The 72089-nt window shown below is 35.8% G+C and overlaps 1 protein-coding gene across 1 annotated transcript; it reads right to left on the bottom strand.

Annotated features, from left to right (window-relative positions):
- Positions 1-22396: 22396 nt before the first annotated feature.
- On the bottom strand, positions 22397-26688 carry LOC135605154 (uncharacterized). Its single transcript, XM_065094911.1, has 2 exons — positions 25838-26688; positions 22397-23595 (listed from the first exon to the last, which is right to left on the bottom strand). The coding sequence occupies exons 1-2, from the start codon at positions 26286-26288 to the stop codon at positions 23546-23548; spliced, it is 501 nt and encodes a 166-aa protein (XP_064950983.1). The 5' UTR covers positions 26289-26688; the 3' UTR covers positions 22397-23545.
- Positions 26689-72089: the final 45401 nt, after the last annotated feature.

Consider the following 72089-nt stretch of genomic DNA (forward strand, 5'->3'; position numbering starts at 1 on the left):
ATCATGCTAGTAATTTTAAAATTTATAATTATATGTTTTATGAAAATATAACAAAATATTAATCTCATGCTTGCAGACCAAGTAAGATTAATCTTATGTATGTGTTTAAGAAGCAATAATCATGTATCATGTTGATTTCTATATTGCTTGTCGATTTTGATTAAAGATGCCTTATGTTCAATGAAACCATGCTTGATGTTTTAATGAAAATTAAAAGTTTTGGTATTGATGATTTTATTCTATGCATGAGATTTTGAAGTTATACATGATGATGTATGGCTTTTGTCTGGAAAGCTTGATGATTTTTGTTTTTGGTTTTCGGTTTTAATGAATGATACATGGATTTGGTATAAAATTTAGGCATGCTTCTAAGAAATCAATCATATAAATCGAAACACTAAAAAGAGGAAAGCTTTCTCCTTGAAAATTTTTTTTTCTCTACTTTATCGATTTTTTAAAAAGAGATTAATGAATCTATTTATATTACTTTTAATGAATCTCTTGAATAGTGATTTTGATGATTTGACGATTTGAAATTGAATAAGAAACAGTTTGATTTAATTAAACGAGAACTAGGAATGCTAAATCTTCCAAATGCATGAATTTCTTTTTCAGATTTCTCGATTCTTCATAATTTGGATTTTCTTTTTAAATCGAGATCATCTTTCTATTTGCAAGAGAAGAGCCTTGATTCATAGATTTTTGGATTAATGACTTAATTATCCTTCTTCCTTCTATTTACAAGGGATTTGACTTTGTATGGATATTTTGATTTTTCTCTTTGTTCAAATAAAAGCTTGATTCAATGAAACTCTTTTATTATAGATTTGACTTGGTTTAAATCTTTTCATAAATTTGGTTCTTGATTTTCTTTTAGGGAATAAATTTCTTCCTTACTCTTCTTCCTCTTTTTTTTATCTTTTTATGACAAAGGAAGAAAGAAACTTGCTAAGACTAACCAAAAATCTCTTAAGCAAAAATGCTAGCTTCTCATTTTTTATGCAAAGTTTTTGTTTAACTTCTCATTTTTGCTAGCTTGGATAAATTGGTGTAAAACTTACTTGACATGCTTTCAAACACTTGCATTGTTGAATGATTCTCTTTTTTTAGATGACAAAGAGAGAGAAAATAAATGATGAATATTTGGTATCATGATCAAATTGTTGATTTAATGCATAAAGTGATAAATGCTTAAAAATATTGATTTAATATTTAATATCATGAATGCTTTAGTATCATATATGATATGCCCATAGTAATGATTTATTTTTGGTATCATGCATGAAGTAAGGATAAAATGTAAGGTTTAGAAATTGTGCATGTTTTAATTTGAAACTATATTGATGTACAAACATATTTAATTAAGAATGATAATTTATTTTTGTCATGATATGAAAATTGATGTAAAAGGAAAAGAATTATAAAATTATATTCTTCCCTTCTTTTTGACAATAACAAAAGGGGAGATAAATTTGTTGGCTTGCACATTTCAAAGATAGAAATACTTGCTTGCTTGCACATCTAAAAAGAAGCAAAAATTACAAATGTACACATCGCAAAGAGAGGCAAAACTTATAAGTTTGCTCATCTCAAAAGATGCAAAATTTTACCAATCTTTATATATAAAAAACTTGCTAGCTTGCATATTCTAAACTTATTATTTACTATCTTGCATTCTTTTTCAAAAACTTGCTTGTTTGAACATCGTAAAGAAAAGCAAATATACTAACTTGCACATCTAGCAAAATTTACAAACTTGCAAAACTCAAAATCATTGCTAGCTTACATGTTGTAAAATGATGTAAAAAATTTTCTAGGTTGCGCTTTGCTAAGAAAGCAAAAAATTATACTTCTCAAAAGAAAAGTAAGAAATACTAGCTTACAATCTCAAGAGAAGCAAAAGTGCTATCTTGCCTATCTCAAGAAGCAAAATTTACAAACTTGCACAACTCAAAATTATTATTAGCTTGTATGTTGTAAAACTTGCATATCTCAAATACTTGAAAGTTGCACTTCTCATTTTTATTGATGACAAATGGGGAGAAGATATGATGATATGATAATCATGCATGGGATGATATACTTGGATATTTTGATTATGCAAGATTTTATGATGACATGTTGCTTGGATTTTTAAATTCAAGAGTTCTATGAATACGACATATTGATTGGAGGAGTGAAGGCTAACTCTGTCATCAATTGGTTGTCATCATAAAAAATGAGGAGATTGTTGAATCTCAAATTTTGATGATGAAACAAATTGATAGTGTTTATGATTTGATCTACGTTTTGAGTGACGCAGGAAGCTTCGATCAGGAAGAGACAATTAAAGCAGGAAGAATAATGTTGGGCCAAAGAGAAACATATCAGAAGATTGGATGTCGAGCCGAAGGATCAGTCGACGTATCGGTAGAAGACTTCGGGCCATGAGTTCGGAGATCGAGTCAAGAAGAATGAAAATTACGCCAAGGAAATCAGAGTTGCGGAGGTCAATTGGCTGATTAGGCAATAGGCCGCAAGAGAGGAAGATGCGCTAAAGAATCGAACGAAGCGTCGATGAACCAATGATATGCCAGACAATATTTGATTAGCTTAGTAATAATTGTCTAGATGGAAGTAGGTTTTAAGTGTGCAGGATTAACTACGATAGCGATCAAAGCATAAAGCAAAATGAAGTCTTGGAGTCAAGAATGAGATTTCGTTGGGAGTTTAAGAGTTCATCGGAGTTCTGTCGGAATTGACCGAGAAGTCCAGGAGCTTGCTAGAGAAGCTCATCGGAACTCACCAAGAAGATTGTCGTGAAATCCAGGAGCTTACTAAGAGTCCACTGGAACATTATCGAGAGATCGTCAGAAGTTCGCCGAAAGATCACTGAAAGCTCACCGGAAGAAAATTGGACTTATTTAGCTTAGTGTATGCCTTAAATTTCATGGTTAGCACATAATTAGGTTAGAATTATGCCAACTCAATTATGGGGCAATTGAGCCTAAGTTTAGGCTGTGTTAAGCCAAGTAAAAGACCCAAACAATGACCCAATAGGTGGAACCATCATGGCACAGTCTCTAAGACTATGTCAGGCAATGGTACCACCCAGACTCAGTCTCTGAGACTGTCATGTAGTGGTACCACTAGTTTGGGCAGTGGTACCACCTGTGTCCACCGCCCAAACACAGTCTCCCAAGCGGTGGTACCATTAGACTAGGCGATGGTACCACCCAGTGTCAGTGCTATAGGTGGTAGTACTGTTAGGACCCGGGAAACCCAGGATGAGATTTTTTTAGACTCCAAGTTTAAATATACTTGAGGCCTATAAATACCCCTTTGGTTAACACATACAAGAATTGAGAGTGAAAAAGAAAGAAAATACTATTGTAATCTTATGTGAACTTCTCTCAAACTCTAAGTGTTAGAGAAGCTTAAGAGAGGAGGTTGTGGGGGTTGTAATGGTTCTCTCGTGAACCTGTCAAAAGGAGAATCAAGTTGTAAGGGTAGTTGATCTTTGCCCATTAAAAGAAGATCGTTAGTGGATGCTGGCAGCCTTGACGAAAGAGGAATCGACGGAGTGGATGTAGGTCACGATGACCGAACCACTATAAAACTCTGTTTGTATTTCGTTTTGAGCAATATACCTTTATTACAAACTGCTTTATCTTCTAATTGCTTTCACTACACTCTCGTACTCTTTGAAGTTAATATCTTTATGAAATAGTTTTCATCGAAATTGAATTTTTTATCGTACGAAGATTTTTTCAGAATAATTTTTTCGTTGCACTAATTCACCCCTGGACTATAGGTGTAGGCTATCGAAGCAAGCGGTTGCAAGAAAGCTGCCAGCTTAGGTAGGAGAAGAGAAGATGCCAAAAAGTGACGTCAAAAAGTGAGAAAGAGTTTCTTACGAATTGACTGCGTGCTCTGCAAGTTTGGGTTCTGTTTCTTCCATGCAAGCTTCCAACAATTCTTGGGCTACATCACAATGGATGAGCAGAAGCATAGGACTCTTTTCTACCACTTTGCCAAAGCAAAGATGGATCCATCCTCAAAGCCTCTGGTTCTCTGGTTGAATGGAGTTGCAGTGAATCACGGTAGAGAAAGAGAAAGAGAGAGGGTGCTATAGTAATAGCGATGGCCGTAAGATTAGAGTTGTTGTCACTGAGAAAATCTTGCTAAGACAAGTATAACTCTAATATCATATTAGAAATGAAACGAAGAATATGTTATTTATATTTAATATAATATTCCATATACGTTAGAAGGTAAGATTTTTCTTAGTAGAACTATGATATTTTCTCATGTAATTAAAAAAATCTTAACTGTTATCCAGAAAAATCTTAACAGCTATCAAAATCCACCTCATTAACGATGATCTCCCCACAACAAGTTGGTGGTCATTGATTAGCATAAAGCAAGGCATTATATAGACAACAAACATCCACCATCCACCATGTTGGGGCAGCAAACTCGGTAATGAAACGTAACCTTCTCGAGCAGCTCATGCATCACCGTGCATGCAGTACCTACTTTGGATCTTCTTTTACAAGGCAATCACGAAAGAAAGACAACTGAGGCGAAATAATTGTAAGATTAAATCCCAAATGTCTGCAGTACAAGATTCCATTTGATGTTGGGAAAACTCGCCCCGTTCGTGGAGCTTCAATATTCGTGCAGTGGAAATCTCGAGCACCATCAACGATGGCGACACGTCAGTGGTCGCGCAAGCGTTGCGTGTTTAGAGAGAGAGAGAGAGGGAGACGACGTGACGTCAGTCTCTAATCTCTCGCTGTGGGGAATGGTAACATCTCACACGCTGTTCTGCGCGTGCAAGCGCTATCACACACGCGCGCCTGCATGAGGAATGGGCCCCGCTCCAGCAAGACGACAAAAATCCCCCCGTGCTCTAGACTTCGCTTATCTCCCTCCCTCCGCGTGCCCGCACATGGCGTCCTTGTGCTCCTCTCTCTCTCTCTCTCTCTCTCTCTATAAACTCCTCTCCTCTCCGTCGTTAAGCCATACCTCTCTTCTCTTCTCCTCGACCACATCGCTCTCCAATAATGCTCCCCCTAATGGACAGGCCACGGCTACCGGTGGCGCGACGTCAGCGCGAAGCCTCCGCCGGTCGTAATGGAGCGTTGCGCAACGCAGGACGTCGCGTGATCCGTGGAGGGAGGGAGAGGCATGCCGTTGGCGTGTCGGTGAGGAGGAAGGTGAGAGAGTTGCAGAGGCTGGTGCCGGGCGGGAGACAGTTGCCAGCGGCGCAGCTTTTCCTGCACACCGCCGACTATATCTTCCACTTGAGCTTGAAAGTGCAAGTCCTGAGGGCTCTTTCCAAATTCTACATGCCGTGATATGATATGATATATATATATATATATATATATATATATACACACGCATCTAGCCATTACATGTATGCCTTTATTTCAAGTATATGTACTTCTCTTTGTGATTGGTAACTCTGTTCTTGAATAAATTTAATATGATATTAATATTTTATTGATGTTAATTTCTGAAAGTTCTTACATGTGTAGAATATGAGGCTTAATTTGTTGATATGTTATAACTCTACTCTCTTGAGGTTGTCAAGGACTGATCTGGTCTATTTTTTCGTTCTAATTCATGCATTAAATCCTAAGTTTCTGAGATGATGCGAGTGATATATGTAGGTAATCTCTTGTAGAGATGTTGCTTTTGGATCCATGTAGATATAGAATTTGGAGGATTAATGTGATATTTTATTGTTGTTTAGTTTATGCATCAGAATCCAAAGCCTGTTGTTTTAATGTCACTTAAGAGTGGATATCTTAGTGAATATTTATTTGTGTACAAATAAATCTTGAGATGTCAAGAAAGAGTACTATTCCTTCAAGTTTTCTTTTTTTTTTTCTTCTTAAAATTCTGCCATAAGCCACTATTTCTTTTTCAATTTTATTGATTCCTTCTTTCAAAAATTTTGAATTTTGGGAAGAGAGTCTGAAAATCCAACTGGCATTTCTTTTTTTGAACAACAATAATTACCTTTTATAATTTTTTTTTCTTCTTATTGGTCATTTTGAATCAGGAAAAGTGAGTCAAGATCAATAAATTCATCAATATATGTACTGCAATATCTTCTAATATATTCACTATTCTTTTAGCTTTTGCTATAGTTTTCAATTCGCATATAAATGTTCAGCAATAAAACACTTTGTATTTAGAGGCATAGTCCTTTTTATTTTCTTTTATTTTATTTTTAATTTAACCATTTGTAAGACTTCAAATTGAAAACTATAAGCTGTTACAAGGATGACCAAAGAATATACAAAATCCATATTTTTATCTTCCATGTTCTTACTAGTTAATTGGTGGTTGTAAATAGAATTTAGGCCTTGACATGATGGAATGACATTAATTATATCTTGATGAGTATATTAATAAATTCATGTTATTTAAAATTTGCATGATCTTTGTTTTCTGGTAAATATATACAAAAGAAAAAACAAAGACATGTCCTATTAGATGCTTTTAGTAGAATAGTTCATTTAACATAATAGTTATGATCACTTGTTTTAAAAGATTTGAAGAAACTAGGAATAAATGCAGGAATTTGTATAGGTAATCTTATCATCAGCCTACTTTGATTAAAAGAATTAATCAAAGTTAATGAGAATGGTTCTCCAAGGTTATGTACCTAATATTAAGAATTAAGAAAGGACATATAATTAATTAATAGTAGAAAAGGAAGATAATGGAGAAAGCTTATAAGACAAGCTACAAATGCAACAAGATGGAACTAAGTTATATATAAATGTAATAAAAAGTTTTTGCTAGAATAATATAAAAAATTACAAAATATGTTTCACAAAACTTTATTTGTCAGCAAATTGAAATGAGCATAAGAAGTCACCTAGAAAATTAGAGTTGTTGCCTATACTTAACACAAATAGAATAATATATCTATGAATTTTATGATAAGATTACCAAAGACTATTAGCCAAAATGATATTGTTTTGTGTGATTATGGATGATCTAACAACTAAGGCAACACATTTTCTCACTATTTAGGTTAATAGCCTTTTAAAAAATAGACAAAATTATATGTTGATTATATTTTTATATCATGAGAATCTTAGCTACCTTAGTTGGTATAAAACTATTGATAGTAGTTCTTTAGATCAAATCTCGTCTTAATCACTTGGTTTTTTTATTTAAAAAAAAAGGTTGTTAGATTTTGCGGTATTATGTCACATAGAGATTCGGATTTGTTCAAATCTTATTTTATTGATTTTAAAGGTTTTTGGGTAGAAATTTTATTCTCAGTGGTATTTACTTATACTAATAACTATAATAATATCTATGAAGCAAGTATTAAAAACATGACCTCATTTGTAGCTTAACATAAGAGGAAATGTTGACCGCTAATATGTTGGAACGATATTAGTGAAAGAAAATATTTAAAATTTGATATAATTATAAAATTATTGAAAGATCAAGTTGATTAAAGAACAGTTTTTTGTAAGACAATACAAATAATAGACTTATGTTGGTATAGTAAACATGATTTCAAATTTGATGTTGGAGAATATGTTTTCTTAAGTTATTCCAAACCAAGGTGTCATGAAATTACATATATTAGATGATTTGAGATTTTGGAATTGATTAAAAATATATTTTAATGTAGTTGTTTTACCATTTTCTTTGACTAGAGTTCATAATATTTAATTTTTTATTTAAATAAATTTTAATTAGGATTTTAATCGTGTAATCCAACGAACACTACTACCATTAGAGAAGGATTTGTCAAGTGAGGAATTACATTTATTTTGTCGATAGAACATCATATTCAACCAATATGTAAATCAATCCTCCAACACATCAATCAATCGTATAGCACATTGATCAATCTTCCGGTATGTCAATTAATCTTTCACCTCAATGTCTTTACTCTTGATCAACATAGGGCTTTTAAACATGATGTTTGATCCTTCGATTTGACATTTCATTCTTTACCTTGACAATTGATCATTTCACCTATACTTGAAGAATCTTTGATATCACTTGTCTAAGAAACAAAACTAACATAAGGTTAGTTTATCAAATTCATCAATTAATTTTACCAATAAGATTGACTTAAAATGATATAACATATTTTTAATAATGCAACATCTTAAATTAAATCGAAAAAGTAACTTAAAAATGTACGTGGATAGATAATTAGTACAAGTAATTATGTTAAGGACATAATTATTGTAGTGAGAAATTATATAAATAAAATTTGAATCCTTTGCGTTTTTACCTAGTATTATCATAAAGAACTGATTGAATATCTCCTCCATGTTGGTAGTAATAGCTTCTCACGTTTTGTCGAAACAAAATGGCTAATTTTAATAAACTAAGTACAAAAAAAAAAAAAGTCAATTTGGACCATGGAAGAAAGCAATCTTGAATTGATGTGTTTATGATCTGATATGTGTTTTGAGTGACACATGAAGCTTCGATCAGGGAGAGATAATTAAAGCAGGAAGAATCATGTTGGGCTAGAATGGAACATGTCAGAAGATTGCACGTCGAGCCGGAGGATCGGTCGACCTATCAGCAGAAGGCTTCGGGCCATAAGTTCGGGAATCGAGCCAAGAAGAACAGAAATTGCATCAAGGAAATCAAAGTTACGGAGGTCAACTAGTCGATTGGGCAATAGGTCGCAAGAGAGGACGATGCGTCGATAAACCAATGACATGCCGGACAATATTTGATTCAAGCTTTGTAATAATTATCTAGATTTAAGTAAGTTTTAGGCATAATTGGATTAGAATTGGGCCAACTCAATTAGTGACCAATTAGGCCCAAGTTTAGGCTATGTTGGGCCAAGTGAATGGCCCAAACAATGACCAAACAGATGGAACCGTCGGTGGCACAGTCTCCGAGACTATGTCAGGCGGTGGTACTGCTAGTCTAGGTAGTGATACCGCCAAACTCTATCTCCGAGACTATCAAGCGAAGGTACCGCTAGTTTGAGCGATGATACCACCAATTTGTGTTAGGAACGGGGTCGGCACTAAAGGGGGGGTGAATTAGTGTAGTGGTAAAATCACGTCTTAAAAAACGTTTCGTTTCGATAAAACTCGTTTCATAAAGATGTTAACTTGAAATTGTACAGAAACGTAGTAAAGGAGAAATTCAGTTTGCAATAAGGTAAATAGCAAGAAGTAAATGCAAACCAGATTTTAAAGTGGTTCGATCGTCATGACCTATATCCGCTTCGCCGATTCATCTTCCGTTGAGGCTACCGGCATCCACTATCGATCTTCCTTTATAGGCGAAGATCAACCTCCTTCTTACACCCCTCTTCTCCTTTTACCGAGTTTAGAAGACAACCCTTACAAGCACTCACTCACTCCTCTCTAAACAAAATTCTAAACTTAGAATTTAGAGGAGAGGATTTCTCTTATGATTGCAATAGCGTTTTCTCACTTTTAATATCTCTGTGCTTATGTATGTTAACCAGGGATGAGAGGGGTATTTATAGGCTTCAAGTTTATTCAAACTTGGAGCTTAAAAATATCTTATCCCGGGTTTCCTAGGTCTGGACGGTACCACCACTTGTGCAGATCGGTACCACCGCTAGTGTCAATCTAACACTAACACTGCATTGGGCAGTACCACCGCCCAATCTGGCGGCACCACCGCTTGAAACTAGGTGGTACCACTGCCCAAACTGGCGGTACCATCGCCTGCAGCCTCTCGGAGGTTGTGTCTGGGCGGTACCACCACCCAGACCGACGGTACCACTGCTTGACATAGTCTCGGAGATTGTGCCACGATGTTGTCACATCTTGGGGCACTGTTTGGGCCTCTCATTGGGCCCAACACAGTCCTTACATGGGCCCAACTAGCCCCTAATTGGGTTGGCCCAAATCCAAATCCAATTACTTGCTAACTACGATTCCTAAGACATATTCTAAGCTAAACAAGTATGTAAGTCTAGTTTCTTCCGGCGAGCTTCCGTCGATCTTCCGACGAACTTCCGACGATCTCTCGGCAATGTTCCAGCAGACTCCCGGCAAGCTCCTGGACTTCACGACGATCTTCTTGGCGAGTTCCGACGAGCTTATTCCGACAAGCTCTTGGACTTCTCTACTAGTTCTTGTAGAATTTTCGACGAACATCTAGACTTCCGACGAACTCTCGAACTCCTAATGAAATTGCGTCTTTGACTCTGGAACTTCATTTTGCTTCATGCCTTACTATCGTAGTTAATCCTGCACATGTAAAACACACTTCGATCTAGACAATTAATACTAAGTATTAATCATGTTGTTTGCCATGTCATTGGTCCCTCGACGCTTCGTCTGATTCTTCGGCGTATCATCCTCTCTTGCGGCCTATTGCCCAATCGGCTAGTTGACTCCGCAACTCCAATATCCTTAGCGCAATATCCACTCTTCTTAGCCCGATGCCCGAATCCATGGCCCGAAGCCTTCTGTCGATACGTCGACCAATCCTATGGCCCGACGTCTAATCTTCTGACATGTTTTCCTTCGGCCCAACATGATTCTTCCTACTTTAATTGTCTCATCCGGATCAAAGCTGATAATAGAGAGATTTTGCTTTATCCTACTTGAAGTGTGCCTTTTTTGCTTTATCCTTATAATTTCATTCTTCATTCTCTCATTTTATCAAAAGCATCCCGCGTCACTCAAAACATAGATCAAATCATAAAAACTTATCAATTGGTTTCATCATCAAAATCCGAGATTCAACAATCTCCCCCTTTTTGATGATGACAATCAATTGATGACGGAGTTAACCTTAACTCCCCCTATCAATATGCCATATTGATAGAACCTGGAATTCAAGTTGAATTCAAGTTATTTCAAATTTCATCATGCATAACATGATCATACGCAACACGTCATCATGCATAACATGATCATACTTCTCCTCCTTTGTCATCAATAAAAAGGAGAAGTTCCAACTATCAAGTGTTTGTGATATAAGTTCAAATCATTGCATGAAAAACATAATATCAAGTTTTATCATCATTCAATTTATAAGCTAGAAAATTTAGCAAGTGTTACATCATACAAGCTATCAAGTTTTAGATATGCAAGGTAATAAGATAGCAAGTTTACAACATACAAGCTAACAAAAATTTCGAAAGCCAATGCAAGATAGCGATGTTCAAGATAGCAAGCTCTTTCTTCTCTTTTGAGAAGTGCCATTTTTGCTTCCTTTGCAAAGTGCAAGCTAGCAAAATTTTACAACATTTTAAAACATGCAAGCTAGCAATTTTGAGATGTTCAAGAAAGCAACTCTTGCTTCTTGAAATATAAGTTTTGCTAGATATGCAAGTTAATATTTTTTGCTTCTTGAGATAGGCAAGATAGCACTTCTTGGTGATGTTCAAGATAGCAAGTTTTACATGAAGTACGTTTGCATCTTCTCTTTAGATTTGCAAGCATGCAAGCAAGTTTTTGCATCTTCTTGACTTATGCAAGTTAGCTAGCAAGCTAGCTATCTCCCCCTTTGTCATTCTCAAAAAGAAGGAAATAATATAATTTTGTATCTCTTTTTTCCTTTACAATAATTTTCAAAGCATGACAAAGGTAAAGTATCAACCTTATTTCAATATGTTTGTGCGTCATGGTTTCAACTTGAAATATATACAATTTTAAAATCTTACATTTCATTTTTCATGCATGATACCAAAAATAAATCAATCATCACTATAACTCATCATGTACATTATTAAAATATAAAATCAACAAACATGATACAAATATTTATTTTCAAATATTCATCATTATTTTGAGCATATCATACATGATACTAAGACATTCATAATACATAATTGTAGCAACAAATCATAGTATTTCAAATCATGATGATATCTAAATGTCATTAGATCCTATCATGCATGATCATAACTTCTCATTTATATAATATCATGAGTATTGCATGATTTTATATCATCACATGAAAATTAACAATAAAAATTGGTGATGAGATATACAAATCATGAAGACAAATTGTGAATAACAAGAGACATATTATGATTCTTTTTAGATAACTTAAATAGCGAAAATAACGAATCATAGTAAACAATCTTGATTTATAAAAAGAATTCTCAAGTTATAATTCCAAGAAATCAAGAGAAACCATGATTCATTTTAACAAATCTCCTCTTAAATAAAATAACAAAAATAATTCTTAGGAGATCATGAAAAATATTGATTCATAAAAGATTTTTAAGTTATAATCAATTCATGAATACCAAAGGAACGATTCATTTAGATAATTTTCCTCTTTAGTAAATGACAAAAAGAAGCATAGGAGATCAAAAACCAAGATCTTGATTTATGCATAAGAAATCTTAAGTTATAAATCTCAAAAAATCAAGATAAAGCTCATTCAAATTCAAATCGTTAACTCAAAATCATTTTCAAGAGATTCAAAAATAACAAACATACATTCATTGATATCCCTTTTTTTTTTAAAGATCAATAAAGTCGAGATTGAGAAATTCTTTAAGAAAAATATTTTCCTTCCCCCTTTTTTATTTGGTTTATTTCACACAAGCATGCCCAAGTTTTTATACTAAGTTAAAGCATGCATCAACGTTTAGGATCGAAAAATAAATTTCGTCATAAAAACCATCAATCTTGCTTATAACCGAAAAAGTCACTTTTATTACCGTGAAAATCGATAATCCATAAATCTCAAGAATCATTATGCATAATTTTGAAATGGAAACTCATTAAGCATGATCATTATGCATTAAATTATCGAGTATGATTTCATTAATAATGAAGCATTTAGAATCATAAGGAATACAAAAATCATCAAGATACACATTATTACTTCTTAAACACATATAGCATAGTTTTCTAAGGTATTTTTAATCAAAATCATTTTATTTGTTTATCACAAAACATCCAATTTTCATGATCACTAGAAAGGTAAGCATGATCCCGTTTTTTGCATTTTCATTAAACATGTAATTTAAAAAAATCCAAAACTAAATTAAAAATAACTTAAGAAAGCATTATGTAATTTCAAAATAAACTAAAGGCATTTTGATTACCTCGTCGTCGAAAACCGTTAAGGCGTAGTTTGTCACCTCGTCTTTGTTAATTTTCTTCTCGTCTTCGGATTAGCTTGATTCGTCCAAGATTACTTCCTTCTTCTTGCATTCATAACAAGTAGTTGCGTACTTTTTGTTCTTTAATTTTTATTTCATTTACTTTTTAAATTTTATGAGTAGTTCAAGTTCACCATCACTTGAACTTATGCTCGAGTGGTCTTCAATTGTTCTTAGTCCGAAATCCTTCCTGTTCTTTGAAAGGTGGTTCTCAAGTTCTTTACGTGCATTGCACGTCATTTCATAGGTTATTAGAAACCCGATAAGTTCTTAGATCAAAAAGGTATTCAAATTTTTTTATTCTTGTATAGCCATTATTTTCGAATCTCAATTCTTAGAAAGTGATCGTAAAATCTTGTTAACGAGTTCAAAATTCGAAAAGATTTTACCAAGAGCTTTTAAACTATTGACGACATCCATAAAACGGGTGTACATGTCTCCAATAGTCTCGCTTGGTTTCATTTGAAATAGTTCAAAATCATGCATCAAAAAGTTGATTTTCGAATCTTTAACTTTGCTAGTGCCTTCATGTATGATTTCGAGAGTATGCCAAATTTTGAAACCCATTTCGTACATAGAAATTCGATTAAACTCGTTTTTGTCTAAGGCATAAAATAAGGCATTCATAGCCTTTGCATTTAAAGAAAATGTCTTCTTCTCCAAATCATTCCAATGGTTCATTGGAAGAGAAGACCTTGAAAGCCAAATTCGACTATGTGCCAAATCGAGATTTAATGAAAACAAGAAAACTCTCATTCGAGTTTTTCAATAAGTGTAGTCTGTCCCATTGAAAAAGAGAGAATGAATGAGAGAATGACCCTCTTGAAATCTGAAAAGATTCATTTTTCTTTGGGTGTTAAACCAAATGAGAATTGGTATTGGGTCGGCACTAAGAGTGGGGGGGGGGGGGGGGGGAGGGGTGAATTAGTGTAGCAGTAAAATCACATATTCAAAAACATTTTGTTTCGATAAAATCGGTTTCGTAAAGATGTTAACTTGAAATTGTACGGAAATGTAGTGAAGGAGGAATTCAGTTTGCAATAAGGTAAATAGCAAGAAGTAAATGCAAACTAGATTTTAGAGTGGTTCGATCGTTGTGACCTACATCCACTTCGCCAATTCAACTTCCGTTGAGGCCATCGGCATCCACTATCGATCTTCCTTTATAGGCGAAGATCAACCTCCTTCTTACACCCCTCTTCTCCTTTTACCGGGTTTAGGAGATAATCCTTACAAGCACTCACTCCTCTCAAAATAGAATTCTAAACTTAGAATTTAGAGGAGAGGATTTCTCTTATGATTGCAACATCATTTTCTAATTTTTACTCTCTCTGTGCTTGTGTGTGTTAACCAGGGATAAGAGGGGTATTTATAGACTTCAAGTTGATTCAAACTTGGAGCCTAAAAATATCTCATCTCGGGTTTCCTTGGTCCGGGCGGTACCATCGCCTATGTTGGACAGTACCACTGCTAATGTCAGTCTGACACTGACACTACACTGGGCGGTACCATCGCCTGCAGCCTCTCGGAGGCTGTGTTTGGGCGGAACCACCACCCAGACCGATGGTACCATCGCCTGACATAGTCTCGGAGATTGTGCCACGATGGTGTCACCACTTGGGGCACTATTTGGGCCTCATTGGGTCCAACACAGTTCTTACATGGGCCCAACTGGCTCCTAATTGGATTGGCTCAAATCCAAACCTAATTACGTGCTAACTATGATTCCTAAGACATATTCGAAGCTAAACAAGTCTGTAAGTCTAGTTTCTTCCGGTGATCTTCCGGCGAACTTCCGACGATCTCTCGGCAATATTCCAGTGGACTCCCGACAAGCTCCTGGACTTCATGACGATCTTCTTGGCAAGTTCCAATGAGCTTCTTTTGACAAGCTCATGGACTTCTCAGCTGATTCCTGCAGAACTTTTGACGAACGTCTAGACTTCGGACGAACTCTCGAACTCCCAACAAAATCGTGTCCTTGACTCCGGGACTTCATTTTGCTTCTTGCCTTGCTATCATAGTTAATCCTGCATATGTAAAATACATTTCAATCTAGACAATTAATACTAAACAGTAATAATGTTGTCCGGTATGTCATTGGTCCCTCGATGCTTCGTCTGATTCTTCGGCACATCGTCCTCTCTTGCGGCCTATTGCCCAATCGGCTAGTTGACTCTGCAACTCCAATATCCTTGGCGTAATATCTGCTCTTCTTGGCCTGATGCCCGAATCCATGGCCCGAAGCCTTCTATCGATATGTCGACCGATCCTACGGCCCAACGTCCAATCTTCTAACATGTTTTCCTCCGGCCCAACATGATTCTTCCCATTTTAATTGTCTCATCCTAATCGAAGCATCCTATGTCACTCAAAATGTAGATTAAATCATAAACACTTATCAATTGGTTTCATCATCAAAACCTTCTATTGATAAGTCGACCGATCCTACGGCCCGACGTCCAATCTTCTGATATGTTTTCCTCCGGCCCAACATGATTCTTCCTGCTTTAATTATCTCATCCTGATTGAAGCATCCTACGTCACTCAAAAGACAGATCAAATCATAAACACTTATCAATTGGTTTCATCATCAAAATCTAATATTCAACAGTTTAGGCGGTGGTACCACCTAGCACAAGCGGTTGTCACGGACTTAGCTGGTTTTGCCTAAGTAGTGCGGCACCCTTGCATGTCCGTCCGCAAAGGTCAGCCTCCCCGAAGCCTCCTATGTCCCTTAGGACCCATAACAAAGAGAACGGGTTAGAGAAAACGCTTCATTCGGGATCCACAAGCAAACATTTCTGAAAACACTTCATAGACAATGCAAATTACAAACAGACTTTACAAGCTCTGAACAGTTGCACAACAAAGGGTCAAAATGGTCCATTACAGATCGAAAATCTCTCACAAGTGTCCACATGACACAACCTTTATTTACAAGCCACCAAACCCAACTAAAATGGGACTATTAAGCCTTCGGTCATCCCTCTACATGCTGTGCAAAGCATGAACATATCAAAAGACATGGACATACATAAGCATTACATTAAACATTCTATTTTGAAGTTTGTCCATGACATTCTCCCCCACTTATTACTTCGATGTCCTCGTCAAAGCCTTTGTGAACATTGTAACTCCTCGCCTTTGCTGAGTCTTCAATCTTCTACTCCAGCTGCAATGCGCCTCTTGGCTCCCAACTGCTCTCCACTGTTGTTTTTGAGTAGTCGAACCTTTGATCCGTCATGCTGCTTCAACTCACCAATGACTCTGACTCTGGTGTGGGGTTGGCTAAGTTGTGTTGATCCTTGTTGATTCCTGCGGATCCTCCAAATGAAGGAAAAGACCATCCTTACTATGCGCTAGTCTCTCAGATGCCTCATGCTGCTTGAACTGGGTGGATGCTTGTTGGAGCTTTAATGAGCATCGCCTCATAAACTTTCAAAGTTTTTAGTCCTTCCTCCACAAAATTTACTTATCGACTTTTCTTTCACGTAGTTGTCACTTCCAAGTAGATTCGCATCACTTCCGCTTTCGATTGGCATTCTGTTGGGAAATGAGGTGGATACTCTACTCTTAGTAGCACTAATCACCAATGGTGAGGATTTGACAACTATTATCTTTTAATATCTTCGAAAGGGTCTTTGAACCTATGTAGAGCTCCTCTGCTAGATAGATAAGAGAATTAGGGTACTCAGTTTCACCCATTCTCTTAAGGGTTGAGAAGGCAAAGGTTACTTGACTTCGCTCGCCTCCTCGAGGTTGTACTCCATGCATCGAGCTGGTTACTAGCCTTCGCCTACTCTTTGCTCACACTTCTAAAGCGCTTGAAGTGTTTGAACTCCTTGCATTGAGTTAGTTACTGTGATTCACCTTCTCAATGCCATCGAACTTCTGGAATGCAGGAAGTTTTCACCCCAACTTGGAGTAATTCTCTAATAGATTTGGTCGCCTCTGGGATTGTACCGTCTTCTCCATCAACCCTGCCGCCTACTCCACTAAGTAGTAAAGGTACAACACCGCATACTGCCTACTTTGTTCCTTGGTTGTGCACTCTTGCATGACCCAAAGTCCTTCACTTTCGGCTATCTTGATGAAAAGCTCATTGACATCGGTCTTACGAAGTTCCTTGGCCTCTGCCCTTCAGCCTTGTCTCGGTACTCGGAGTTTGCCTCTGCATGCTCCACCGCCTCAACCCCTTTCACGACCAAGCGCTCTCCCTCCATGAGAGCAAGGGATCAATGACTTTCACGAAAGTACCGCCTCTACGGTACCATGGCGCTGCCATGCCCATGACCCTACTATCCATCGCCTTGCATCTGCATCCCTTTTCTTCATGATCAGTAGATATATCTCTGTGGCACTCCTCCGAGTCCATCTCCATTCTAACTGATGCTTGATTTTGGGTAGCTAAGTCCCTCTAGACTCATTGTCGCTTCCTCGCCCCTTTCGACCTCCTGCTTCAACACCTCTATGTTCTCCAAGTAGCTCCCTTTGGTCGATGGAAAGATAGACTGCAACTCCCATGCATGGCCTCTGCCATCACATTGTAGGATTTGCACTGATTCTGTTCTCCTTAGCTTCCTTGGTAGCAACGTTCGCTTACTCGACCTTGTCCTCTGACTTGTCGGGCTCCCTTAAGTGAATATAGGCTCTGGAGCAGTCCAACTCTCTAGCTGTTTCGATCATACCTCTGCATGATCAAGTTCCTCCCATGGGACTCACTAGTACTTGCATTCGAACTTTTCCTTTGGTGGAACATAGCCCCCATATGCTGATGACCAAGGCTTTCATCCGATACAAAATTCGATGCATGCACGGAAGACCCACCTCTGTGGTACCATGGCCTTCACTCCTTGAATCCATAGCCCTTCTTGCCGTCGTGTTGTTCACTGAAGTGGAGCTTCCAGTAGCTCCTGATCATACCTCCGTATGATCTAGTCCCTTACATGATGCATTCATGTGTATCGCATTGCCACGAACTGTTCCACCATGATCCGCTGCACTATGTCGCCTCCTGGTGACATCTCTATTGCATTTTGATCCTTGTAGGATGAACTCAAATTGTGATCCCTCCATATATGGCCTCTGCCAATACATCGTAAGGTCTCTTCCACCTTCGATTTTGTTCGCTCCTTTAGCAATCGACTTTCATTCACCCACTCTTGGGTCACACCTAGATGAAGCACCACTCTAGGACAGTCCATCGCCTAGTAGCTCGTGAAGTCCCCCAACTTCGCTATAATTAGTGCACCATTGTTTGGATCCTGGGCCTCTGCCCCTACCAACATAATTTCCGCTGCACACCGCTTCCTTCATGACAACTTGAATGGTAACACTATAGCATATTCTTCAAAAGTACCCACCTCTGCGTCCTCTTGCCCCATGCCAAGGCCTTCTAAACCCAACTTCGCCTCTGCAAATTGAGTCGCATTAGTTCCTCCATCAAATGCTTTTCCAAGATAAGGTGCATATGCCTAGAAGCTCCCTTCGTCTTTGGCACCATGCAAGATGAGTCTGCTCCGTCAGAATGAAGGACCCATGGAACAACATGATCCTGCTCTTGCCTCTGTAAGAGTTCATGTCCTTGACCTCTGTCCAAGGAAAGCACTGTGCCTTCGCTCCATGTTCCATCTTCTATGCTGGCTCCCTTCATGCGGCTTGGGTACTTCGCCAAGTTACACCCAAATTGCTCCGCTCCTCATTTTTTGCATTAAGTTGATTGTGGCCTTCGCGCCTACCATTCCATGGGTCAGCCCTCCCTTGAGTCCGATCTCCATATCGACTCCAAGTTTGCCTTCATTTGTGTTTCTTTAGGTCTCTCCCCCACTTAATCTCGCAATGCATCCACCAATGCATTCTCTCGAGCGAGATCATGCGATGACTCCTCGCCGCTTGCTTAGTCCATTGAGCTTCATGGAGTTGTTGTTTGTTGAGGTACTCCTCAACATGTGAGGTTCGTCCCATATGATTCTCCCTTTGAAGAGTTGGGACTTATCTCTCCTGGATAACTGTCTCGTTGGAGCAACATCTCTCTTCGTTTCGGAGACCACCATCCCCTTGGACTACTCCGATTTGTTGAACAAACTGTGCATTGTTCTACCTCCTGCAAACGCACTTACTAGATTGTGACTCCACGTCAATACAGCCCCCGCTGCACCACTCAAGGCCTAGCAACATGCTGAACTTGTTGCACACTTCAGCCTCCTACGGACATATCCTTCACATGCCAAAGAGAAAGTTTCAATGCTCCATGGCACCGAGTTTCGGTCGCCTTGGGATGGCCGCGAACATTCTATCGTCCACATACAAGCCCATGTATGAGTACCGAATTCTTTGAGTTAGCAATTCCCCTCACCTCTGTGAGCTTTACACAACTCTTTCGGTCGCTGAGCAACTCATTCCACCTTGCATGGTCTCATCCTTTACGAAGCGCCTCGCTTGCCTTGAGCACCATCAAGTATAGTTGTCAATGTTGAGCCATAGCTCAAACTCAACCATCCCAACCTTTGTGCGCTCTGTATTCTTCCAAGCTTGCATGTTCTCGTGATGCCTCTTGCACGAAGGGTTGGCTATTCCTCGGAATGCCAATCTCATATGCTCACTCCTCCGAGCGACTCCTTTTCCCTATATCTCCATGCTCGTTTTCCCTCAAACGATCGCGCATGTGCTAACTGCCCTCAACGCAGCCCCGCTAGGTCCCCCATGTTTGCATGCTAAGTGTTTCTATGAGTGTTTGTCCCACTCTGATACCATCTGTCACAGACTTAGTTGGTTTTGCCTAAGTTGTACAACACCCTTGCGTGTCCGTCCACAAAGGTCAGCCTCCCCGAAGCCTCCCATGTCCCTTAGGACCCACAAAAAAGAGAACGGGTTAAAGAAAACACCTCATTTGGGATCCACAAGCAAACATTTCCGAAAACACTTCATAGACAATGCAAATTACAAACAGACTTTACAAGCTCTGAATAGTTGCACAATAAAGGGTCAAAATGGTCCATTACAGATCGAAAATCTCTCACAAGTGTCCACATGACATAACCTTTATTTACAAGCCTAAAGCTGCCACCAAACCCAACTAAAATAGGACTATTAAGCCTTCGATCGTCCATCTACATGTTGTGCAAAGCATGAACATATCAAAAGACACGGACATACATAAGCATTACATCAAACATCCTGTTTCGAAGTTTGTCCGTGATATGGTGGTATTGCTATATCTAAAAAATCGGGGATAAGACACTTTTAGGCTCCAAGTTTGAATCCACTTAAGGCCTATAAATACCCCTCTCATCCATAGTTAACATACACAAGAATTGAGAGCAAAAAAGGAAGAAAACGCTATTGTAATTTTGTGAGAACTCCTCTCAAACTCTGAGTGTTAGTAAAGTTTAAGAGAGGAGATAGTGTGAGTGTAAAAGTTCTCTCCTGAGTCTGTCAAAAGGAGAATAGAGATGTAAGAAGGTGGTTGGTCTTTGCCTATTAAAAGAAGACCACTAGTGGATGCCGGTGGCCTCGATAGAAGAGGAATCGAGAGTGGATGTAGGTCACAAAGACCGAACCACTAAAAATTCCGGTGTGTTTTTTTCTTACTGCTTATTCTATTTTCTGCATTGCAAACTATCCAATCCCCTCTTCTCTATTCACTTGTAAACTTATACGAGTCAAACAAACAGTTTTCGTCGTAATCAGTTTTATCGTACGAAGATTGTAAGTAATAATCCCAACAAAATATAGTTAAAGTTTAAGAGAGGAGGTAGTAGGGGGTGTAAAGGTTCTTTCCTAAGCCTGTTAAAAAAAGAATAGAGTTATAAGAAGGTGGTTGGTCTTCACCTATTAAAGGAAGACCGCTAGTGGATGCTAATGGCCTCGACGAAAGAGGAATCGGGAGTAGATGTAGGTCATAACGACCGAATCAATATAAATTCTAGTGTTTTCTTTCCTAACTACTTAGTCTATTTACTATATTGCAAACTATTCAATCCCTCTTCTCTATTCACTTGTAAACTTATATGAGTCAAACAAATAATTTTAGTTGTAATCAGTTTTTATCGTACGAAGATTTTCAAAACCCATATTTTTATCCACTGCACTACTTCACCCCCCCCTCTTAGTACCGACTCGATCCTAATAGAATGATTTCGGGACGGGTTTTGTTTAGTGTTGGAATAACTACATGAGATCCGGATTCTAATTGTAATAAAATATTATATTATTAGATTATAAATGAATATCATCTAATCGTGATTGTTCTATCAATATGTGATAAGACTGGTAAAGTAATTTTTATTGAATCCTATTAATCCAACATTGATACTTGAAGATGAATTATTTTGAATTAAAAAATTGAGATCCTGACCATTCATGTTGAAATATTGATGGGACTATGAATGGTTAACCAAGAGCATATGTATGAGTTGAGATCAAATTTAAATTACATTTTTCTTGTTGTTTTACATATTTATTAATCCACTGAGTTCCATTGATATGATTATAAATTGATTTGGTAAGCCATCTTAAGTTGGATTGGGCTACTTGTGAAAGGGCTATAAGTGATAACAGATGAGATTTTCTCATCTGAATAATAAATGATATTTTTCAACTGAACGAAAAAATCTCGTTGCTCAGTTGAGGAAATCTTCTCTTTCAACATGTATAAATAGACATCATATTAAAACTAATGGAAGAGAATGCTATTTTGCTTTTACAACTTCATTCTTTATTTTATCAATAAACACATGGTATGCAACTGTTATTATACTATGTCTCACATGTCTTATATTATGCATGAATTCATACTCTTGATAATCATATGACAAATTAACTCTTTCTACATAATTAGTATCTTATCGTCTATATATAATGATGATGTATAAAAAATATTATTTAGAATTATTTTCTAAATAGATCGAGTCTAACACTAAAAGCTCGTTGTCTAGTAGCCATGGTGAGATAAAAGAAGTTATCCTAGGAAGTGATGTCCCTCTATGAGTTAGTGAGAGAATGTATTATTGAATATCCAACTATGTCATGATGTTATTGATGATGATTATGCATGCATGTACTAATTTTTATGTATTATTTTAAATAAGAGAATGCGATAATTAAAGGAGAATATTACTCTTTTCGAGAGTGATGTGGTTTCTCCTTCATTATTTGGGAGTATGCATCCATCAAAGTCCTGTTCATATGGCTCATGTATTTATGAACAACAGTACAAGGAGTTGTTATAATCTGCAGATAATAAATACTTGACTATTAATATACATTTGCACTCCTACTTGTTGGTATCTTCCTATTCCATAAGAAGTCTCTCTTCGTTGATCCCTATTTGTTTGTTGCAGGATTGTTCCAGAGGATACAGCACACCAGTGACAAAAGCAGTCCATCAATAGCTTACCCAAGTGGAATTAGCTTCAAAAGATCAGGATCATGAACTGAGGTCATTCTCAAATCTATGAGTAGCTTACACATGAAACCAACCTTCCAAATTAGCAGTATCTCAATAAAACCTTGAATAAAAGTTGAGAGACGGCATTCCATGAAGACGAAGGATACACTTCTTAACATCTCAACTCCTTCTTCGGCCATAGCTTTACTCCACAGATTAAGTCCCAATTGGTAGCCAGTAGACTATTTATTACAAGCCCATTGGTAGCCAATTGAGAACAGTAGAAAGAAACTGTGAACATATATGTAAAAATTCAAGAGACAAAAGCATACTTACCAACCATACTTTAACTCAGCTAATTGATATCATTTTGAACAAAGAGATTGCTGACTAATTTTTTATGAGGTGTAACTTCCCTCCCTCCATATATGCAACTATTAGGAAAAGAGAACAGAGACAAAAGTCCAGTTTGTGTGGTTTATTTGCAGATGTAGCTGCAGATTTCATAAACTTAAGCCCCAGACAAAGATGAGAATTCATGCTATTCATTCAGCACCGTTCCATGCAACTGAAATAGCTCCAGATTTTACAAAGATATCGACCGGATGCTGTCTAACGGGCCACAAGGAGTCTCAAGCTTCCTGGACTTCAATATTTGTAGAAAAATAATTAATACGACACCCAATTGAATTGTTCAGCAGAGAAGTTTCTGTTTTGAGGCGGAAAGAAAGCAAAGAATGAATAAAACCATATTGTCAACTTAAGTAGTCCTGAAATATTTACGAATGTCCATCGAGGTTGCATGCCTTTGCTGCTTCCTTTACTTTCACTTCTCTTGCAACTCGTAATGAATTTTTTGCTTCTGAATATACACTCTGATAGTTCAGCAACAAGTTTAAATACCAAAACATCCTACAGCTCCTATTCTAATTATTTTATCATTTTTCTCTTTTTTCACCTTTTTTTATCTCAAGTATCAATATCCTCTTATCTTCAGTTTATACTGAACACTATAAAGATCAAGCCTACTTGTAGTTGTTTCATGCTGACAATTGTTCTGCAAGCCACTGTTCGATATCCTTTTTGCCTTCTGCAAAATAAAATAATAAATATGACTTCATATAATAAAAATTTAAATCAAATTACATTTTAAAAGTATAATTCATCTTCCCAAAGAACAATATACATGTTTCCAATATGAAAAACGGATAGACAGAACAACAGAAACCATGGGCAGGCATCATATCCAAAAAATAATTGTGGTAGAAGGTATATGGGTAAAGTGTGCTGCCAAGTTTATCTTCTGCGAAACTCCACTTAGACCATTATCATGCAATTGAATTTTGAAAATTTAAGGAAAAAAAAAAGCTCTAGATGATCAACAACACAGAATTGCTTTTAAGAGAAAAATTTTGGAAGAGAAACAGGACCACAAGAAGTAGCTGTGAACAGCACAATACAAAATAACAAAATATTGCTTTCAATAACATACAAAACAATACACAAACAGAAATAGATCTGTACAAAACAATATGGAGCTTGCACTGAGTAACACCAACTCAAGGGAAACAGCAAAAATCAAAAGGCATTTTCAAATGTAGTTCCTTAAGTTAGATCCACTTGCACATTGTGGGTTTACAACTCTAAACTGAAGAACTTTTAGAAACCATAAGCATGGTGCTTCTCCTGTACTGAAATTCTGTGTTTAGTCCATGAAAAATCCAGCAAGGAAGATAAATGAAAGTGAGAATTCGGTGCCTCAGAGATTGCATGGAAGTGCTCATAATTAGACTGATACTGTGATCTGGTAACGATAGGAACAATATCTCCATCAAGGTGGTCAATAGTCGAGACCTAAGACCTCATGATGCAATGTGTGAAGCGTCTAACAGCATAATCGAATTAACTAAATTGATGCACAACAGCACAAGGATATGAAAGGCATACCTGTATGTGTAAGTGTGTCTAGTCTAGCATACGAGTTCCCTAAGGCCTAAACTAAATCTGTTGCACCTGTTAGGATGTGCAGTGTCAGATGCCTGTGGTGCCCACTCAACATAGATGTGGGGTCCCTCTAACGAGAGGAAGGACTTGTTGTGGAGGAGCGACGTGGATGGTTTTATCTGCACATTCAAGTACATCTGGCAATGCAAAAACAAGGTTGTGTTCCTCTGTTTGTGCATACAAAACATTGTGTTGAACCAACTTGAGAAATCATACAGAAGCAATTGATACCCAAACTGCCTATCCAATGTTTAATAGCTAAAAGGTTTAAAAAGTTATATTTAGACAAATTTCAGAATCCATGTACTAAGTTGGCATCTTAGAAAATTTCTCAGCACAACTTGTAAATCTTTGGCGTACTCCGGTTCTAGAATTAGAAAAGTTAAAATTAGTCAAAGAACTACAATATTTTACAGAGAAATAATAATTAGGCAGATTACAGAAGCCCATAATGAATCATCTAACCTGAGCAAGAAAACGTTTGGCTATTGATGGGCTGGAGATAGCCTATTTTACATACACATCAACATTAAAGAATTAGTGAAAACAACTCAACTCCTAGAACGCTCGCCTTACAAATCAGTATTCCTTAATACTGTAAAGCATGGCCAGCTTCGTGGTCATCTGTATCATTATGAGCAAGGCAAAACATGAATGAATCGTTTCCATTAACCAAGACTGTTCCAAATTCTGAATAGCTTAATCATGACTAGTGCAATTGGTATTATTAGGTTCTTCTCAAAGAAAAAACAAAATGCAAATATAAAGAACATAATATAATGAAGGATTTCTGAAAACAGCATTTGTCTGCATGAGCACGCAGACATACAGACACAAAATCCCCCTTATCAAGGCCTTCAACTTAAAACTTACAAAAGTGATCAGTCAAGGAGGAAGACATTAACCAAAATCAATACTTAGAAACTAGCGGTCTTTGAAGCAAACTTTAGACGTTTTGCTGTGTAGTATCAATCAAGGTTTGTCAAAAGTAGCATACCAACAGGCACTACCACAGTTTCGTTGGAGAAATTATGATAAATTTTCTATTGAAATCTTCTCTCTTCATTAATCCAGAAAGCCTTAAAGGCATAGATATAGACTTTTTAATTTCCTGATATGAAATGAAGGTACTCCAAATAAATATTTGGAATGAGGATCAAATTATTATGAGATTACTAATTATAATAACATAAACATAGCATATGATCCATAATGATATGATGAATCTTGAACTGCTGTATCAACATGTGCAAGATGCAAGCCTCTCGGACAAGTTGAAGAAGAGAGCAAATGCAGTAAAATAAAGATAAAATCTATTCACCTCTTACCAGAATGGTCATCGTTGTTGAGACCAATAGTACCCAAAACATGCTTCTTGGAGAAATCAACCTGCGCGTAGCAACCTCGCGCATAGCATGGGACCAAGACGGCAAAGCCGTTCTCCGTCTCGCTCTCAGACCGGAACTCGGATGCATGCGGTTCCAACCACCCAATCGCCCAATCCGGATCATCAAAATCACCCATGCATTCCCCACGTGAATGGACAAGGACTGCGTCGTACTCCTTATCAACTCGCTGCTGCTCCCGGCTAAGCGACTTCCTCTCGGTTCGTCCCGAATTCGATCGGATCTGAGGCACGTTACCTGCTGCAATCTTCAAAGAATCCGGATCCCTGTACCCCGTGAGGTAATCAGACGAAGAACTCAGTGATTGCTCGGGAGATTGACGACCTTTTCTTCCCCAAAGCCAATAAGAGAGAAGATTAAAAAGCATAGCCATATCTGAGAAACCGGATACCGCTCTCAGAATCAATCTTCTGAACCAAAACACACAAAAATGGAATCTCTTTTACCAATATTCCACTAACGATCAGCAAGATCTCGTCTTTCCCATCGGAATCAATGAAAGAAACCAAAATCTTCCCACAGATGACCGCCTCCTATAATCTACCTCTTTTCAGAGCTAAAAATCCGTGGCCACCTTTGAGAACATCAAATCGGACGAACACAAGCAGAACAAGAATTCTATGCCCACGGATAACCATATCGAACGATCTGATCTCTCTCACCTGGCGCTTTCCAAACGCCAATTGCACACGGACATCAACGCCCTCTCCGTCGGTCCTTTTCCCAAATCGCGTCCCCTTCCAACGTCTCCCGCCGTCTGCACACACGAACCCGTGCTCAGGATTCCTCGATGACACAGTTTACGGCCTCGATTCGCTGATCTCTGATCTCTGATCTCCATTGAATCTTATCCGTTCGATCCTCTGGGTCTAAAGCTAGCGAAGGTAACGCACACAGAATACACGCGTGGTGTCACAAGTGGCGGTGGGGCCCGAAGAGGATAACGTGAGCAGGGAGAAGCAGGTGGTCCCCTTATAGGTGGGTAATAGTTCAGGCTAGGTGGTGGGGATATTTGTCGCTTCTCTCAATCCAATCATTGCCTTCGCGGCGCAGGCCACTGCGACCACTGCTACGTATTGACGAATATACCCCTCTTAAATTTGTGATTACCGAATTCTCCAAATATGCATGAAACTTTTCTATATTGGAGTGTCATTAGGTTAGTTTATGTTAGTTGCATATATGTAGTAATATGACATGACAATAAAAAATATTTTATTATAAAATAAAAAAATAATACAAGTGAAATTTAATTCAAGATTTTACTAAGCCACTTGATAAGCTTTCCATAAAAGCAAGATGGTGAGAGTATGGCATGTTCTATCATGCATCAAGTTAATTTTATTAAGATTAATTAAATATTAAATAAAAATATTAGCTAACTTAGTTAGTGAATACGTTAATTATTGATAAGAAATTTTTTTGATCAAATATTATCTTCACTATTTACTCTCTTGGTAAAAAAAGATTACCCAACTCAATAAATTGGGTTGGATATGCTTTTAGATTTACGTTATTTGCATATGCTTTTAGATTGTGACAATGACAATCAACAAGTTTTTTTATAAAATAATAATAATAAAATCATAATTAAATTCATTATATTTTATAAAATAGTCAAATTCTTTTTATCAACTAAACTAGTTAGCAATATTTAAAAACTAAGATAAGAGTGTATAATAAGAAAAATTAATCCTCATCATCATGTAATATTTATTTAGAGTGAAAATGTCTTGATCTTTGTGTATCAAAATGAATTCATTACCAAAATACTAATTTATTATCAAAAGCACATATTAATCAAAACAACATAAACAATAGAGCAATAAATCAATCACAATGAGACCAAATTTTTAACGTAGAAAACCTAATGCAAGAAAAATCACGGGACCGTAACCCACCTTAAACTTCTACTATCAATAGTAACGATAACAGGTTTATAGTAAATCTTCTCCAGAATAACTAGAGGATCATAATAACATCAAGAACATAAATCTTGGCTGAACATTAATGTATCATCACCACCAAAAATGGATTTCATAAAAAGATAATTTTAGGTCTCACAGAATGGTTATAGTAAGAAAGTATTTCAAATAGGGTAAACTGTAGATCAACACCATTAGGATTGTAGAGCTTGCTGCAAGGATTCTCCACATAAAATTTGGGCCAAACCTAATAATGTTTGACCACTAATCGTCAAGCAGAAAACTCAAAAAACCTAATTTTCTCTCTCCTTTTTCTCTCTTTGTTCTTTCCTCTTGCTGTTCACCGTCACAATTCGCTACACGCACCTCCGCTCATTTGCTATTCCTCGTTGCATGCACCATGCACGTCTCTTCCCCTTTTTCTTTTCATTATTGATTTGGGCTCAAAAAGCCCAATTGTCCAGTCCAAGCCCACATATGGGCTGAACCCAATAATTCTCTCCCTCCAGCTCGTATGGTGGCCTGTATCAAGCTCGCTCTTTGCCTACATGCTTTAAGTTTTTCCTCAGGCAAAGACTTTGTTAACATATCTGATCCATTCTCATTGGTATGCACCTTTTCCAAGTGCAATTCTTTCATCTCAAGTACATCACGAATCCAGTGATATCCCACATCAATATACTTGGATCTAGAATGGTATGTTAAATTTTTGAAGAGGTGAATGATACTTTAAATGTCATAATAAATAATATATCCTTTCTGTTTCAAGCCAAATTCTTGTAGAAACTTTTTCATTCATAAAGTTTCCTTGCAAGCTTCAATAATTGCTATATATTCTACTTCTGTGGTTGATAGAGCAACACAATTCTGTAACTTAGATTGCCAAGAGACTGCTCCCCCTGCAAATGTCATCAAGAACCCCGAAAATGGACTTCCTAGAATCAGTATCATCAAACAAGTATGTATCCATGTACCGTTCTAACATAGGTTCATCATTACCAAAACATAAACACAAATTGGAAGTACCTCTTAGATATCTTAATATCTATTTCACTACTGCCCAATATTCCTTTCCAGGATTAGAGAGAAATCGGCTGACAACTCCAATTACATGAGCTATATCTGGCCTAATACAAATCATAGCATATATCAAACTGCCTACTGCAGATGAGTAAGGCATTCTAGATATTTCTTCTTTTTCTTTCTTACTTGTAGGACATTGTTACGAACTAAGTTTGAAATGACCTGCAAGTGGAGAACAAACTACTTTGGCTATACTCATATTGAATCTTTCATGAACCTTTTCAATGTAAGTCTCTTGAGATAGCCAAATCTTCCTTTTCTTCCTATCACAAAAAATCTTCATGTCAAGTATTTGTTTCACCGATCCTAAATCTTTCAAAGCAAAAGACTTACTTAGCTCTCTTTAAGCTTTTTAATTTTACCAATATCATGGCCAACAATCAGCATATCATCAACATATAGTAGGAGAATAATAAAATCATCATCTGAAAATTTTTTCATAAACACACAATGATCAGATGTGGTTCTATTATACCCTTGGCTCATCATAAAGGAATCAAACTTCTTGTACCACTATCTAGGTGCCTCTTTGAGACCATATAAGCTTTTCCTAAGCTTACACACCAGATTTTCTTTTCTCTTGACTTTGAAACCTTTTGGCTACTCCATGTAAATTTTTTCTTCTAAGTCACCATAAAGAAATGCTATTTTCACATCAAGTTGCTCAACTTCTAAGTTCAAACGGGCAACCAAACCAAGAACAACTCGGATATAGGACATTTTCACAACTGGAGAAAATATTTTTTCAAAGTCAATACATTTCTTCTGACTGAATCCTTTCACAACTAGTCGTGCCTTGTATCTTTGTTGTGAGCTATTATTTTTAGACTTTAATTTGTAAACCTATTTATTTTTTAGAGCTTTCTTCTCTTTAGGTAACTTTACCAAGTCATAGGTGTGATTTTCAAGCAAGGATCTCATCTCTTCATGCATGGCTTTAACCCACTCATTCTTATATTTATGTAAAATAACTTCTTGGTAAGTTTCTAGCTCTCCCTCATCAGTAAGCAAAACATACTCATGTGGAGGATATCTGGTAAATGGTTGTCGCTCTCTAGTGGATCTTCTCAATGGAATCTCAACTAGTGGTGTAGGTGCTTATTCAGTTGGTTCAACATCATCAACTGTAGGAGTATTATCACTTGCATTCTCACTATAATCTTCTTGTTTATCTCCCACATTATAATCATGAACTATAGGTGAAGGAACTGGACCCAAACTACAAGGAATATAAATAGAGGTTTTTGGCTTCTCAACATTATCACTATTATCAAACAATTGGTCTTCAAGAAATAAATATCTCTACTTCTAATAATCTTCTTGTTCATTGGATCCTATAATCTGTACTCAAACTCTTCATGATCATATCCTAAGAAGGTACATGTTTTTGCTTTATTATCAAGCTTGGATCTCTTATCTTTGGGAATATGAACAAATGCTTTACACCTAAAGACTCTCAAGTGATTATAAGATATATCTTTTCCTTTACATACTCTCTCTGAAACATCACCTTTCAGAGGAATTGATGGAGAAAATTTTATGAGGTCAATTGTAGTTCTTAAAGCCTCCCCCTAAAATGACTTTAGTAACTTGGCATGGGAAAGCATACACCTAATCATTTCTTCAATGGTTCTATTCATCCTTTCTGCCACATCGTTCTGTTGAGAAGTTTTAGGAACTGTTTTCTAAAGCTTGATACCATGAAACCTACAATAATTCTCAAAATGACCCTTGTACTCACCACCATTATCTGCTCGAATACAGTTTAGCTTTTTGTCAATTTCTTTTTCAACAATAACATGAAACTTTTTGAAAACATCGAGTACCTAGTCTTTAGATTTTAAAGCAAAAACCCAAACTTTTCTAGAATGGTCATCAATAAAAGTAATAAAATAAAGAGCACCTCCAAGAGTTCTAGTTTGCATAGTACAGACATCAGTATGAACTAAATCAATAACATATGATCTTTTCAATAATGGATATGTATGAAATACAACTTTATGTGTTTTTTCAACTAAGCAATGATCACAAGATTTAAGAGATGTACCTTGCAACTCTGGTAAGAACTACTTTCTAACAAGAGTTTGAACTCCCTTCTTGTTGATATGACTAAGCCTCTTGTGTCAAAGATCTATACTTTCACCTTTCTGAATTGCATTAACCTCTCTTTTGTGTAGCTTAGCTTCTATGATATAAAAAGAGTTAAGCTTCTTTCCTCTTGCCATAATTAGATAACGTTTAGTGAGTTTCCATTTGATTTCACCAAAATAATATGTAAATCCCTCAACATCAAGTCTACCTATAGATATCAAGTTAAGATGAATATCTAGAACATGTCTGATATCTTTGAATATCAATTTGCTCCCAATATTGTTATCCAAGCAAATATCTCCAATACCCACAATCTTTAATATACTACTGTTTCCCATTCTAACATTACCAAAATCACCAGTAGTGTAAGATCTGAAGAAATCACTGTAAGAAGTAACATGAAATGAAGTACCAGAGTCAATTACCTAGTTATTATCCTAAGCTGCAAGACTGACACAATCGTCATCACAAACAATAATGATATCACCTTCAACAGTAACTGTATTGGTCTCTTTCTCATTTTTCTTTCTTTCATTCTATTCTCACTTCCAAAACCTACAATCTTTCTTCATGTGACCTGATATGTTATAGTGAAAATATTTGATATCTCTTCTAAACTTGGATCTTCCTCTATAACCATATAGATTTATGCTATGACTTCTTCCATGTCTTTCTTGTTTTTCAGTAACAAATGCACTAAAAGAAGACTCACCGTGTTTTTTCCTTCTAGCATCTTTATTTAGTAAACTATCTTTAACCATATTTATAGTTAGAGTCCCCTCTAGTGTAGAGTTACAAATTGTTACAACATATATTTTTTCATTTTCTAGTAAAGAGCTGAGAAGTAATAATCCTTACATCTTATCATCTATATTCATTGTCATAGCAATCAGCTTATTTGCAAGACTTTGAAATAAGCTTATATGCTCAACAATGTTACCACCATCTTTATACTTCAAATTTATAAGTCTTCTGAGGAAAAAAATTCTATTTCTCATTATCTTTTTTGCAAAGAGGTTTTCTAACCTTTGTTAAGTAACATCAGCTTTGGTTTCATCAGAAATATGCTAATGCAAATTTATATACATCAATCTTCTAATATAGACAATAGCTATTCTATGTTGAACTTCTCATTCTTCATCGTCCATAGTAGAAGGTTTATCTTTAACTTTGATGGGCTTATATAAATCTTTGCAATAAAGCAGATCTTCCATCATATGCCTCTAAGTGGAATAATTTGATGAGTTCAATTTAATCATACCATCTAACTCTTCAATTTCAATCACACAAAAAAAAACTAGCACCAAATAACTTATTACTTTGATATCACTTGTTGGGAAAAATATGTTAAAGCGGAATAACTCTTTCTCATTTTGTGTATCAAAATGGGTTCCTCATCAAAATACCAACTTGTTATCAAAAGCACATATTAACCAGAACAACATAAATAGTAGAGCAATAAATCAATCATACAGTGAAACCAAATTTTTAACGTGGAAAACCCAATGCGAGAAAAACCATGGGACCGTAGTCTATCTTAAACTTTCACTATCATAACAAGTTTATAGTATTCTCTAAAATAACTAGAGGATCACAATAACATCAAGAATATAAATCTTGACTGAACATTAACATATCATCCCCACCAAAGATGGATTTCATTAAAAAGAGAATTTTAGGTCTCACAGAATGATTATAGTAGAAAAGTACTTCAGAGAGGGTAAACTGTAGATCAATACCATTAGGATTATAGAGCTTACTGTAAGGATTCTTCACATAAAATTTGGGCCAAAACTGACAACGTTTGGCTACTGATCGTCAAGCAGAAAACTCAAAAAAAACCTATTTTCTCACTCCTTTTTCTCTCTCTGTTCTTTCCTCTAGTTGTGCGCCACCACAGTTCACTGCACACACCTCCGCTCGTTCGTTATTTGCTCGCCGCACGTGCCATGCACGTCTCTTCCCCTTTTTTTTCATTGTTGATTTGGGCTCAAAAAGCCCAATTGTCCAGTCCAAGCCCACATATAGGCTGGACCCAACAATAAGCTTTAGAGTTTTATTGATGGATGTGATAGCAAATAAGATTTTCCTAATTACATGAGAAAATCTTGTTGAGGGAAATCCAACATACCAATAAACTTCAATGTCGTGAGCTCCTCCTGTAACATCCCCATTTTTTAAAATTTAGTAAAAGGTTTGTTTGTAAAAATAAGGATTATTTAATAATTATTTTATATTAAATAATATTATATTAAAAGTTTATGGCTAGGGACCTAAGAGTAAATATTAGAAGTTTGATATAATTTATGAAAGATTCAGATTTAAGTAAAAAAAAAAAATAGTGGACATATGTCACTAGCTAACCTAATGGTGCAACTTATGTTTACTCTAAAGATGACACCTAGCCCCTTTCATGCTTGCATGACACCTTGCAACTTTTACATTAGCCAAAACTCAAAAAAAAAAAAAAAAAGATGAAAGGTTAAAGAAAACAAACTTGAAGAGTTGCAGCCAACGTGAGTTTGAGAAGAGAAGGGAAGAAGAAGAAGAAGAAGAAGAGCTTGAGATTTTTCATCAATTTTCCCACATTTGAGATTCAAATAATATTAAGGCAAGTGTTCTAACCCCATCCTACAGTAACCTTAATCTTTGTTTCCATTTTTATTCTATAAAATTTGAGAGATTTCAATTGAGAACCAGACCTTCTTTCGTTTTGATACAAAGCCATGAATTTGTAATTTTTCGGTAATCTGACCTCTATGTAATATTTCGGTCATAACATTTTGTAATAAATTCTGATTTAGACAAAACCTATTCCATTTAAAAGTAGATAAAAAAATATTTATTTTGATATTAAGATCAAATGATTTGGAGTTTAATGGCCTACTAAGACTTCTATTTAAATTAACCCTATAGATTCTGCAAAACAGGGACTAAAATTTCTGACCTCTTGTTGCTTAACTACTTATAACTTTCTGCTGTGAACTCAGATTCATACAAAGTATGATTTATTCGAAGTTAGACTCAAAATGCTTTATGTATATACCTGATTTGAAAATTTTGGAGTACAATTGCTAACTAAAACATCTACTTTCATCGACCCTATGGATTTAGTAAAACAGTGCTAATATTTTTAGACCTTTAGCTATGAAATTATCTATAACTCCCTGTTGTAAATTTCAATTCTTATAAAACTTATTTGCTAAAACTAGATTGACAAAGCTTTCTAATGACACCTATTTTATATAAATTGGAGTATAATTGATTATCCAAATCGTTCATACAATGTTCCTATCAAATTCTACCAGAATCTAGCTTTAGTCGATTTTGGCTTTTCTTGTTTCTACAACGTTCCTATCAAATTCTACCAGAATCTAGCTTTGGTCGATTTTGGCTTTTCTTGTTTCTTCTCTTTGGAAATCGATTTCGGTAAAAACTCTTACTTCGGTTAAGCTTTACATTATTACTTTAAATTTCTGTATACTTTTGTCCTTTATTTATTTGTACATCTGCAGCTATCATCTAAAGTTCATGTTTGCATCGTAATGATTTGGCACATGCATCTCATTGTTCCGCATTTGCTTTCGATATGTGCCTCTTCCAGTTTCATTTCTTTGGACATTGAATTCATCTAATTTTCTTATTTTAATTGAGTTATATATGATTTCTTGAAATCCTTGTATGCTCTTGCTTTTGTTTCCTTTCAAATCTTAATATATTTGTGAAAGATTATGTTTGTATCTTATTGACTCGAAAGGTATATGTACATTTCGTTGTTCCGCATGTACTTCCGATATATGCTAATTTCATTATTCATACTGTCCCTTTGTACTCTGGTGTTTGTGGGATAAATGTGAACCTTTACTAGAAATGGTAATGGGAGTTATGCTTAGAGCCCACGATGCTTTGCCGGCCCCCTATGACTTCACTCAGACATGGGTGGATGGAGCTCCTAGACGTGGGAGATTTATGTTTGGTAGTTATTTAGAAATGGATGGACCATATTATGTTATGATCCCACTTCACCTTCTATGTGTTTGATATGATATCCAAAGCTTTGGCCATGTTTCTATGCATACTTTGGATAAGAATGTAATGAATGTATCGTCATGTGACATTTGAGCTTCTATTCATGTTTTGTTCTTTGATATGTTTCCAAAATGTTATAAGTCTTTGTTATACCTTGAAATTACCATATGCCATGGATATGCTCCTTATGTCAATGATATGCTCCAATTACCCTTCCTCGATTATATGAATAAAATTTGCTTCGAATGAAATGATATCGTAATTCTGCATTCAAACAACACATGCTTCTGTTTCATCTTGTATCTCTACTTTGTATTTTTGATACCTTATTTGTTTGAAAAAATGTCCTCTTTGCCATGGATATATTAGTCGCTTACTGAGCTTTATATGCTCACCCCGTTGATATATAAATTTTTCAGGATAGCTTATCACTCGCTAAAATATGTAGTTTGGGTTGAGGCAGTGGGAAGCTAGAAGATTTTGGGGCAAATCTTTCGTATTTGATATGTTGATGATGTATAAGTTCCTTTGTGTGTATCAACGACAAATCTAGATTGATGTATCCTATAAATATTTGAAAAGTAACTCTCATATTAGGATTTTGGGAATGTTAAGTTAAAATTATGTAATGAATGATATAAATATGTGGTACATATTAGTTTTGTAAGAATTTATGATGTGGTACATGTGGTACTATTGTGGATTTATGATGTGGTTATGGTTTAGTTAAGTTACCTTTGAATTTTAAGAATCATCTAATTACATGATGTATGGTTATAAACTGCACAGGTTTTGTGAATTGTGGATTGTAGAGTTGAATGACTTTAATGCTTTTCTTAGTGACCTCAAATGTGTGATTGGATCCTGGATTTTTTGTTGAATTATAATATTATCAATTTTGAGTTAGGTTCACACCTCCTGAATAAAAATTAAATTTGGGAGGCGTGATAGCGTGGTATCAGAGCATAGTTTGATGATCACTGAAATATTTGATATGTTGATGTGCAAAATATATTGAGGTTTAGTGAACTATAGTGATTGGGAAAAATTTTCTTTGATGCATTTTAGGAATCTAGGATGATGAGGACATTTAGTCCTCCTACTTTATCTGCTTTTGATTAATTAAGCGTGATAAAAGGGTTGATCGGGGATATTAAATCAGAGTGGCGCAGTAGAAGCGTGGTGAACCTAATACATTGGTAGCAAAAAAATAGATGATGCGATTGGAGAATATATTTGATGTACGAAATTGTTTTGATGATCAAAAGAATTTCTAGAGATCAAGGACAGGAATAGCAAGGACAAGTTTACCAAAACAAAATATTAGAAATGAATCAGAATGCGATAATAAGAGGGTCAAGACATCATCGATTTGAAAAAGGGAAGTCACCACAAAAGATTCAATCCTGTGTATGATGCAAGTTAGATTATGAAATAAGTTTGTATTTGTAGGTGACTGGAGCCTATTTTGCTTGTGAAAATTTGGATCATAAAATAAAAGACTACTCTTTGAATAAGAAGAAAGAATCACTGCCTCATAAACCATCAGCCCATGCAGAGTGTATGTTATCACGGAATATGATTCTAAAGCTTCTGAATTAGTTGTCGAAGATACTATGCATGTTTATGAAAGAATTCAACTATTTGTTTGACCATGTGTCTCATCTATTATTTGATTCGCAATATTTTGCTTATCATATGGGCATTCAACCTAAACCACTGGATTATATGCTATATGTAAACACGACTATTGGGGATTATTTGATAACAAACTCGATCTGGTCATCTTATTGATTTCTATTGAAGAACATGAACTTCTTGCTGATTTTGTTCTCCTAGATATTTGGAGTTTTGATATTATACTAAGTATGGATTGACTATCTTCCAATCATACCAGTATAGATTGTTATACAAAATGATCACTTTTTGTATACTAGATTATCCCATCTTTTATTTTGAGAGTATTGGGCATGATTTACCTCCTTACCTGATGTATTTCCAGATGACTTGTCTGGTTTACCTTCAGATAGAGAGGATGAATTTACTATTGATTTGGTCCCCGGGATAACCGATGTATTTCCAGATGACTTGTCTGGTTTACCTTCAGATAGAGAGGATGAATTTACTATTGATTTGGTCCCCGGGATAACCCCAATATCTAAGCCTCCTTACAGAATGGCACCACTTGAGCTAGAGGAATTGAAAAAGCAACTACAAGAACTATTAGATAAAGGTTTCATTCGACCTAGTGTTTCACCATGGGGTGCTCCGATGCTATTAGTTAAGAAGAAGGATGGAACATTGAGACTTTGTATTGACTATATACAATTGAATCAGGTAACCATCAAGAATAAGTATCCCCTACCCAGAATTGATGATTTGTTTGATCAATTGCAGGGTGCACAAGTATTCTCCAAGATTGATTTAAGGTCAGGTTACTATCAGTTAAAGATCATGAAGGAGGATATTCCAAAAATAGCTTTTAGAACTCGATATGGTCACTATGAATTCTTAGTGATGCCTTTTGGTTTAACTAATACCCTTATAGCTTTTATGGAACTGATGAATAGGATATTTCAGTCATTCTTGGATGATTGTATGATTATATTCATTAATGACATATTAGTATATTCAAGGAGTAATCAGGAGCATGAGGAACACTTGAGAAATATATTGTCCATACTAAGAGAAAAGAAGTTGTATGCAAAGTTTAGCAAATGTGAATTTTGGTTGAATGAAATTGCTTTCTTAGGCCATGTGATTTCAGGGAAGGGTATATTTGTTGATCCAAAGAAAGTGGAAGCTATGGTTAAGTGGGAAGTACCAACAAACGTGACAAAAGTTAGAAGCTTCTTGGGCACGGCAGGTTATTACAGGAGATTTGTGGAGGGATTTTCTCGAATCGCTCAACCTCTCACCAAACTCACTCAAAAGAATGTCAAATTTATATGGGGTGATGATTGTGAGCAAAGTTTTCAAGAGTTAAAAAGGAGATTGACTAGTGCCCCTATTCTCACTATTCCAAGTGGTGATGAGGGATTTATGGTTTATACTAATGCCTCAAGAAAGGGCCTTGGATGTGTTTTGATGCAAGAAGGGAAAGTGATTGCTTATGCTGCTAGATAACTAAAGAGTTATGAATTGAATTATCCAACTCATGATTTGGAATCGGCAGCAATTGTTTTTTCACTAAAGATTTGGAGGCATTACTTGTATGGGCGAACATTTGAAATCTTTACTAATCATAAGAGTTTAAAGTATATTTTTACTCAAAAAGAGTTAAACATGAGGCAGCGGAGATGGATAGAACTTCTAAAGGATTATGATTGTACTCTTCGTTATCACCCTCAAACTGATGGTCAATTAGAAAGAACCATTCAAACACTTGAGGATTTGCTTCGAGCCTATGTTATGGATTGGAAAGGTGAATGGGATAAAGATATTTCTCTTATTGAGTTCACATACAATAATAGTTATCATTCAAGTATTCAGATGGCTCCTTATGAAGCTTTATATAGGCGAAAGTGTAAGACACCTATATGTTGGGAAGAAAATGGCGATAGAAAGTTATTAGCACCAAAAAAAGTACAAGAGACTACTGAGAAAATTCAACTTATAAGAAAAAGGTTAAAGACTGCTCAAAGTCGTCAAAGGAGTTATGCTGATAACAGAAGATGTAATATTGAGTTTCAAATTGGGGATTTTGTATTCCTGAAGGTCTCCCCTTCTAAAGGCATTGTAAGATTTGGGAAGAAAGGAAAGTTAAGCCCAAGATTTATTGGACCTTTTGAGATTCTTGAGAGGGTTGGTTCTGTCGCTTACAGGATTGCTTTGCCACCATCATTGTGTCATATCCATGATATATTTCATGTTTCAATGATCAAAAATTATATATTTGATCTCTCTCATATCATTAAGTATGAGCCGATGATGATTGATAAAGACTTATCTTATGTGGAAGAGCCCACTAGATTGTTGATAAAAAAAGAAAAGATCTTGAGAAATTGGGTCATCCCTCTAGTTAAAGTGATTTGGAGATATCATTCTGGAGAGGAAACAACCTGAGAGCTTGAGGAAGAAATGATGAAAGCTTATCCTCATCTTTTCGTCAAATGAGGTATGATAAATTTAGAGGACTAAATTTTTCTTTAAGGAGGGGAGAGTGTAACATCCCCCATTTTTTAAAATTTAGTAAAAGGTTTGTTTGTAAAAATAAGGATTATTTAATAATTATTTTATATTAAATAATATTATATTAAAAGTTTATGGCTAGGGGCCTAAGAGTAAATATTAGAAGTTTGATATAATTTATGAAAGATTCAGATTTAAGTTAAAAAAAAATAGTGGACATGTGTCACTAGCTAACCTAATGGTGCCACTTATGTTTACTCTAAAGATGACACCTAGCCCCTTTCATGCATGCATGACACCTTGTAACTTTTGCATTAGCCAAAACCTAAAAAAAAAAAAGAATTAGATGAAAGGTTAAAGAAAACAAACATGAAGAGTTGCAGCCAACGTAAGTTTAAGAAGAGAAGGGAAGAAGAAGAAGAAGAAGAAGAAGAAGAAGAGCTTGAGGTTTTTTTATCAATTTTTCCATATTTGGGATTCAAATAATTTTAAGGCAAGTATTCTAACCCCATCCCACAGTAACCTTAATCTTTGTTTCCATTTTTATTATGCAAAATTTGAGAGATTTCAACTGAGAACTAGATCTTCTTTTGTTTGGATACAAAGCCATGAATCTATAATTTTTTGGTAATCTGACCTCTATGCAATTTTTTGGTCATAACATTTTGTAATAAACTCTGATTTAGACAAAACCTATTCAAATTGAAAGTAGACAAAATAATCTTTTTTTGATACAAAGATTAAATGATTTGGAGTTTAAATGCCTCCTAAGACTTATGTTTAAATTAACCATACAGATTCTGCAAAATAGGGATTAAAATTTCTGACCTCTTGTTGTTTAATTGCTTATAACTTTCTGTTGTGAACTAAGATTTATACAAAGTATGATTTATTCGAAGTTAGACTCAAAATTCTTTCTATATATACCTGATTTGAAATTTTTGGAGTACAATTGCTAACTGAAACATCTACTTTCATCGGCCCTATAGATTCAGTAAAATAGAGCTAATATTTTCAGACCTTTTGCTATGAAATTATCTGTAACTCCCTGTTGTAAATTCTAATTCTTATAAAGCTTGATTTGCCTAAAACTAGATTGACAAAGCTTTCTAATGACATCTATTTTGTATAAATTGGAGCATAATTGGTTATCCAAATAGTTCATACAATATTCTTATCAAATTCTGCCAGAATCAAGATTTGGTCGATTTCGGCTTTTCTTGTTTCTTCTCTTTGGAAATCGATTTCGATAAAAACTATTACTTCAGTTAAGCTTTACATTATTACCTTAAATTCTTGTATACTTTTGTCCTTTATTTATTTGTACATCTGCAGCTATCATCTAAAGTTCATGTTTGCATCGTAATGATTCGGTACATGCATCCCATTGTTCCGCATTTGCTTTAGATATGTGCCTCTTCCAGTTTCATTTCTTTGGACATTGAATTCATCTAACTTTCTTATTTCAATTGAGCTATATGTGATTTCTTGAAATCCTTGTATGCTCTTGCTTTTGTTTCCTTTCAAATATGAATACACTTGCGAAAGGTTATGTTTGTATCTTATTGACTCGAAAGGCATATGTACATTTCGTTGTTCCGCATATACTTCTGATATATGCTAATTTCATTATTCATACTATCCCTTTATACTCTGGTGTTTGTGGGATAAATATGAACCTTTGCTAGAAATGGCAAATGGAGTTATGCTTAGAGCCCGTGATGCTCTACCGGCCCCCTATGACTTCACTCAGATATGGGTGGATGGAGCTCCCAAACATGGGAGACTTATGTTTGGTGGTCATTCAAAAATGGATGGACCATATTATGTTATGATCCCACTTCACCTTCTATGTGTTTGATATGATATCCAAAGCTTTGGCTATGTTTCTATGCATACTTTAGATAAAAATGAAATGAATGCATCGTCACGTGACATTTGAGCTTCTATTCATGTTTTGTTCTTTGATATGTTTCCGAAATGTTACAAGTCTTTGTTATACCTTAAAATTACCATATGCCATAGATATGCTCCTTATGTTAATGATATGTTCTAATTATCCTTCCTCGATTATCTGAACAAAACATGCTTCGAATGAAATGACATCGTAATTCTGCATTCAAACAACACATGCTTCTGTTTCATCTTGTATCTCTACTTTGTATTTTTGATACCTTATTTGTTTGAAAAACTGTCCTCTTTGCTATGGATATGTTAGTCACTTGCTAAGTTTTATATGCTCACCCCGTTGATATATAAATTTTTTAGGATAGCTTATCGCTCACTAAAATATGTAGTTTGGGTTGAGGCAGTGGGAAGCTAGAAGATTTTGGGGTAAATCTTTCATACTTGATATGATGATGTTGTATAAGTTCCTTTTTTGTGTATTAATGACAAATCTAGATTGATGTATCCTGTAAATATTTGAAAAGTACCTCTCATGTTAGGATTTTGGGAATGTTAAGTTAAAATTATGTAATGAATGATATAAGCATATGGTACATGTTGGTTTTGTAATTTTATAGATTCTCACAACTATGGATTTATGATGTGGTTATGGTTTAGTTAAGTTGCCTTTGGATTTTAAGAATCATCTAGTGACATGATGTATGATTATAAACTACACAGGTTTTCTGAATTGTGGATTATAGAGGTGAATGACTTGAATGTTTTTCTTAGTGACCTCAAATGTGTGATTGGATCCTGGATTGTTTGTTAAATTATAATATTATCAATTTTGAGTTAGGTTCACACCTCTTGAATGAAAATTAAATTCAGGGGGCATGATACCTCCTCTCGACGATCTTTCACACTTCTTCCTTTCCCTCGGTAACCAACCATCTAATCTCTTCTATCAAGTTGATGGTCCTCCGACCATCAATAATCGACCTTTCCACTTCTCACTTGAAGAATCCTGTGTGTTCATTAGATTTTACTAGTATTGGTAGATCTCATGTTGTTGGGATCTCTTGGGCTAAGGTTTTGAAGGCTAATATTTCATATCATTGCTTTAATATGCTTCTATATCAAAAAAGATAAAAAACTCTTATAATGATTTTGTGGTATTTAAAGAGAAATAATTGGAGGAGTGGCATCGTCCTTGGGCCTTCAACCTTGTTGGATGGTTACTCCAAGTCATTGTTCTAATTTGCTTCTATCTCAAAAAAAATAAAAAACTCTTCGAAGGATTTTGTAGTGTTGTAAAGATAAACAATTGGAGGAGTGGCATCATCCTCAGGCATTCAACCTTGTCGTATGGTTTCTCTAGTGACCCCATCATTGGAAATAGTTAAAGTTGTATTGATCAAGCTATGGAAGTTGTCTTTCACTTCGATGGTCCTTATATTGAGGATGGAGGAGAAAGGAAATGATAAAAATAGAATACTACAATGCAATTAAAAAGAATCCTTTCGATCAAGAAAACTGTTGTAGTATTTAAATAAGAGGTAAGACAAGAACACTTATAAGATATTCTCAAGTGCACACTTACACCATCTTGCTCATGAACTATGATCCTATTTATAGGACCTAGTGGTAACTACCTCACTCCACCATGTCACCCATGATTGAGTTAGGTGTAGGAACTACCTTATAACTTTTAGATCATGTATTATTACTTAGAATATATATATAACTACCTAGAATATAGTAATTATCTAGATAACTATTATAAATCAATTCTCAACACTCCCTCTTAATTCATTGCTACATACACCGATTCGAAACATGAAATAAATATGCTTTTGAACTGGAAGTGACTTGGTGAGGATATCCTCAACTTGTTTATCTGTTCCATAATACTTCATTGTTATGGCTCTATTTGCTACAAGATCTTAGAATAAATGATAGCGCATCTCTATATGCTTCGTTCTTCCATGAAATGTTGGATTCTTCATCATTGCAATTGTGGCTTTGTTGTTACAAAATATTTTTGTTGCTTCTTTTTGTTCTTGATGAAGATCTTCTAGAAGTCTTCTAAGCCATATTACTTGATAAGTTGTTGATGTTGCGGTTACATATTCTACTTTCGATATCGATAACATAATTGTTGCTTGCATTTTTGAACTCCAAGATATAGCTCATGATTCGAGGCTAAAAATATTACCTGAAGTACTCTTTCTATCATTTAAAGCTCCTGCCCAATCACTATCAATGAAACCAAATAATTTACATTTAAAATTATGAGAATACAAATACCATAATATGTAGTTCCAGCAATATAATGCAGAATTCTTTTAATAGTTCCGAGATGATGTTTGCTTGGGCTATGCATAAACCTGGATACTACACCAACAAATAAGGTAATATTTGGTCGAGTATGAGTTAGATAAATCAAACATTCAACTAAACTTTTGTAGTATCTTGCATTTGTTAGACATGTATTATCTTCATGTTTCAATTTCTCATTTACATTTATGGGTGTTACTGTAGCTTTACAATTAATCATGTTAGATTTTTTTAATAGATCCATTGTATACTTTCTTTATAAAATAAAAATTTCATCCAATCCTTGCTTCACTTCCAACCTAAGAAAATAATGCAGTAAACCTAGATCTGACATTTTAAACTTATTCATCATTCACTTTTTAAATTCTGTTATAAAAGAGTTAGATGAACCCATATATATAATATCATCAACATAAAGTTAAACCATTAGAATATTATATTCACATTCCTTTTTTAGATAAAGAATAGGTTCATTATTGCTCCTCTTAAATCCATTTTGATAAAAATAATAATTAATTTTACTATATCATGCCCTTGCTTATTTAAGCCCATAAAAAGCTTTCTTTAGCTTATACACCTTTTCTTCATGTCCTTTAACAAAAAAATCTTTAGGTTGAGTAACAAAAATCTCTTCATGTAAATCTTCATTTAAAAATACATATTTCACATAAAATTGATAAACATGTCAATTCAAGTGAGCTGTTAAATATAAGAAAGTTCTCACGGTTTCAAATCTAGCAATCGGAGAAAAAGTATCATCAAAATCAATACCTCGTTGTTGTGAATATCCTTTTGCTACAAGTCAAGCTTTATATTTTTTGATAATTTTATCTGCATTAAAGAGGCAACCAAAAAGCTCTAGCCTATGAACCACTAGTTCTCTCCTATTTATAGAGGTCCCATGTCAACTTAACCCTAAAGGATCCTGCCTTATTGGGTATTGGATCTCCATCATACTACCCAAGCCTCTTAGATTAGAGAAACTCTATCCAATAATCTCTCATTGGCTCTTATTGGATCTCATCCATAAGATCTAATAATTCAGGGGCTTATTGGATATCCAATAAGATAGGAGCTCCAGCGGATATCTTATATCCGAACCTCTACTCATCGCAACGCCTACCATATGTGTGTGATCCTCTAGGCTCAATATCGAGTTGGCCGTGAGTTATACTTATCAAAACTCTTTCTGGCTTAGTGAATTATTATCTCCATGATAATTCACTCGACTCATCGACTACGGACGTACTAGGCCACTACATTGTAGTCCCCAAACGATATAGAGAAATCTAATCTATTGGACCTATCTGTCCTCAGTTACCATATACCTATAGTCCCTCATCTATCTAATATCCCAAAGACCACATATCGAGCATAGTGCTATCATATCCATACGATCTCTACTCAAGTCTCGCTCTAATCGGATTCACTCGGAGAACTTTTTCTCTCTCAATCCGAATAACCCTGGCTAGGGATTTGTCTGAGTAAGAACACATGAGATATTTCTTTTATGACACCGAGAACAGATGATCCTCTATCGACACTCAATAGTCCTCGTAAGGTTGGCTACCACTCCTGATAGCAGGTTGTGTTAGATTTGAAATCTCAAGACCTATAAGTTCGATATCAAAGAGTGAACTACTCATATAAGACATCCTTAGTATCTCAAGTCTAAGTACCATATACACCACTGGGACTACAGAATCGCTGTCTAACAATAAGGCATCATCAACCATCCAACATTCCGTAAGTGGATTAATCAGTGAACTCATTCTTCAATGAGCACATGTATTGTATCCCTAGTGTCCCTACATAAGTAACTATGAGACTAACTACATTCATCATAAGGATGGGTATACAGCACATTAGTCTGTCCAGTTATCTCAATGTCCTTCTCAAGTAACCTATGACCGGAATCATTTATAATCTATGTTTAAAGGCGAATTAGTCTCATTATCGTGATCTCATCACGATCCGATTGAGATCACGATCTGATTCTCATTACACAAATCCATAGACATCACAATATATTCAAGTAACAAGTAATATAAAGTGATAAAATGTTAAATAATAAAAATAAGTAAAAAGACTATTTGTCAAGTCACAAGTGCCATCATTCACATGATTGGCTTGTAGGGCACCTATGACTAGCACTCGGGCCACGATCTCTCTGATTAGGTAGAACCTCCTTGGAACATGCTTAGACTTCTGATGAGACCTTAGTTCTTTCGCTTGAGCAATTACCCCGTTGTTATCGCAATATAAGGGAATCGACTCTTCACTACTCGATATGACTCCCAAACCCATGATAAACTTCTTTATTCAGACTTCTTTCTTTGTTGTCTTTGCTATAACAATGTACTCCACTTCTGTAGTCGAGTCAATAGTAGTATCCTGCTTGGAAATCTTTCAGCACACTGCTCCTTTATTCAGGGTGTATATATACCCCGAATTCGACTTGCTCCCATCGACATTAGATTGGAAATTAGAGCCTATATAGTCTTTAACCTTAAGGCTACTATCTTTGTATACCAGTAAAAGATCCTTAGTCATTCTCAAGTATGTAAGGATATACTTTACTGCTTTCTAGTGCTATAAGCCTGGATCCGCTCGATACCTGCTTGTGACACTTAGAGTATGCGCTATATCAGGCCTGGTACATAGCATGGTATATATGATAGATCCTATTGCTGAGGTATAGGGTATCCTAATTATGTTCGCCTTTTCTTCAGGAGTCTTTGGGAACGTACTCCTAGAAAGCGATATCCTACGTTTTATCGTTATGAGACATCTCTTGAAATTTTTTATGTAAACCTTTTAACAATAGTGTCTATGTACTTGGATTGGGATAAGCTAAGCATTATCTTTGATTTATCTCCATAGATCTGAATCCCCAAGATATAGGATGCTTCCCCTAAGTCCTTCATGGAGATGTGTCTAGATAACCAAGCCTTTACTATGGATATCATTCCTACTTCATTCCAAATTATCAGGATGTCATCCATATATAATACCAAGAAGGTGATAGTGCTCCCACTTACCTTCCTATACACACAAGGCTTATCTTCGTTCTTAACAAAGTCATAAGATCTGATTGTCTCATCAAATCTTATGTTCTAATTTTGGAAAGCTTGTTTTAGTCCATAAATGGATCTAAGCAACCTGCACACCTTATTTGAGCTGTCCTTGGATATAAATCTCTTACGATGTATCATATACACCTCCTCTTCGAGGTTGCTATTGAGGAATATAGTTTTCACATCCATTTGCCAGATCTCATCATCATAGTGTGCTATAGTTATAACATCCACCATTTTTGAAAATTTTATAGATGCTTGTTTGTAAACATGAGGATTAGCTAATAATTCTTTTGTATTAAATAATTTTATATTAGAAATTTATGGTTAGGGACCTAAATGTAAATATTAGATATTTAATATGATTTATGAAATATTCATATTTAAGTTAAAAAAAAATGAAAATGATGGACATGTGTCACTAGCTAACTTAAGGTTGGTGCCAACTATGTTTGTTCTAAGGATGACACATAAGCCCTTCCATGCATGCTTAACACCTTGCAACCCTTGTATTAGCCAAACCCAAGTAATTAGATGAGAGACTAAAGAAAAAAAAAAAACTTAAGTTTTTGCAACCAACGTTGGTTTGAGAAGAGAAGAAGAAGAAGAAGAAGAAGCTTTCCTTGAGGTTTTGCATCAACTCCCTACATTTGAGAATCAAACTCTTCTAAGGCAAGTATTCTAACCCTATCCTTTAGAAATCTTAATCTCTATTTTCATCTTAATGTTATATAATTCGAAAGATTTCAACTTAGAACCAGACATTTCTTTCATTTTAATACAAAGCCATGAATTTATAATTTTTTGGTAATCTAACCTCTATACATTATTTCGGACCTAACTTTTAGCACTAAACTCTGATTTAGGCAAAGCCTAATCCATTTGAAATTAGACTCAAAGATCTTTATTTTAATACTGAGATTGAATAATTTGGAGTTTAAATGTCAACTAAGACTTCTGTTTCAATTAACCCTATAGATTCTGTAAAATGGGGACTATAATTTATGACCTCTTGTTGGTTAAGTACTTATAACCTTCTGTTGGGAACTCGGATTTATGCAAAGTATGATTTACTGGAAATTATGCTCAAAATTCTTTCTATTCTTACCTGATTTGAAATTTTTAGAGTACAATTACAAATTGAAACATCTATTTTCATCGACTCTATGGACTCAATAAACTTCAATTTATGTAAAACATAATTTATCTAAAACTAGATTGACACATCTTTCAAATGACACCATTTTGTATAAATTAGAGTATAATTGGTTATTCAAATAATTCATACGAGGTGCCTCTCAAATTCTACCAGAATCGAGCTTTGGTCGATTTCGACTCTTCTTGTTTCTTCTCTTTGGAAATCGATTTCAACAAAAACCCTTACTTTAGTTGAGCTTTATATTACTGCTTTAAATTCTTGTATACTCTTATCCTTCAATTATTTGTATACCTGATTTTATTATGTAAAGTTCATGTTTGTATCATAATGTTTCGTTATAGGCACATGCATTCCATTGTTCCGCATGTTTTTCCAATATTTCTCAATTTATTATTCACAATACCCTTTTATACTCTAATATTTATGGGATTATTTTAACCTTTGCCAGAAATGATAAAGGGATTATCTGGACCTTTACTAGAAATGGTAAAGGGTATGTGCTTAGAGCCCGCAATGCTTTGCTAGCCCCCTCTAGCTTCATCCAGACGTGGATGGATGACACTTGCAAACGTGGGAGATTATATTTGGGAGCCCACTTCACCTTCTATATGTTTGACATGATATCTAAAGCTTTGACTGTATTTTTATATATGCTTTGGATAAGAATAAAATGAATGCAACGTCATGTAACATTTGAGCTTCTGTTCATGTTTTGTTCTTTGATATGTTCCGAAATGTTTAGATGTCTTTGTTATGCCTTGAAAAATATCATATGCCATGGATATGCTCGTTATGCCAATGATATGCTCCAATTACCTTTTCTCGATTGTATGAACAAAACATGCTTATATTTCATCTTATATCTCTACTTTGTATTTTGATACCTTATTTGTTTGAAAAACTATTCTCTTTGCTATAAATATGTTAGTTACTTGTTAAGCTTTATATGCTCACCCCGTTGCTATATAAATTTTTTAGGATAGCTTATCGCTCGCTAAAATGTATAAATTCGGTTGAGACAGTAGAAAGCTAGAAGGTTTTGGGACAAATCTTTCGTACTTGATAGGTTAATGTTGTATAAGTTCCTTTGTGTGTAATGAAATATCAACGACAACTCTAGATTATTGTCTTATAAATATTTAAAAAGTACCTTTCATATCGGGATTTTGAGAATGTTAAGTTTAAATTGTGTAATGATATAAACATGTGGCATATGTTGAGTTTGTGATTGTATAAATTCTCATGCTATTGGATTCATGATGTGGTTATGGTTTAGTTGAGTTAGCTTTGGATTTTGTGAATTATTATGTGATATGATGGTATGATTATAAACTACATAGGTTTTTTAAATTGTGGATTATAAAGGTGAATTTTGACTTAAATATTTTCTTAATGGCTTTAAATGTGTGTTTGGATCCTAGATTATTTGTTGAATTATAATATTATCAATTTTGTGTTAGGTTCATACCTCTTGAATAACGATTAAATTCAGGAGCCGTGACAGTAATAGTCAATAGAATTCAGAAGGATTTTAGTATGACTATGGGTGAGAAGGTTTCGTCATAGTCAACACCTTGCATTTGATGATACGCCTTAGCCACTAGCCTTGCTTTATAGTTCTCTACCTTTTCATCTACTCCTATCTTCTTCTTGAAGATCCACTTGCAACCAATGGGTATAATACCCTCGGGAGCATCAACTGAGCTCCAAACCTTATTGGAGTACAAGGAGTCTATCTTAGAATTCATAACATCTTGCCACTTTCCAGAGTCTATACTCGTAATAGCCTCCTCATATGTCTAAGGATCAATATCCTCAACATCATTTCCTCTAATATGTCCCACATATCTCTCAAGAGGATGAGATATTTTGCCAAACCTATATAAAGTTGGAACTTGTGTGCTAAGTACCTGAAGAGACTCGGGCTGTGGAGTGGTGCTTAAGCTAGGTTCTCCAACCTCACTCAACTCTATCACACTCTCATTGTCTCCGCTAAGAATGTGTTTCTTCTTAAGGAACACCACTCTCTTTTCCATAAAGATCTTTTGGTCCTCAAGGTGATAGAAATAATATCCACAAGTTTCCTTAGGGTATCCCATGTGTTAGGATCGGAGCGGCACTAAGAGAGGGGGGGTGAATTAGTACAGTAGATTAAAACTCGTAAGTTTGAAAACGATTTCATAAATATGTAGAGATTTTGATTCGACAATGAATGACTTGGTGAAAGTAGCTTGAGTAAAGTGAGAAGATAAAAACCAAAAGCTTGCTGCTATGCAAATAACGGTTTAAGAGTAGATAAACACTCACACATTCAAGGAACACATCAATTTAAAGTGGTTCGGTCAAAATGACCTACATCCACTTGTGAAGCCTTCTTCGATGAGGCTCCCAACTTCCACGAGCAAATCACTTTGAAGGGGAAGGACAAATACCCCTCTTACAACCTTTTACAAGTGGTTCACACTCTTACAGATTTTTAAAGAGAAAGAGGGAGGTGAATTATTAAGCTATTGAAAACAAGACTTGCTAAAGACTTTGCTAAGGTTTTATCTCAATCTCTAACTTCTCAAAGGTTGTATTCTTTACTAAGAATTGAGGGGTATTTATAGACCCCAAAAGGATTCAAATTTGGGCTCCAAATTTTGAATTCCTCTTAGATTCCCGGAGCCGGCGGTGCCATCGCCTGTCAATATCATATTGACCATTAACTGGTGATGCCACCGCATGACCTTTCGGGTGCTGGGCGGTGCCACCGCCTAGTACGACGGTACCATCGCCCGATCCTTTGGGTTCTAGGTGGTACCACCGCCTAGTCCGGCGGTACCACCGCCTGATTGTTCGGGCTCTGGGCGATGCCACCACTTAGTCTGGCAGTGCCACTGCCTAGACTATTTTAGCTCACTGGTTGGGCTCCAAACTTGGCCCAAACCAGTCCAAACTCGAGTCCAATTGGCCCCTAACCGGGTTATAGGATTAACCCTTAATCCTAACCCTAATTACATGTAAACTATGAAATTAAGACATAATCCTAAGCAAGTTTTTAACCGGCAATATCAAGTTTCCTTCTAGCGAGCTTTCTGATAATCTTCCGACGGACTTCCGATACACCCTCAGATTTCTTCCAGCGGACTCCTAGTAGGCTCCCGATCTTGTGGCGAGTTCAGCAAGTCTTTGGCAAGTAGCCGAACCTTCTCGGTGATCTCCATAAACCTCCAACGATCTCTCCGGTGAACTTCCAAAAACTTCGGCAAGTCCTCGATTTCTTCTCGGTTGGTTCCGACAGCACTTCCGACGAATCTTTGGACTCTCAGCGGACTCTCAAACACCCATCAAACTTGACTCCAGTAGACTTGCTTTATGTCTTCAAGCTATCATAGTTAATCCTGCACAAGTAAAGCAAAACTTCGATCTAGACAATTACTCATAAGCAATCAAGTTGTTCGGCATATCATTGGTCCCTCAACGCTTCGTTCGATTCTTCGACGCATCGTCCTCTCTTGCAACCTATTGCCCAATCGGCCAATAGACTCTGCAACTCCGATATCCTTGGCGCAATACCCATTATTCTTGGCCTAATGCCCGAATCCACGGCCCAAAGCCTTCTATCGATACGTCGACCGATCCACCAGTCCGACGTCCAATCTTCTGACATGTTCCTCCGGCCCAACATGATTTTCCTGTTTTAATTGTCTCATCCTGATCGAAGTATCCTACATCACTCAAAACACAGATTAAAATATAAACACATATCAAGTGGTTTCATCATCAAAATACGAGATTCAACAATCTCCCTCTTTTTAATTATGACAACCACTTGACAACGGAATTAACCTTAACTCCCGGAGTTTAAACAAACTCCCCCTATCAATATGGCTTATTGATAGAAATTCTTGGATTCAAAAATCCAAACAACATGTCATCATAAACTTATACATATCATGTCATGTCATCATATTTCTCTCCCTTTGTCATCAACAAAAAGGAGAAGTTCCAACTCTTATGTGTTTAGAGATAAAAAGTTCAAATCATTGCATAATAAACATAGTATCAAATTTTATCATCATGCAATCTAGCAATTAAAGATGTATAAGTTTAGCATGTTTGCTTTTCTTGAGATAGAAACTATTTGCTTCTTTTTAGACTACAAGCTAGCAATTTTTACGATATATAAGTTTTACTTCATACAAGCTAGCAAACATTTATAACATTTTAGAACATGCAAGCTAGCAGTTTTGAGATGTTCAAGAAAGCAACTCTTTTGAAATAGCAATCTTAGCAAATTTTACATCATGCAAGATAGCAAATTTTTGTGATGTTCAAGATAGTAAGTTCTTTCTTCTCTTTTGAGAAGTGCTATTTTTGCTTCCTTTACAAAGTACAAGCTAGCAAAGTGCAAGATAACAAGCTTGCACGAGACAATGTTTTACATGAAGCAAACTACATGAATTACGTTTGCATCTTCTCTTGACTTGTGCAAGCTAGCTAGCAATATTTCTCTTTGAGATGACCCTTAACATCAATTCAAGATAGCACATTAGCAACTCTTTCTCCCCCTTTTTCATTGGCCAAAAGAAGGGAAGACCCTTTACATTAATTTCAAAATTATCACAAAGGTAAATAGCATAGATGAAAATTCAAATCATCAATATCAAAACAATTATTTTATCATGAATATTTCATCATTGCATGCATCATTATCATAAGTTAAAGTATTGCATGCATAATTCCAAATCATCATGTATATAAAATGTAAAATCATCATTACATACATAATTCCAAATCATCATTTATTTCACATCATGATGGTACCAATTTTGTCAAATTACATCCTACCATGCATGATCCAAATTTCTTATTTGTATACACCAAAACAAATTAATGAATATTTCATGTATTCATATCATCACATGAGGAATATCAAGAAGAGTTATTGATTGATGAGATAAATATTTCATAAATACAAGGAATTATATAAAAATCATATCATGAAAAGATAATATCAAAAGACATGTTTTCTTTTGAAAAAAACTCCTCTTAAATAATCATAGGAAAATCTTAGGAGATCATGATATAGATAAAATTCATTCAATTTTGTAGGAGAACAAGATATTAATTCAAGCATATCAAATATTCAATCATCAAAATCATGATTCATCTAGAAAATTCTCCTCTTTAAATATTCAAAGAGAGATCTTAGGAGATCAAATAATAAGAGATTTTCAAATAAAATTTTAAGTCAAGAATTTTCAAAAAAAATATATTCTCTTTAGTAAATCACGTAGGAGAAAAAGATTTCAATTCATGCATAAGAACTCTTATGATTCATATTGAAAATTTTCTCAAAATGTAAGAGAATAAAGAGTAAGAAATCTTGATTCATAAAGGATTTCATGTTATAAATTTCAAGAGATCAGATCGTGATTTCGATAAAACCCATTAGATTCAAACCATCAAAATCAATTTCAAGGTTCACAAAATTCATAAATAGATTCATGATTTTAAACCCAATAATATATTTTCCTTTTTATGTGATACTTTTTAAGTGATTGATTTCATATAAGCATGCCTTTTTTATTTATATCAAATAAAAATATGAATCAACGTTTAGGATCGAAAAATATATTTCTTCATAAAAACCATCAAGATCAATAAACCATAAAGATCATCATGTATAACTTTAAAATCTCATGCATAAAATCATCAAATCATGGTATCAAAATTTTAATATTTTCATTACAATTTTATGCATCATTAAGTATACAATCGTCAAGCATGACAATATTTCATTTATGTGTAATAGCCACTCTTATTATCGTGAATCGTGAATCATCAATTGTTAATCATCAGTCGTTATTTTTAAAGTATAAAATCATCAATCGTCAAGCATGCCTATTTCATTTATATCAAATCAAAACATGCATTATTTTTAAAGCCACTTTTATTATCGTGAAAATCGATAATCCATAAATCACAAAAATTATTATGCATCATTTCGAAAGAAAACTCATTAAACATGATCATTATGCATTATATCAAATCAAACATGATTTAATTTATTTTCAAAATATTCATCATGATAGGACATACGAGGAAAAGAAATCATTAAACATAAAGCATATTCATGGTTTCATTGAGCATAAGGTATTTTCAACCAAAATCATTGTTATTTGTTGTAGTCATGCATTTTTCTTTTTAGGTGAATCTATCTTTTCATGCTTAGTTTGCATACAAAAGTCATGCATCATTTTTTAAAAGCAACTTTCATCACGGTATAAATCGATAATCCATAAATCGTAAAAGATTATTATGGAAATCATCAAAATCAATAAACTATAAATTACCCAAAACTCATCATCATCATGCATAGTTTCAAAAAATAAATTTATTAGGCATGATATCATATTTCATAAGGTCTTTTTAATCAAAATCATTTTGTTTATCATAAACATACAATTTTCATGATTATTTTCAAAAATACTAGAATGATAAGCATGATTTCTTTTTTTTTATATTCATGTAATTTTTAAGAAAAATAATCCTAAACTTAATTAAAAATAACTCATGAAAAGTATTATGTAATTTCGAAATAAATTAGGGGGATTTCGATTACCTCATCGTTGAAAGCGGTTAATGCGTAGTTTGTCATCTCGCCTTTCTTGATTTTCTCGTCGTCTTCAGAGGAGCTCGATTCATCCCAATTCTTGTTCTTTTTCTTACATTTAAAGCCAATAGTTCTATTTTTTTTGTTCTTAAATTTTTGTTTCATTAACTTTTTAAATTTATTAGTGAGGAGTTCAAGTTTACCATCACTTGAGCTTATGCTCAAGTGGTCTTCATGTGTTCTATGTCCCAAATCCTTCCTGTCCTTTGGAAGATTGTTCTTGAGTTCCCTTTTTATCACATTGTTCATTTCGTAGGTCATTAAAAACTCAATTAGTTCTTCGAGAGGAAATGTTTTAAGGTCCTTGGCCTCTTGAATGGCCGTAACTTTTGGATCCCAACTCTTTGGAAGGGATCTTAAAATTTTAGTTACTAGTTCAAAATTAGAAAAATCTTTACCAAGAGCTTTGAGTCTATTGATGACATCTGTGAAACGGGTGTACATATCTCCGATAGACTCACTTGGTTTTATCTGGAAAAGTTCGTAAGAATGCATAAGAATGTTGATTTTGGACTCTTTCACTCGGCTAGTGCCTTCATGAGTGACCTCAAGAGTTCTCCAAATATCAAAAGCTGAATCATAAATCGAAACACGATTAAATTCATTTTTGTCAAGTGCACAATATAAGACATTCATACCCTTTGCATTTAAAGAAAGCATCTTCTTCTCCAAATCATTCCAATGATTTATTGGAAGAGAAGACATTTCAAATCCATTTTTAACTATGTGCCATAAATTCAAATCCAAAGAAAGTAAGAAAATTCTCATTCGAGTTTTTCAATTAAGTGTAGTCTGTCCCATTGAAAAAGGGAGGATGAATGAGAAAGTAACCCTCTTGAAGGCCAAAAAGAGCCATTTCTATTTGGGTGTTAAACCAAAGTAGAAAACTATAGCTCCGATACCAATTGTTAGGATCGGAGCAACACTAAGAGGGGAGGGGCAGGGGGGGGGGGTTTGAGGGGGCGGGGAGGATGAATTAGTGCAGCGGAATAAAACTCGTAAGTTTGAAAACGATTTCATAAATGCGTAGAGATTTCGATTCGACAATGAATGACTTAGTGAAAATAGCTCGAGTAAAGTGAGAAGATAAAAACCAAAAGCTTGCTACTATGTAAATAATGGTTGAAGAAAGGTAAACACTCACACATTCAAGGAACACACCAATTTAAAGTGGTTCGGTCAAAATGACCTATATCTACTTGCGAAGCCTTCTTCGATGAGGCTCCCAACTTTCACTAGCAAATCACTTTGAATGGGAAGGACAAATACCCCTCTTACAACCTTTTACAAATGGTTTACCCTCTTACAGATTTTCAAAGAGAAAGAGGGAGGTGAATAGTTAAGCTATTGAAAACAAGACTTACTAAAGACTTTGCTAAGGCTTTATCTCAATCTCTAACTTCTCAAAGGTTGTATTCTCTGCTGAGAATTTAGGGGTATTTATAGACCCCAAGAGGATTCAAATTTAGGCTCCAAATTTTGAATTCCTCTTAGATTCCCGGAGCTGGCGGTGCCACCGCTTGTCAGTGGCGGTGCCACCGCTTGTCAATATCATATTGACCATTAACTGGTGGTGCCACCACCTGACCTTTCGGGTGCTAGGCGATGCCACCGCCCAGTCCGACGGTACCACCGCTCGATCCTTCGAGTTCTGGGCGGTGCCACCACCTAGTCCAGCCGTACCACCGCTTGATCGCTCGGGCTCTGGGCGGTGCCACTGCCTAGACTATTTCAGCTCATTGGTTGGGCTCTAAACTTGGCCCAAACCAGTCCAAACTCGGGCTTCCAAAAACTTCAGCAAGTCCCCGATTTCTTCTCGGTTGGTTCCGACAGCACTTCCGACGAATCTTCGAACTCTCGATGGACTCTCGAACACCCATCGAACTTGACTCCGGTAGACTTGCTTTATGTCTTCAAGCTATCATAGTTAATCCTGTACAAGTAAAGCAAAACTTCGATCTAGACAATTACTCCTAAGCAATCATGTTGTCCGGCACGTCATTGGTCCCTCGACATGGTCTGATTCTTCGACGCATCATCCTCTCTTACGGCTTATTGCCCAATCAGCCAGTTGACTCCATAACTCCAATATCCTTGGCACAATATGTCACGCCCCCTGAATTTAATTCTCATTTAGGAGGTGTGAACCTAATTCAAGATTGATAATATTTAATTCAACAAACAATCCAGGATCCAATCACACATTTGAGGTCACTAAGAAAAACATTCAAGTCATTCACCTCTACAATCCACAATTCACAAAACCTGTGTAGTCTATAATCATACATCATATCACTAGATGATTCTTAAAATCCAAAAGCAACTTAACTAAACCATAACTATATCATAAATCTATAAGCGCGATAATTAATGCAATCACAAAACCAACATGTACTATATGTTTATATCAATACACAGTTTAGACTTAATATTTCCAAAATCCTAACGTAAGAGGTACTTTTCAAATATTTACAAGATACATCAATCTAGATTTGTCATTGATATTTCATTACACCCAAAAAGAACTTATACAACATTAACCTATCAAGTACAAAATATTTGCCCCAAAATCTTCTAGTCTTCCACTGCCTCAACCCAATTTACATATTTTAGTGAGCGATAAGCTATCCTGAAAAATTTATATAGCAACGGGGTGAGCATATAAAGCTCAGCAAATGACTAACATATCCATAGCAAAGAGGACAGTTTTCAAACAAATGAGGTATCAAAATACAAAGCAGAGATACAAGATGAAACAGTAGCATGTTTTGTTTGAATGCAAAATTACAATATCGTATCGTTCGAAGTACGTTTTATTCATACAATCGAGGAAAGGTAATTGGAGCATATCATTGATAAGGAGCATATCGATGACATATGGTAGTTTTCAAGGTGTAACAAAGACTTATAACATTTCGAAAATATATCAAAGAACAAAACATGAATAGAAGCTCAAATGTCACATGACAATGCATTCATTTCATTCTTATCCAAAGTATGCATAGAAACATAGCCAAAGCTTTGGATATCATATCAAATACATAGAAGGTGAAGTGGGATCATAACATAATATGGTCCATCCATTTCTGAATGACCAACAAACATAAGTCTCCCACGTTTGGGAGCTCCATCCACCCACATCTGAGTGAAGTCATAGGGGGCCGACAGAGCATCGCGGGCTCTAAGCATAACTCCCTTTACCATTTTTGGCAAAGGCTCACATTTATCCCATAACCACTAGAGTACAAAGGGACAGTATGAATAATAAAATTAGCATATATTGACATGCGGAACAATGAAATGTACATATACCTTTCGAGTCAATATGATACAAACATAATCTTTCATAAATGTATTCAGATTTGAAAGGAAACAAAAGCAAGAGCATACAAGGATTTTAAGAAATCACATATAACTCAATTGAAATAAGAAAGTTAGATAAATTCAATGTCCAAAGAAATGAAACTGGAAGAGGCACATATCGAAAGCAAATGCGGAACAATGGGATGCATATGCCGAATCATTTCGATGCAAACATGAACTTTAGATGATAGCTGCAGATGTACAAATAAATAAAGAACAAAAGTATACAAGAATTTAAGGTAATAATGTAAAGCTTAACTGAAGTAAGAGTTTTTGCCGAAATCGATTTCCAAAGAGAAGAAACAAGGAAAGCCGAAATCGACCAAAGCTCGATTCTGGCAGAATTTGATAGGAACATTGTACGAACTATTTGGATAACCAGTTATACTCCAATTTATATAAAATTGATGTCATTAGAAAGCTTTGTCAATCTAGTTTTAGCAAATCAAGTTTAACAAGAATTGGAATTTATAACAGGGAGTTACAGATAATTTCATAGCGAAAGGTCTAAAAATATTAGCTCTATTTTATTGAATCCATAGGGTCGATGAAAGCAGATGTTTCAGTTAGCAATTGTACTCCAAAAATTTCAAATCAGATATATACAGAAATCATTTTGAGTCTAGCTTCAAATAAATCATACTTTGTATGAATCTGAGTTCACAGCAGAAAGTTATAAGTAGTTAAGCAACAAGAGGTCAGAAATTTCGGTCCCTGTTTTACAGAATCTGTAGGGTTAATTTAAACAGAAGTCTTAGTAGGCATTTAAACTCCAAATCATTCGATCTTAGTATTAAAATAAATATTTTTTTATCTACTTTCAAATGGAATAGGTCTTGTCTAAATCAGAGTTTATTACAAAATGTTATGACCGAAACATTGCATAGAGGTCAGATTACCGAAAAATTACAGATTCATAGCTTTATATCAAAACGAAAGAAGGTCTAGTTCTCAGTTGAAATCTTTCAAATTTTGTAGAATAAAAATGGAAACAGAGATTAAGATTACTATGGGATGGGGTTAGAACACTTGCCTTAAAATTATTTGAATCCCAAATGTGAGAAAATTGATGAAAAACCTCAAGCTCTTCTTCTTCTTCTTCTTCTTCTTCTTCTTCTTCTTCTTTTTCTAAAACTCACGTTGGCTGCAACTCTTCAGGTTTGTTTTCTTTAACCTTTCATATAATTATTTGGGTTTTGGCTAATGCAAAAGTTACAAGGTGTCATGCATACATGAAAGGGGCTAGGTGTCATCTTTAGAGCAAAGATAAGTGGCACCAACCTTAGGTTAGCAAGTGACACATGTCCACTATTTTTTTTTTTAACTTAAATCTGAATCTTTCATAAATTATATCAAACTTCTAATATTTACTCTTAGGTCCCTAACCATAAAATTTTAATATAATATCATTGAATATAAAATAATTATTAAATAATCCTTATTTTTACAAACAAACCTTTTACTAAATTTTAAAAAAAAGGGGGGATGTTACACAATACCCACTATTCTTGGCCCAATGCCTGAAGCCTTCTATCGATACGTCGATTGATCCACCAGCCCGACGTCCAATCTTCTAACATGTTCCTCCGACCCAACATGATTTTTCTGCTTTAATTGTCTCATCCTAATCGAAGTATCCTGCATCACTCAAAACGCAGATTAAAACATAAACATATATAAAGTGGTTTCATTATCAAAATACGAGATTCAACACCATGAACTTGCACCACTTCATCTTGGATTTCAACTTATCGGGGTTATGTCTTTTAACGTGGGCAGGGCAGCCCTAAATCTTAACAACCTTAAGAACGGGCTTCTTTCCTTTCCATATCTCATATGGTATAGATGCTACCAACTTAGTTAGAAATTTGTTCAGAAGGTAAGCTATGGTCTCTAGGGAATATCCCCAGAATGAGATGGGTAGATCAGTGAAGCTCATCATGGACCACACCATGTCTAATAGTATACGATTCATCCTTTCAGATACACCATTAAGTTGAGGTGTATAAGGAGGTGTCCATTGGGATAGAATCTCATGGTCCTTGAGGAACTAGGTGAACTCTATACTCAAGTACTCACCTCCTCGATCTGATCGAAGAGTCTTAATACTCTTTCCAGTCTGGTTCTCTACTTTATTCTTATACTCTCTGAATTTCTTGAAAGCCTTAGACTTATACTTCATCAAGTACACATATCAATACCTTGAGAAATCATCAGTAAAAGTAATTAAGTAGGAGTAACCATCTATGACATGAGTTGATATGGGACCATATACATCATTATATATGAGTTCTAGCAACTCAGTAGCTCTCTCTCTCTCTCTCTCCAGTTTTATTAAATGGAGAGTTTGTCAATTTTCTACAAATGCAAGACTCGCAAGTTGCATATGATTCATAGTCGAATGAATCTAGATATCCATCCTTTAGCAACTTTTGAATCCTTCCCTCATGGATGTGACCTAGCCTACAATGTCATAGATATGCATTGTTTATCTCATCTCATTTCCTCTTGGACACACTTACATTCATGATATGTGGAGTAGTGTTTAGCATAAATAAACCATTATGCAATATTCTTATTGTGATGATCTCATCATCTAATAATATTAAATAACCATTATTCTCAAAAACTTATTTATATCCATTAATTGTCAAACATGAAATAAAAATAATATTTTTGATAATAGAAGGAACAAAATAGCATATATCCAATACAATAATAGCTCTACCAAGCAGATCTCATCCATAGGATCCAATAATTCAGGGGTTTATTAGATATCCAATAAGATAGGGGCTCCGATAGATATCTCATATCCGAACCTCTACTCATCGCAATGCCTACCATATGTGTGTGACCCTCTAGGCCTAATATCGAGTTGGTCGTGAGTCATACCTATCAGAACTTCTTCTGACTCAGTGAATTATTATCTCCATAATAATTCGCTAGACTTATCGACTGCAGACATACTAGGCCACTACGCTATAGTCCCTAGACGATACAAGGGAATCTAATCCATTGGACCTGTTTGTCCTTAATTACCATGTACCTATAGTCTCTCATTCATCTAGTATCCTAGAGACTGTATACTGGGCATGGTACTGTCAGACCCATATGGTTTTTAATCGAGTCTCGCTCTAATCGGATTCTCCCGGAGAACTCTTTTTCTCTCAATCGAATAACCCTGCTAGGGATTTATTTGAGTAAGAACTCATGGGATATTCCTCTCATGACACCGAGAGTGGATGATCCTCTATCGACACTCAATAGTCCTCATAAGGTTGGCTACCACTCTCGATGACTAGTTGTACTAGATCTGAAACCTCTAGACCTATAATTTCGATATCAAAAAATAGAATACTCATACAAGACATCCTTGGTGTCAAGTCTAAGGACCAAATACACCACTAGGATTACGGACTCACTGTCTAACAATAAAGCATCATCAACCATCCAGCATTCCGTAAGTAGATCAATCAAAGAACGCATTCTCCAATGAGCACCCGTACTGTATCCCTAGTGTCTCCGCATGAGCAGCTATGAGACCTGCTGCATCCATCATATAGATGGGTATACAGCACACCAGTCTGTCCAATTATCTTGATGTCCCTCTCGAATAACCTATAACTAGGATTATTTAGGATTTGTGTTTAAAGATGAATCGGTCTCATTATCGTGATCTCATCACAATCCAATTCTCATTGCATAGCTTGATGTACATCACAATATATTCAAGCAACATGCAATAAACAGTGACAAAATACTAAATAATAATAAGAAAAAAAAGATTGTATGTCAAGTCATACGTGTCATCACTCACATGATTGGTTTGCAGGGCACCTATGATTAGCAATCTCCCACTTGACCTAAAGTCAATCACCTATGTATATGATCCCCATCAGACCCATATAATGCTCAAAGACAATCTTAGATAACGGCTTTATTAGTGGATCTGCAATGTTATCTTCGGATGGAACTCTTTCCACTACTACATCTCCTCATGTCACGATCTCTCTAATAAGCTGAAACCTCCTTAAAACACTTCTAATAAGTCCCGAGTTCCATTATTTAAGTAATCGTCACTTTATTATCGCAATATAAGAGAATCAACCTCTCGCTACCTGGCATGACTCCCAGATCTGTGATGAACTTCTTTACCCAGACTCCCTCCTTTGCTACCTCTACTACAACGATGTACTCCGCCTTTGTGGTCGAGCCAGCAGTAGTATCTTACTTGGAACTCTTCCAACATACTACTCCTCCATTCAGAGTGTACATATACCCTAAATTTGACTTGCTATCATCGACATCGGACTGGAAACTTGAGTCTATGTAGTCATCAACCCTGAGGCTATTACCTCCATATACCAGTAAAAGATCCTTAGTCCTTCTCAAGTACTTAAGGATACACTTTACTACGTTTTAGTGCTCTACACCTAAATCTGCTTGATACTTGCTTGTGACACTCAGAGCATGCGCTATATCAGGCCTGGTACATAGTATGACATATATAATAGATACTATCGCTGAGGCATAGGGTATCCTATCCATGTTTGTCCTTTCTTCAGGAGTCTTTGAGGACAAACTCCTGGAAAGCGTTATCCCATGTCTTATCGGTATGAGACCTCTCTTGAAATTTTTCATGTCAAACATTTTGACAATGGTGTTTATATACCTAGACTGGGACAAGCTAAGCATCCTCTTAAATCTATCTCTATAGATCTGAATCCCTAAGATATAGGATACTTCGCCTAAGTTATTCATGGAGAAGTGTCTAGATAACCAAGGAGAAGTGTCTAGATAACCAATCCTTTACTATGGATAGCATTCCTATATCATTCCTGATGATTAGGATGTCATCCACATATAATACCAAGAAGGTGATAGTGCTCACACTTACCTTCCTGTACACACAAGGCTCATCTTCATTATTAATAAAGTTATAAGATCTGATTGCCTCATTAAATCTTATGTTCCAAATTTGAAAAGCTTGCTTTAGTCCATAAATGGACCTAAGCAACCTGCATACCTTATTTCGGTAGTCCTTAAACATGAATCCCTCAGGTTGTATCATATACATCTCCTCCTCGAGGTTAACATTGAGGAATGCAATTTTCACATCCATCTGCCAGATCTCATAATCATAGTATGCTGCAATAGCCAATAGAATTCGGATGGATTTTAGCATTGCTACGGGTGAGAAGGTTTCATCATAATCAACACCTTGCCTTTGACGATACCCCTTAGCCACTAGCCTTGCTTTATAGGTCTCTACCTTTCTATCTACGCCGATCTTCTTCTTGAAGATCCACTTGCAATCGATGGGTACAATACCCTCGAGTGCATCAACTACGTTCTAAAACTTGTTGGAGTACATGGAATCCATCTTAAAATTCATGGCTTCTTGCTACTTCTCGGAGTCTATGCTCACAATAGCCTCATCGTAGGTCTAAGGATCAATATCCTCTCCTCCAATATATCTCACATATCTCTCAGGAGGATGGGATACTCTGTCGGACCTATTTAAAGTTGGAACTTATGTGCTAGGTACCTGAACAGACTCGAGTTGTGGAGTGTTGCTTTAGCTAAGTTCTCCAACCCCACTCAACTCTATCATGCTCCCATTGTCTCCGCCAAGAATGTGTTCTTTCTAAATGAACATTGCTCTCTTGGCTATAAAGACCTTTTGGTCCTCAGGATGATAGAAATAATACCCACAAGTTTCCTTAGGGTATCCCACGAACTTGCATCGCTCCGTTCTCGATTCCAACTTTTCGGGGTTGTTTCTTTTAACGTGGGCAGGGCAACCCAAATCTTAACAACCTTAAGATCATGCTTCTTCCCTTTCCATATCTCATATGGTATAAAAACTATCGATTTAGTTGAAACTCTGTTTAGAAGGTAAGCTACAATCTCTATGGCATATCCCCAAAATGAGATGGGTAAGTCAGCGAAACTCATCATGGACCGCACCATGTCTAACAGTGTACGATTCCTCCTTTCAAATACACCATTAAGCTGATATGTATAAGGAGGTGTCCATTAGTATAGAATCTCATGGTTCTTGAGGAACTTGGTAAACTCTGTACTCAAGTACTCACCTCCTCGATTTAATTGAAGAGTTTTGATACTTTTTCTCTCCACTTCATTCTTATACTCTCTGAATTTCTCAAAGGCCTTGGACTTGTACTTTATTAAGTACATATATTTATAACTTGAGAAATCATCAATAAAGGTAATGAAATAGGAGTAACCACCGATAACATAAGTTGACATGGGTCCACATATATCATTAAGTATAAGTTCTAATAGCTCAGTGGCTCTCTCTCCAGTTTCACTAAATGGAGAGTTGGTCAGTTTTCCATGAAGGCAAGGCTCGCAAGTTGCATATGACTCATAGTCGAATTGATCTAGATATTCATCATTTAGCAACTTTTGAATCCTTCCCTCATGGATGTGACCTAGCCTATAATGTTACAAGTATGCACTATTCATCTCATCTCGTCTCCTCTTAGACACACTTACATTCATGATATGTGGAATAGTGTCTAGTATAAACAAACCATTATGCAATGTTTCTCTCGCTAATCTTCTCGGCTTTGCCAAAATCTACAACAAATTGCAGATGTGATAAGCAATACCGGTATCCAATACCAATGCACTATCACAAAAATCTAACAATTGGAGATTGATCATGAATGTACCTGAAGCTTCTCCAAGCTTCTGTTTCGCCCTCTTTGTAACGTACTCTTTACAGTTCCTCTTCCAGTGCCCATCTTTGCTGCAGTGGAAGTACTGACCTTTGTCCTTTGCCGGATTTTTCTTAGCAACCTTTGCTTTACCTGGTTTGCCCTTGCCCTTGCCCTTCTTAAGAGACTTTTCTACTTTCTTTTTCTTTCTGGTCTCACCAGTATAGAGAACTAGCTTCTCTTTCTTGATAGTACTCTCTGCCTTAATATATTGAGGAGCTCAGGGAGAGTTACCTCAAGCTTGTTTATATTAAAATTTATTATGAACTGTAAAAAGAAATCTGGTAAGGACTGAAGCACAAGATCCACACATAGGCTATCCTCTAGGACCATTCCTAGACCTGTGAGTTTCTCTATCCACTCAATCATCTTTAGGACATGGTTCTGAAGCAGTGTCCCCTTAGTCATCCTAGTACGGAAAAAGCTCTTGAATATCTCATATCACTATGTCCTTCCTTATTCCTCAAACTATTTACAGACATATAGAAGAATGGATCTGGCATCCATCTTTTTATGTTGTCTCTATAACTTAGGAGTCATGGAGCCCAACATATAACACTGAGCAAGAGTGGAGTCATCTATGTACTTCACGTAGTGAGCGATCTTATCCTCGCTTGCCCCTTCCTCGGGCGTAGGCATCACTGTATCAAGGACGTACACGATTTTCTCCACCATGAGAACAATTCTTAAGTTACTGAGTCAATCCATATAATTCGGACCAATGAGGTAGTTGACATCAAGTATGCCATATAAGGGATTTGAAAGCGATATTTTCTGAAAATAAAGATGTAGTAAAAATAAATAATATATAGATTTTATAAAAATAAACAATCAAGATATTGACTTATATCTTAATCTACTACCACTATTTTAGTGGTGAGTCACGCGACACCCTCAGCACGTAAAACGAAAGTCTTCGGCAGACTTCTAGTAGGGATTGGGATCCAATTAGCATCTTAGTATAACCTCGAGGGACTTGACTAATCACACAAAGCCCAAAAGGTAGGCAACTCTTGCCGATCGTAACTCCTTGTGATTCCCATCCTGTTCGGCCTCTGAATCACCATGGTCTCGAGGGACTCGACCAACCATGATATTCGGTTAAGTCAACACCATCATTACAAGATGAGTCTGATTTGATGATATACCCTCGAGGGACTCGACCAAGTATACCATGTCCTCAGGTCACTAGTGACATCTCTATGTTATAGGCAAGATAGCGAATTACGATATAGGTGAGCCTCGAGGGACTTGACCAACTCAACTTACACTGATAATCGATCCCTACCTATAACGATGGAAGGTCACATTGGTCAATCTAATTGTCTTACGTTTATTGACTTAATATTATCGAGAGGAAATTTTGATTTGGTCTCCTAATGTAATATGTCACACACATACATTTTTAATATATATCTATATCACATGCAAATATATATAAATATCTAGTAGGTATATAAGCAATTACATATCATATGAGTAATCACACCAGATAATCATGGACCACAGCCTAATGTGATCAGGCCTGAGCAGTGGGCCTAATCACTCACATTAAGATCTATATGTGCAACGGTGCATCTCCATGCCCTGTGATCATCCATCTCGTCCTCGTCGGTTCCGTCAACATCTCGACACATTTCCATACATTGTGATCATCCGTCTCGTGGGTGTTAGGATCAAGAGCGGTACTAAAAGGGGGGGTGAATTAGTGCAGTAGAAAACTTTTCGATTCTCGTATAAAATATTTCGTACGTTCGAAGAAAATCGATTCAGAAAGATAGTAACTTTAAAACATAAGAGAGCATAAGTGTAGTGAAAGTAAGATGAGGAGAAAAGTACTTTGCTATGAAATGATTTGCAGTTAAAGAAAATTGCTCAAAACAAAATATAAACCAGATTTAGAGTGGTTCGGTCAATGTGACCTATATCCACTTTGGGATTCCTTCTCCAACGAGGTCTCCGGTGTCCACTAAAGGCCTTACTTCAATAGATAAAGACCGAACACCTCTTTACAACACTTTCTCTTTTTCCCAGGTTTAGGAGATGAACCCTTACAAGTCTCACTCGTCTTTCTTGGATGGTTATAAGGCTAAGAGATGAAGAAGGAGAAATCTAACTTTTACAATACTTTAAGACTCAAGAATTCAAGATTAAGCTAATAGGTTTTGTACCCTTTCATACAGAAAAGGGTGGGGATTTTATAGGCCCAAATGGCTTCAAAAATGGAGACAAAGAGTGTCTAATCCTGGATTTTCGAGGTCCTGGCTATACCACCGTCATTATTTGGTGGTATACCACCTGACACCGGACACTAGAAGGTACTACCACTTAGTTTGGGTGGTACCACTACCTGATAGAGCTCATAGACTGAGCTCTGGCAGTACCACCGCCTAACAGGGGTGGTACCACCGCTAGCAGTAATAACTGTCGGTGGTACCACCGCCCAGTTTGAGTGGTGCCACTGCCTAGAAATCCTGGGGGGCACTGCTTTCTAGGCGGTGCCACCGCCGGCCAAGAATTCAGAGGATGATTGGGCTATTCAATCCGGCTCAAATCAATCCTGTTAAGGGCGCAATTGGCCCCTAATTAAGTTAGTGGGATTACCTCCCACTCCTAACTTAATTTACGCTCTAACTATGATAATTAAGACATGATCATAGCTCTTCTTGTTTCGATGCGTCAATTGCCCTTCTAGCAAGCTTCCAGCGTACTTTTGGCGAACATCCGACGAACTCTTGGTAATGCTCCGGCGGACTCCCGATAAGCTCCTGGACTTTATGACGATCTTCTTGGCAAGTTCCAACGAGCTTCTATGGCAAGCTCTTGGACTTCTCGGTTGGTTCCCGTAGAACTTCCGATGAACATCCGGACTTCCATCGAACTCTCGAACACCCAATGAGATCTCGATCTTGACTCTGGCACAACACCTGCTTTATGTCTTACTGCCATCATAGTTAATTATGCATACTTTTCTCAACATATAGATTAGATCAAACAAATTATAATTGACTTCATCATCAAAATCTGAGATTCAACAATCTCCCCCTTTTTGATGGTGACAATCAATTGATGACGGAGTTAACCTTAACTCCCCCTATCTATATGTCATACTTGAGAAAAGACATTCTTGAATTCAAGGCCTTTGAATTCAAAAATCAAACCGATAAGTTAAATTTATTAAACTTATTAATATGCACATCATGATTCCTATCATAATCTAACATTCTCAAAATGATGTCAAGGCATGACATCCATTTTCAAGTTTGGATATTTCAAATATAAAGGATAACAAACATAGCAATTCATCATTCTTGGCAAGATATCAATTGTAAAATTACAAGTTAAGCTCTAGATATCTTATCATAATGAAGGAAATTTATCAAGCAAATATTTCAAGTATATATGATGAAATACATTGCATACATTTATCATCAATTTATCACATTTTGTTATTATTTCTCCCCCTTTGTCATCAACAAAAAGGATAATAATTTAATAATATAAATATGGTAAAAATTCATGTCACATTTCAAATTGTAAAAAAAATTCATACCAATCATATTTCAAGCATTCATGACATGGTATTATTCAAAAGTTCTCAACATTAAAAGTTATAATTATTAAAGAGATAGCTTCCATCAACTTCTCCCTTTTTATTTTTCATCAAAACTTTGCATGAAGAAGGAGAGTAAGGAGGAAAATCCATTGAGAACCAACTTTGAATGAAGTTAAAAATGATAGAAGAGTTTCATTAAATCATGCTTCAATTTTCACAAGGATCAAGATATTCATGTGAAATCAAATCCTCATTCTTGCAAGTGTTCATCTCGAATAATAAAAATTCTTCCTTTATTAAGAAAGAATCATCATATGAAGGATAAAAGAAAATCCATGAATAAGCCTTCATAATGAGAGGATCATCACATCAAATTCATTTCTCAATAAAAATTCACAAGAGATAAATCCGAGAGAAGCATTTGTCAATGAAATCCATGAAGTGATTGAGTGTATCAAAAGTGATGGAGCAAGGGTATGAAGTAAACTTGATATGGCATAATCTCATGAAAGCTCCATTCAAGAAATTCATAAAGATAGTCCGAAAAATATATACATCAAATTCATGCATTTGGATAAATTAACATTCCTAACTCTCTTCTAATAAAATCATATTGTTTTCACTTAAAAGTTTTGTAAAGATATCAGCTAATTAATGTTTCGTATCAATAAACTCTAAGATTATATCATGATTAGTAACATGATCTCATATAAAGTGATGCCTAATATCAATATATTTTGTTCTAGAGTGTTGAATAGGATTTTTTGTTAAACATATTGCACTTGTGTTATCACATTTTATGGGAATGTTTTTAAAATGAATCTTGTAATCCTCTAAAGTATTTTTCATCTACACAACTTGTGCACAACATGCACTAGCTACAATGTACTCAGCTTCGGTTGTAGATAATGCAACCGAGTTTTATTTCTTGGAAGACCAAGAAACAAGTGCATGTACTAAAAATTGATATGTTTCGGATGTGCTTTTTCTATCTAATCTACATCCAGCAAAATCCGCATTAGCATAAGTAATTAGCTCAAAGTTCTCGGATTTTGGATATCATAATCCTAGATTTATGGTTCCTTTAAGATATTTAAGTATTCTTTTAACTGCTTTGAGATGAGATATCTTAGGATTAGATTGAAACCTAGCACAAAGTCCTACACTAAACATGATATATGGTTTAGTTGCGGTGATAGAAAGTAAACTTTCTATCATACCCCTATAAGCTTTTTGATCAAAGCTTTCTCCACTTTCATCAATTTCTAACTTATTGGAGGTGCTCATAGGAGTTTTGAAGCCTTTGAGCTATCCATATTAAACCTTTTTAGCAAATCTAAAGCATATTTTGTTTGACTAAGAAATATATCATTACTTAGTTGTTTGATTTGTAAGCCCAAAAAGAAAGTTAATTCCCCCATCAAACTCATTTCAAATTCAAGACTCATACTTTTAGCAAATGACTCACAAAGATATTCATTCGTAGAACCGAAAATGATATCATCAATATAAATTTGAACAATAAAAAAATTATTTTTAAAATTTTTGATAAACAATGTAGTATCGACCTTGCCTTTAAAAAATTTATTTTCGATAAGAAATGAGCTAAGTCTCTCATACCAAACCCTTGGGGCTTGTTTCAATCCATAGAGAGCTTTAGTCAATTTAAATATATGATTATGGAAATTATCATTCTCAAATTTGAGAGGTTATTCAACATAAATTTCTTTATAAATAAAGCCATTAAGAAATGTACTTTTAACATCCATTCGAAACAACTTAAAATTATTACTACTAGCATAGACAAGGAGCATCCTTATGGCTTCTAATCGTGCCATAGGAGTGAAGGTTTCTTCATAATCGATACCTTCTTCTTGGTTGAAACCCTTGGCCACTGATCTAGCCTTATTTCGAACCACGATACCAAATTCATCTTGCTTGTTTCTAAAGACCCATTTAGTACTAATAACTAAATGGTCACTTGGCCTAGGCTAGATCATTTTTGTGTTCTAAGAAGTAAGTCTATATGTATCTACTAAAATCATCCACATGACAAATGCATATTTGCTACCTACTAGGCTTGATGTAGTAATTGGTCCGAACAAGTCCATATGGATCAATTGCAAAGGTCTAGAAGTGCTTATTTAGTTCTTTGGTTTGAAACTACCTTTTATTTGTTTTCCTAGTTGACATGCATCACACACATTATCCTGTTAGGATCAAGAGCACTAAGAGGGGGGGGGGGTGAATAAGTGCAGCAGAAAACTTTCGTCGGTTAAAACGACTTTCATACGATGAAATCTGATTTCGATGAAAATCGTTTTGGAAAGATCTTTTAAGTTGAGAGTAAGCGGAAGTATAGTTGATGTAAAACAATGAAGGTAGTTTATAGTTAAGATAAAGAGCAGAAAATAAATGCAAACCGAGATTTAGAGTGGTTCGGTCAATCTTGACCTACATCCACTTTTGGCTTCCTCCTCTGACGAGGTCACTAATGTCCACTAGAGGCCTTCCTTCAATAGGCAAAGACGAAGGTCTCTCTTATATAGCTTTTCTCCTTTTGATGGGCTTAGGAGACAACCCTTACAGTTTTCACTCCCCTCTTGAATGATCAATACTTAGAAAAAAAGATGGAGAAGAACTCTAGCTTTTACAACACTTTTAAACTCTCAAATACTCAGAATAAAAGCAAGCTTTCGGGTTACCCTTTCATGCAGAAAGGGTGGGGTTTATATAGGCCCTAATTAGTTTGAATTTGGAGCTTAAAAGTGTCTATTCATGGATTTTCAAGGTCCTGGCGATACCACCGCCATAACTGGGCGATACTATCGCCTGTTATCTGTCACTGAGTGGTACCACCACTTAGTCTGGGCGGTACTACCATTTGACAGAGCTCGGAGATCGAGCTTTGGCGGTACCACCGCTTGACAGGGGCAGTACTACCCCCCAGAACTCTTGGGAGACTGAGTCTCCTAGGTAGTGTCACCGTCGGCCAGGAATTCTAGGTCTGAATGGGCTGATCCATTCGGCCCAATTTGGGTCTACCAAGGGCCCAATTGGCCTTAGATTAAGTTAATGGGATCACCTCCCAATCCTAACTTAATCTACATGCTAACTACGACAATTAAGGCATCAATACTGCAGATCATGTTCTGGTGCGTCAATCGCTTCTGTCGGCGAGCTTCCGGCGAACTTCCGACGAACATCCGACGAACCCTCAGCGATGCTCCGGCGGACTCCCGGCAAACTCCTGGACTTGCGATGATCCTCTTAGCGAGTTCCGATGAGCTTCTTTGGCAAGCTCCTGGACTTCTCGGATTGTTCCCACAGAACTTCCAACGACCGTCCGGACTTCTGACGAACTCTCGAACCCCCAACATGATCTTGGTCTTGACTTCGGCTTAACACCTGCTGCATGTCTTACTACTATCATAGTTAATCCTGCACACTTATCTCAACATACGGATTAGATAACCAAATGATAATTGACTTCATCATTAAAATCTGATATTTAACAATCTCCACTTTTTAATGATGACAATCAATTGATGACAGAGTTAACCTTAACTCCCCCTACCTATATGTCATACTTGAGATAAGTTATTCTTGAATTCAAAGCTTTTGAATTCAAGAGACATATTGATAAGTTGAGTTCATTTAAACTTATCAATACCCCCATCATGATTCCTATCATGTGTATCTTTCAGAAAATGATGTCAAGGCTTGACATTCATTTTCAAGTCTTATATTTTAAATATGAAAGATAGCAATCGTAGCAATTCATCACATGGCAAGATATCAATTTGTAAGATTGTGATGTAAGCTCTAGATATCTTAACATGATGCAAATATGGCAATCATAGCAACTCATTCTATCATCAATTTACCACATATTTATCCCCCTTTGTCATCAACAAAAAGGAGAACGATTCAAGTGCATTTCAAGCATAGTAATAAGTGTGGTAAAGATTTATGTTATTTTTCAACCATAAGATACCATTCATACAAATTATTTTTCAAGCAATCATGACATGGTATCATTCAAAAGTCCATTAAGGAGATAGCTTTCATTACTTCTTCCTTATTTGTCATTTACGTTTTGCATGAAGGAGGAAAGTCATTGAGT

Source organism: Musa acuminata, chromosome BXJ2-2, assembly GCF_036884655.1.
Source record: "Musa acuminata AAA Group cultivar baxijiao chromosome BXJ2-2, Cavendish_Baxijiao_AAA, whole genome shotgun sequence".
NCBI classification, from domain to species: Eukaryota; Viridiplantae; Streptophyta; class Magnoliopsida; order Zingiberales; family Musaceae; genus Musa; species Musa acuminata.

What these genes read in the sequence shown, in the direction of transcription:
- LOC135605154 (XM_065094911.1), bottom strand. Translation starts at nt 26,288, where the DNA reads ATGGCTATGCTTTTTAATCTTCTCTCTTATTGGCTTTGGGGAAGAAAA. An exon ending in CAACAACGATGACCATTCTG is followed by an intron (nt 23,596 to 25,837) that starts GTAAGAGGTGAA and finishes TTTATTTTGCAG; the next exon opens with AAGGCAAAAAGGATATCGAA.